Source organism: Nansenia antarctica, assembly GCF_963989245.1.
Source record: "Nansenia antarctica genome assembly, chromosome: 11".
NCBI classification, from domain to species: Eukaryota; Metazoa; Chordata; class Actinopteri; order Argentiniformes; family Microstomatidae; genus Nansenia; species Nansenia antarctica.
Window position 1 is genome coordinate 19449212 of NC_137681.1, and position 72089 is coordinate 19521300.

The following is a 72089-nucleotide window of genomic DNA, read 5'->3' on the forward strand; positions in this document are numbered from 1 at the left end:
AAATGTGTCCATAGAACATATTAAGGATAACTTGAAGGGAGCTAAAATCAGTGAGGTAAAGCGCCTGAGAACCACTCGCAATGGAGAGAAGTGTGATAGTTTGTCAGTTCTTCTGATATTTGACGAGGAAAGGTTACCTTCTAAAGTATTCATTGGATATATGTGCTACGAGGTTAGGCTATATATTCCCCCGCCACTGAGGTGCTTCAAGTGCCAAAAGTTTGGGCATGTGGCGGCTGTGTGCAAAGGCAAGCAGAGATGTGGAAGGTGTGCTGGTGACCATGAGTATGGGAGATGCGAAGAGGATGCCAAACTAAAGTGTTGTAACTGCGGGGGGGAACATAGCTCTGCTTACGGGGGTTGTGAGGTCAGTAAGAAAGCAGCGGAAGTACAGCGTGTAAAAGCTTCTCATGGGATCACATATGCTGAAGCAGCTAAAAGAGTGATGAAGTCAGGTGGATTCACTGCTAGTGCTAAGATCGTCAGGGCAGAACAAGGAGAGGAGAGCAGCATAACTAAATCATGTGAGGGATGTAGTAAAGTAAAGGAAGATACATTGGTGGTGGGGAAACATGATTTTGTACTCTTTATGGTTGATGTAATTAATTGTTCCTCACAAGCGAACAGTAAGACAGAGAAGATAAAAATAATAGTGAAAGCAGCGAAGAGATATCTGGGAATAAAGGGTCTGGAATGTGATGGAGTTGAGAAGATTCTAAAACTAAATGCACAACTACACTCATCACCTGGTGATGCTGGTCCTTCATAATGTGCTTAAGTATATTACAGTGGAATGCAAGAAGTCTCATTGCTAATGGACAGGAATTTAAAAGATTTGTTGTAGACTTACAAAAGAAACCTAATGTAATATGTATACAGGAAACATGGTTGAGACCGCAATGGGATTTTGTAATACAGGGTTATGTAGGTATTCGGAATGATAGGAAGAATGGGAATGGTGGTGGTGTGGCTACATTTGTTAAAAATGGGACAATATTTAAAGTAATTAACTTGGGGAAAGAACATGAGTCAATAGTGGTGAAAATGTGGACAGGGAAAGATGAGTTTGTAATAGTGAACTATTATAATCCATGTAAAAGATTATGTCACGACACATTAGATATGGTGGGTGCACAAGCACAGGGTAAAGTGATATGGTGTGGGACTTTAAAGTGATATGGTGTGGGACTTTAATGCACACAGTGTGCGTAGGGATACAATTCTTGCTCAGAATATAGATGTTAATGTAAAGAAGAGTGCAACAAGGGATAGTTTAGATTTACCTTTTACATTGCTTGAATTAAAAAGGGCTGTAAATGTGAGGAGGCAATCATCACCAGGGAAGGATGGTATTTGCTATAGTATGTTAGCTCATATGAAGGATCATGCATTAGATTTAGTATTAAAGTTGTTTATTAAAGTGTGGGAATCAGGTAAAATTCCAAACAAATGGAAACACTCAATCATTGTACCTATTTTAAAACCAGGTAAAGACCCATCAGATCCATCAAGCTATAGACCAATAGCACTTACATCACAGTTAGGGAAAACTCTGGAGCGAATGATTACAGAAAGGCTAACATACTATTTAGAAAGTAAAGAGTTGTTCTCTCATTTTCAAAGTGGGTTCCGTAGAGGAAGAAATACTATGGATTCCATTTTACGTCTTGAGTCAGAAATTAGGAAAGCTCAAACTAACAAAGAAATGGTGTTAGCTGTCTTTTTCGATGTTGAGAAAGCTTATGATATGTTGTGGAAGGAAGGATTGCTAATTAAATTAAGTAAACTGGGGGTAGATGGTAGGTTATATAACTGGGTGTTAGATTTTCTTTTTGGTAGGACAATACAGATAAGGGTAGGGACAGAACATTCAAAGGAATACAGGGTTGAGAATGGGACTCCACAGGGGAGTGTTTGTAGTCCAGTATTATTCAATGACATCTTTGAACAAATAGAAAAAGGAATAGGGAAGTCTTTGTATGCAGATGACGGGACCTTATGGATAAGGGGGCGGAATCTGAGATACATAGAGAAGAAAATGCAGATTGCAATTGAGAAGGTGGAACAATGGGCAAATGAGTGGGGGTTCAAATTATCTATACCTAAAACACAGGTAATAGTTTTTTCTAAACGATCGAGAGAAGTGTAATTGAAATTATATGGGCATACTTTAGAACAGGTTAATGTAATTAGATTCCTTGGTGTTTTATTTGATGAAAAGTTGACCTGGAAACAGCACACGGATAAAGTAAAAGATAAATGTAAAAAGGTCAATAACCTGTTAAGATGCCTGTCAGGGAGAGATTGGGGAGCAAGCAGAGCAGCATTGTTTAATGTGTATCAGGCATTGATGAGGGCTTCTCTAGATTATGGATGTTTAGGATACATGTCAGCAGCAGTAAGCCTTCTTAAAAAGTTGGATGTGCAACAAACACAAGGACTTAGAATATGTAGTGGAGCTTTTAAAACATCCCCAGTAGCAGCAATACAAGTTGAAGTTGGGGAACAGCCACTGTGGATACGCAGAATTAAACTATTGTTAGCTTACTGGGTTAATCTCCAAGGTCAGAATAGTTCACATCCAACTAGGTCTATTGTACAAGATTGTTGGGAGCATAATAAGACTCATTATATGAGTTTTGGATGGATAGGGAATACAATAGCAAAAAGATACGATTTAGATAAATTACGGTATAGTCCAGTAATCCCGCATTCAATTATTCCACCCTGGTTAAATGTGAATCCATTAGTAGATTTAGATATACAACAAGAACTACGAAAGAAATCCAAACATGCACATCCTGGGAATGTGGTACAAAACTATATTGGTCAGCACTATACAGGCAAGTTCTTAATTTTTACAGATGGCTCAAAAGACCCAGAGACAGGACGTACAGGAGCTGCAGTATTCTTCCCACAGTATAAAACAGGAATTAAAAAAAGAACCACTGATCATTTATCAGTGTACACAGTGGAGCTTCTAGCAATATTGATAGCATTAGAATGGTTGGTAGAGAATAGGGTTAGTAATGCACTCATTGCCTCTGACAGTTGGGCAGCACTGTCAAGTATCAGATCGTTGAAATCATGCAGACAGGATATTGTTTTCAAGATCCATCATTTAATTTATGTAATATATAGTATGGATATCACTGTTTGCTTTGTTTGGGTACCTGCTCATGTAGGGGTAGAAGGAAATGAAGATGCGGATATATTAGCTAAGCAATCAATTAAGTCACAAACAATAGAAATGGATATTCCACTTAGTAAAGCTGAGGTAAAATCAATCATTAAAATACACATGCAGGAACTATGGCAAGAAAACTGGAACAGAAATGAAACAGGAAGGCATTTGTTTAACATTCAAAAGAAAGTCGGAATAGGAAGTAGGATGGGCAGGAACCGGAAAGAAGAGACAGTGATATCCCGGCTCAGGATAGGTCATACTGGGTTGAATGACACACTTTACAGAATAGGAAAACACCCAAACGGCATTTGTGCACACTGCAATAACCCGGAATCTGTTCAGCATGTGCTGCTGGAATGTGGAAAATATGAAGAACAGAGAAAGCTCCTGAAAACAGCAATTCAGAAGGTTAAGTTAAGGTTTACTGTAGGGAACTTACTTGGAAACACAGTTAAAGTAAATAACCAGTTAATTAAATATTTGAAAGAAACAGGATTGATAGGTAGGATTTAACTCTACCCCTCCCCACCATTTTGTTTATTTGTTTCATTTACATTTTTCCCCCTGTCAAGCTAACGTTCCACACAGTCCGGTAGGGGGTGGTAATGCGCCACACAGTCCAGTAGGTGGCGGTAATGCACCTTAAGCTGGTTGCCAACCGCCAATCAAATAAAAAGAAGAAGAAGAAGAACACTTCTCTGCCAGATTGTAGCTTCAGCTTACCGTAAAGATACGCTTCCAGCTCCCCTACCTATTTACTACCCTGCCTGTACCTGCCTCCTACTTACCCCTGTTTTGCCTTTACCCCCCAGTACCCCTACCGGACTCCTGCTACCTGCCCTCCTGCCTGCCTGCCTGCCCTACCTGCCCTCTTGCCTGCCTGCCCTACCTGCCTGTCCTACCTGCCCTCTTGCCTGCCTGCCCTACCGGCCTGACCCCTGCCTGCCTGCCGACAACCCCTCCTGCCTAAAACCCTGCCTGCCTGCCTGCCGACAACCCCTCCTGCCTGCTGACTACGCCCCCTGCCTGACCCCCCGCTTGCCCTACGACCATTCTCTGCCTACTCCCTAAAATAAATCATACTTTATTTTACTTTAACCTGTCTCGGTCTGTGTGCACTTGGGTTCCCTATCTGACCGTAACAGGATAGTGTATATAACCTTTATTTATGTAAACCAGCTCTTTTCCCCTCTTGTTTTTAGTAATTCTTTTTTTTCCCAGCACCAGGGGAGCCCCCCCTCCTAAATTTCGTTGTATGGTACCTGTACTATGTTAATGACAATAAAGACCATTCATTCAAGAAGAAAACATTCAACCAAGTTGGCCTTTATTCAAGAAGATTCTAACTGCTGATGTGTTGTAGCGATTCTTAACAATTTTGTCATTCAACAACATTTTATTTGGCATTAATGTTGATGTTTCATAGCATAATTGCGCGAGCTCATTACCACTGCCCGGAGAGTGATACAGTACACACTGACGCAGCATTGAAACGGCATTATGCCTTGGCCGAGGCGCGCGCCAGAGATTCTGCTGTGTGCGCATACCATTAAAAAAGTGAGCAAAGCAATAAAATGTAAAACATTACAGCAAATCCCATGACATTTTCACATGGAATATACTGTAGCACTTATTTGCACAAATTTGCAGTGCTCAAGAAATGACATTCCATGAGAGCAGCACTGCTTAAAAAACTAAAATACAATGTAGGAGCCTATTCGTGTTTTGTTTATGAATGGGTAGCTTTACTAATGTCATGAAGGTACAGTGTACAAGTAGGCCTATCGATGAGTACACAATTATATTAATATAATATTATGTTCGTGTTTAAATATAGCAGGCTGTGGCTTGCAACACTTAGCCAGTATGCAGCTTTGAATACGTACATTGTCCTACAACTACATACATTGTATTTTATGTTCCTATCATTGTTATTATTATATTATATATCATCATATAATTATCTTAATGATGAGCCTTTGGTAATGATATCGTCTTTTTTATTTGTTGTATTATTATAATTAATTAATTCATGAGAATTTACAGTAGTCATAATAAATTACAATATGTTTTACCAGTGCGTGAGCTTAGAATTATAAGATTCTAGAATCTCCGTTTAGGGCAGTTCAGAGATATTGAGCGTCAAAGTTTTGACATTCCATTATGTTCTGTGAGATGGAACCTTTGTATTTTAGGAATTACTCACTCAAAAATGTCAACATTTAAAAAAATAACACCACACAGGCATTAATAAACATCTAATGGATCAGATTATGTAAAAAACTCAATTTTGACAAAAATGGAGATGGAGCCTTATAATTCTTTTTTTTTTTTTGTAAGATTTTATTTTCATTTTCCATTTTCTTTTTACACAAAACATTATACACACATTACTTGACAAACATCACAATACATCACAACTTGACAAACATCACAACACATCTCAAATTGACATACCTCACAACGCATCACAGCTTGACATACCTCACAACACATCACAACTTGACATACATCACTACACATCACAACTTGACATACATCACACACATCACAGCTTGACATACATCACAACACATCACGACTTGACATACATCACAACACATCACAACTTGACATACATCACAACACATCACAACTTGACATACATCACCACACCTCACAGCTTGATATACATCATAACACATCACAACTTGACAAACATCACAACACATCACACCTTGACAAACATCACAACACATCCTAACATCCCAAAGCCCCACTTCTTTTTTTTTTTTAAACCGTCTAAAGTCTATCCCAGTTTACCCCCTATACTTTATCTAACTAATAATTCTAATGCATACTCAAATTAATCTCTTAGTACTATGTTTCTTGCACTATCTTTACGTCTTAGCTAAGGCCTTCACTATCTCTCCCCATATCTTTTCAAACTGATCTTTCTTATTATTGTCTATGGCTAAATTCTTCTCTATATTGGTATAATAAAGAATTTCGTTTTTCCATTGTTGTAGTGTTGGAGGTTTAATTGATTTCCAACTTCCAAGTATTAGTTTTTTAAATATAATTGATGAGTACATAATTATCCACCCCCTAGGGTATCTTACTGTGGCTACATCCTGGAAAAGACAGATTGAAGGATCAAATTTGAATCTTTCCTTATGTACCCCTGAGAGCCAATGTTCTATGTCAACCCAGGTTTTCTGTACTCTGGGACACTCCCAGAATGCGTGTATTAGTGAGTCTTTTTTTCCACACTTTAAACAGTTATCTGATACATTACTATAATACTTATGGATTTTATCTCGCGTGTGGTAGACTCTATACATTATTTTATATTGGATTAAACGTAGATTTTCATTAACTGTCATGTCATTTGTAGTATTCCAACACTCTTTCCATTTTAAACCTATATCTGTTCTTCCTAGGTCTCGATTCCACATCTAGGTGAATCAATCTATGAAAAAAAAGCACTTAACCCAAAAAAAATTGATACAAAAGGTTTTTCGATGGATTCCGATAGTATTGGGCGTGCTAAATAACATACTAAAAGTCGACCAAAATCGACCCCCCAGAAAGCCGCCATTTCCAAGATGGCGTCCCAGATGGCGGTGGAGATATTAAAATGGCTATATCTCAAATTGAGAATATGGTGCAAAGGATTTCTCAACTGATTCTGGTACCTCTGGGCATGTTCACTAACATACTAAAAATCTAGGAAAATACACCTTCCAGAATACAGCCATAGACAGAATACAGCCATAGACAGAATACAGCCATAGACAGAATACAGCCATAGACAGAATACGGCCATAGACAGAATACGGCCATAGACAGAATACAATTCTGTTAAAATATATACACTGTATAGACCTTCACCTACAGCTGGGGCAGTGGGACTATAGATAGAGTACTAAGTACTAAGACAACGAAACGCAGTTCGGCATCTAACCAGATGTGCAACATAGGCGTCGTTTTGGTATGGCAAGGTATGGCACTCGCCATCAAATATTATATTATATATTATAAAATATGAACTATTAAATATAAAAATATTAATAATACGTATAGGCCTACAGCATAGAGAGAGGGAGAGAGCGAGAGAGAGAGAGAGGGAGAGAGCGAGAGAGAGAGAGAGAGAGGGAGAGAGGGAGAGAGAGAGGGAGAGAGAGAGAGAGGGAGAGAGAGAGAAAGAGAGAGAGAGAGAGAGTGTTGTATATATATAGAGATATTGTATGTATATCTAACAATGCCAACGGCGGTCTCCCAGCAGGGCCCTCTGATGACGTACGCAGGTTGGATGTTGGGCGGGGGGATGTCTGTGGTGTTGTAGAAGGAGCTGTAGTTGGCGTAGTACTCATTCAGCTCCAACATCATGCACAAAATGATCGGACAGCCGGCATTCACATTTTCATTTAGTAGAAAGGATAAAGCCATAACCCTTGGACATAAATCGTCTATCAAGGTTGCTCCTGATCGAATCATTGATTCTGCACTTCTTTTTCAACGTTTCCTTATTGTCTCCCAAACTGGAGAGCTGTCATTGGAGGAGGTTATGCGTTACGAACTCAGTCCTTTCCCTCCTGCCCTCTTTGAAGCCGGAAACGTCTTCCGCAAAGCTGATAAACCACAACTAGCGCACGCGATCTGTGATCATGCAAGTGATGCAATCCTAGATTCTGTACCAGAAACCGAGCATTATGTTCTTGATGGTGGTTCACTCCTTCACCGAATACAATGGAAGCACGGACAAAGCTATGGTAAAATTGCACAGTCATATGCAGACTTCACCATCCAACATTATGGCTCAGCTACAACCATTGTGTTTGATGGCTATCAGGATGGGCCATCCATTAAAGACAACACACATCAAAGAAGAGGAAACAATATTCATCCCATTGTCAACTTCACTGCTGAGACAGAGTTCTCAGGTAAGAAGGAGGAGTTCCTGTCAAGAGATCTGAATAAACAGAAACTGATCCACATGATAAGTGATGAACTGAAAGAACGGGATTGCACTGTGGTCAATTCACTTGGAGATGCTGATGTAGACATAGTAAGGGCCGCAGTGGGATCATCTCTTCTTCACACCACGACGCTGATTGGAGAAGATACTGATCTCCTCGTCTTACTTCTTTACTATGCACAGAGAGATAGCAAGGGCCTTTATTTCAGATCAGACAAGTCGAAAGCTGATGGCAGTTTTAAAGTGTACGCCATAAACCATTTGAAAGAAGTACTCGGACAGGATGTGTGTTCTCAGTTGCTGTTCATCCATGCTGTGACTGGCTGTGACACAACTTCCCGGATCTTCGGAGTTGGCAAAAAGACAGCATTCCAAAAACTTGTAAAAGGGGATCCTGTCCTTCAGGCTTGTGCCAATGCATTCACTGTACCAAACCAGACAACAGATGTGATCGATGACCTTGGGTGCCAAGCAATGGCTGTCTTTTTTGGTGGAAAGTGCACAGATTCGCTTGCAAAAATGAGATATAACATTTTCAGCAAGAAGGTTGTCTCAGCTTCATCAACGGTAACGCCTGAACGTCTACCACCAACTGAATCTGCTACCAATTTCCACTGTCGTAGAGCATACTACCAGGTCATGGTCTGGATGGGAACAGATGATGGTATAGATGCTCTAGACTGGGGCTGGAACCTGCAGGACAATAGATTTGTCCCATTCATGTCAACAATGAATGCTGCTCCAGACAGTCTCTTGAAGGTCATTCATTGTAACTGTACCACTGCCTGCAAGACACTTCGCTGCTCATGCAGAAAATATGGACTACCTTGTACTACTGTCTGTGGACCATGTCAACTTCATGAATGTGACAATCCACATAACAAGTTTCTCCCAGAGGATCCTGAAGATGATGATGAGTAGGCCTAAAGACCACAATAAGTGGGTCATTTATTTTGTGTTCAACACCAAAGCCAGCTTTCTAGGTTGAATATAATAACCAATTTTAATTTTAGCCAAAATAAGCTACAGGCAGCCATTTTGATGATGCAAATGATGCATTCCTAGCAGATATATTTAGCTAGATATTTTGCTCGTTATTAATGTATAGAGGTGCCAGAATCAGTTTATAAATCCTTTAGATTTTTTTCCCATTTGAGATACAGGCATTCTAAGCTCCCAGTCGTCATTTTGGACACCATTTTGAAAATTAAGCCTCTTCGGAAGGTGTATTTCCCTAAAACTTTAGTATGTTCCTAAGTATGTCTAGGGGTACTTGGGGTACCAGAATCAAATGACAAAATCATTTATATAATTTTTCTATTGACATATACTGTATATAGCCATTTTAAGCTTGGCCGGCCGCAATTTTGGACGCCATCTTGAAAATGAAGCCTTTCTGGAAGGTGTATTTTCCTAGATTTTTAGTATGTTAGTGAGCATGCCCAGAGGTACCAGAATCAGTTAAGAAATCCTTTGCACCATTTTCTTAATTTGAGATATAGCCATTTTAATCGCCCCGGCGCCATCTGGGACGCCATCTTGGAAATGACGGCTTTCGGAGGGGTCGATTTTGGTCGACTTTTAGTATGTTATTTAGCACGCCCAATACTACCAGAATCCATTGAAAAACCTTTTGTATCAATTTTTTTGGGGTTAAACCATATATTGACTCGCCTAATCTCAATCCTACTTTCTAACAGTTTTTCAGCTACATAGGACTTCTGTAGAGTTCTATAAATTTTACCTATCAAATTCTTATCAATTTCTCCATCAAATATGATATCCTCAATTGTACTCTGCTGCCCAAATGATTTTAAATTAAAATTTAGATTTATGTAGCTTCTTAGCTGCATGTATCTGAAATATTCAGCGTTGGCCAACTTATATTTACTTTGGAAGTCGTGCCATGGAATAATGGTATCCCCTCCTACTAAGTCGTTTATAGTTTCTATTCCCCTTGTTCTCCATGTAGACCAATTTATTGTAGCCTTCTGAAGAGCTATCCAAGGAGTATTCCACAAAATAGTACTTTTTGGGATTGATATTGATTCTCCCAGTATCCTCTTAATTTTTTTCCATGACGTTTCTATATTATTTACAATAAAGTTTCCTTTTTTCTTAGTCTTATGTTCTGAAAATAAAAGAGTTAAGAGGTTTTGGGGATGTACACCTGAATCTTCAATGTGGATCCATTGTTCTTCTGCTGTGTGTTGGACTATATGCCTCAGATAGAACCCCTGGGCGGCCAGTTGGTATAGCTCCAAGTCTGGAAGGTTAAAGCCCCCCTCTGACATAGGAAGGTGTAAAATATTCCTTCTAATTCTGTGTGTTTTCCCTGCCCATATAAAATCTGTTATGGCTGAGTATACCATATTAAAGTACTTTTTGGGTGGAGTAATTGGTATAATTGAAAACAAAAAAAGAAACTTAGGAAGCCATGCCATCCTAAACAAGTTTATTCTGCCTGTCAGATTTATAGGAAGATTTTTCCATTTACTTAAAGTCTCTTTCATGTTATTGAGTAGTGGAATAAAGTTCTCTCTATAGATCTGAGTTTTTTTGTCACTAATTAAGCAACCTAAATATTTAATATTTTTTGTCCACTTAAATGGTAATTGTAATTCTGGGTTTATTCTTTTTTGTTTACCAATTGCCATTATTTCAGTTTTATCCATGTTTATTTTATATCCTGAGATATCCGAGAATTCAGAGAATATTTTTAACAAAGGGACTATAGATTTATCTATGTTCGTTAAATATAACAGAATATCATCCGCAAATAAATTTATCTTAAAGTTATTTTTGCCCACGCTTATGCCTGATACATAGGGATCTTGTCTAATTTTTTCTGCCAGTGGTTCTATTGCCAGAGCGAAAAGAAGTGGAGATAGGGGGCAACCTTGTCTGGTGCCCCTCTCTAAAGTAAATTCTGCAGATAATGTATTGTTAGTATATATTTTTGCTTTAGGATGTTTATATAGTAATTTTATAAAATTAATAATTTCCTCTGGGAAATTATATGCTTCTAATACTTTAAATAAATAAGCCCATTCAACTCTATCAAAGGCTTTTTCCGCATCTACTGCCATTATTGATAGATCTATGTTATGCCTTTTTGCGTACTGTATAATATTAAAGCAGGTTCTTGTATTTGTTTGTAAATGTCTATTTTTAATAAACCCTGTTTGATTAATGTGGACTAACTCAGGTAGAACTGTTGCAATTCTATTACTTATGATTTTTGTTAGTATTTTATTGTCACAATTTATTAAGCTTATGGGTCGATAGTCTGAAGGTGACTCACCAGACTTTCCTGGTTTTAATATAACTGAAATAATTGTTTGATACATGGATTGTGGTAAAACCGATTTAAGAGACATATAGCTTATCATTTGCATGAACAATGGAGCAATTCTATGCCAGAAGGCTGAGTAGAACTCTATAGGGAATCCATCCATCCCTGGGGCCTTTTTACATGAAAATGTTTTTATAATTCCTAATATTTCCTCTTCTGTTATTTTCTTCTTTAATAATTCTTTTTTATCTGTTAAGATTTGTTTTAATTGTATGGAATCCAGAAAGGGGGATGTATTTGGTTCTTTTATTTCTGATTTATATAGATTTTCATAGAAGGTTCTGAATATATTACTAATTGAACTATTATTCCTAATTAGAGCGTTTGTATCCTTATCTTTTAAAATTATAGTAGATTTATTTTGTATTCGCTTTGTAAGGTTTGCAAGATGTTTACCTGGTTTGTTTGAAGTTGAATAATACAGCTTGTTAGAGTTTGACCTATAGTTATTAACTCTCTTCAACAACAATACATCATATTCCTGTTTGATTTTGGCTAAGTCGTCTTCTAGACTTTGATTCAAGTTTTTTTTTTGTGATTGTTCCAACCTGGCAATAGCTTGTTCTTTTTCTTTGATTTTAAGGTCCAATTCATTTTTCTTTCTTGCTGAATATGAGATTATCATTCCTCTAATATATGCCTTGAACGCTTCCCAAATTATATCAGGTGGTGGTTTGTTTACATCCTCTACTTCTTTTAACCTTATAATTCTAACGTCACGAGCTGTCAACTACGTTTATCTAGTGTCTGTCCACTTACTCTAGTCTAGGGCAAACTGTTTGTTAATCTGTGCCCCCTGTCAGAAGCGACATTGACTAAGATTTGGCTATTGTTTTAGTAGCAGCAGAATCTTTGAACGTCAAGGTACATGAATGTCATGAGTCGGAAGTGAAAGCAGAGGATAAAACATACGTTCCTACAGCTCAAATATAATCAAAAACATCATATGACGTTTTACATGTCGAGCTGTGTCACTCGATGTGTCAACATGGTATTGTGGCTTAAATATGCCTCGGCCTATATTCTGTTGACATTATGTAGGTGACAACATTGTCCCCCCTAACCATCTCCCTCCTTGTCTCTTCTTCAGGTCCCTTCACAGAAGCAGTGACCACAAGCCTCAGGCTGACAAACCCCTCAGACAGAAGGGTATGCTTCAAACTGAAGACGACGGCACCCACGCGGTACTGTGTGTTTCCCAACAGTGGTGTTATCGAACCCGGATGTACTGTCACTGTCAATGGTGTGAATTCCGCCTGGCCCGGTCCAGACAGCTCAAATATAATCAAAACATCATATGACGTTTTACATGTCGAGCTGTGTCACTCGATGTGTCAACATGGTATTGTGGCTTAAATATGCCTCGGCCTATATTCTGATGAGAAGTTCATTGGAACCATGGAGATAAACACAGTGTCTACAGAAAGCACCAACATCATATGGGTGACGCCAGAGATAGAAAACATCCCACTGAAAATGGAACTGGATACCGGGTCAGCAGTGTCCATTATCTCCACAACAACATACAAGCGACATTTCAGGTATGTGAAGATGAGAAAGACAAATGTGTTACTCAAGACATATTCCGGAGAGAAACTGAGCCCAAAGGGGATGTTAGATGTGCAGGTCCGATATGGGGAGAAAACCCAGAAATTGCAACTATATGTAGTACAAGGAACAGGCCCCCCTCTATTTGGCAGAGACTGGCTGACTCTGATTAAGATGAACTGGGCTGAGTTGAAGATGCTGGAAACAACAAAAAACACGGACACTCACAAAAGGCTAGAGCACTTATTGAAGAAATACGAGGCAGTGTTCCATAGTCAGGGGGGGGCCGTGAAGGATTTTGAGGCCAAACTGGTTCTTAAAGACACAACGCCCACGTTCTGTAAGGCCAGACAGGTACAACGTCTTTGTCGTGTGCATATTTCATTGCACGTGACAGCTGTCCGAATAGTTTATTGGAGAAATCCTCGGGTAAAGCACCTCTGGCTTTAATGAAGTCCAGTAAGTCCCCTTGTGCACCAAGCTCCATAATCATGAACACCTTTCCTTTCGACGTCTCGAAAATCTCGAAGAGCTTAATGATGTTGGGGTGGCTTAGGGATGCAAGGATCTTCAGTTCCCGGGGCAAGAATTTCTCCAAGAAATCCGCTGTTGATTTTTTTTTCTCCCTACGCCCAAAGGTTGGAGCGGAAATAGATCGCTTGCTGGATGCAGGTATCCTGTCAAAGGTTGACAGAAGTGATTGGGCCACCCCTGTGGTGCCTATCATAAAGAAAGATGGCTCTGTCAGGCTGTGTGGTGACTTTAAGGTCTCTGTGAATCCCAAGCGGCAGGTAGATCAGTATCCCCTGCCCCGTATAGATTTTGTTTTTTTTATGATTAATAGTTTTTTATTATTTTCAATTAACAGACAATGAACAAACATCCATTACACGTAACAGTTGACATTGAACAATAAATTAAAAAGACAAAAAATAGACACAACAAAACATAAAGGTGATGTATATTGTCTAACAATCATACTTATAGCAGTTTACTTTCACTTTTTACATTTGGGATATTATTTATAATTAAATAAAATAAATAAAAATATTGCTATTTACATGAGCTGGAGTTGCCATTATTTCTCAATAAGTGTTTTTCCTCTCTTCCACCCCTCCCACCTCTCTCTCCCACCCCTCCCCTGCCCTCCAGGCCCAGACCAAGGACTGCGAGAGGGAGCTCAAGAACATGGAGAAGATACTGAAGCTGAAGGACGCTGAGATCCTTCAGCTGCAGAAGGTACACTGTGTGAATCTATACACACACACACACCTACAGTACACACACACACACACACACACACACACCTACAGTATACACACACAGAGTACTGTGGTCATTCTTAGAGTAGAAATTCTACCAAAAACACTGGATCTTGCAATTTCTTCAGAGACCGTTATTACAAGTAACAAAGCCGAACCGGTCTGCTGAGCAACTGTGGAACATTATTTTTATTTATACAATTTCGTACACACACAGAGTAGTGAGCAGACATGCATGCACACAAACCCATAAATAAATCATTAAAAAAAGACATGCATGCTCACACACACACACACACACTCTTTGAATTGAACCCCTAAAAACAAGTACTAGAAATGGAATAACCTCACACAGGTCAGGGCAACAGCCTCCTTTGCTGGACAGAGCCACCAGCTAACATCTAGAGGGGCCAGACGGACTCTCATGGACCTTCATCAACATCAACAACAACAACACTGGACTGGTCTGAAACTCCAGGGAAAACTGGCATGTCTTCCCACAGCTGATCACTCTGTTTCCCACTCTTTTCTAAAAAAACACTGCACTCGATGAGGACATTGTCATATTCACAACCAAGGCCAGATTACAAGTCCTTCCTACCAGACTCAACCTCTCTATTTGGTTTCCTTCCACTCAGGTTCCTCATTGCTTGCACCACACCACAGAACAGGTTACAGAAACACTATCACATATCTTGAATGGCTGTTATGTTTACAAAGGAATGTATATAGCACGTCATGACAGAATTGTGAGCCTTATAGTAAAGGACATATCACTCCACTTCCCAGTCACAGTGAAAATGTATACACATGCTTGTGTCAATGCATCTATGTTCAATTTCTGTAATGACCAATGTCACTTTTCACAGTTGTCTGCTAACACACCAGATGTTATTGTTGTTAATGAAGAGTCCAGAGAGGTGTCTGTATTAGAGGTAGCGTGCACATTTGATATAAGCCTAGAGGAAGCCTTCATGACTAAGGTCATGAAATACCAGCAGCTTGTAGATACCATCTCAGAGCTAGGCTATAGGTGTACGCTATTAGTCTTTATATTTGGCAGCCTTGGACATGTGCACAGATTGGTTGTCAGAGGACTACGTCTACTGGGAATGTCCAAGGGAGAAGCAAAAAGGCTCAGCAAGTATTGCTCTGTCTCTGCGATTATTGGCAGCCGCCATATATGGCGGAGACGGTGTTACTTGTACCCATGAGTCTTGTCCTGTTGTATGTGAAAGACATTGTCCATGTCTGTTTGTGAATGCATCCCATCTGTGCCTTCAGTATTTGTGTCCCTGTATACTTGTCTCTATGTGGACATAAATAAATGATTAAAATGTGTGTGTGTGTGTGTGTGTGTGCAGGACCACGCGGCCTCAGAGAGGGCCCGCCTCCACGCTGAGCAGGAGAGAGACGAGCAAAATGACAAGGCCGTCATCGCCGCCCTGGACACCAAGATCCTGCAGAAGGAGAAGCAGCTGAAGCAGCAGAACAAGTAAGGACCCGGCCAGGCGTCTTGAGAGTGTTGACCTCGCGGTTCAGCCTCTCTCTGGCCTCCATGGCGTCGTCCAGTTGCTTGGCCCGGGTGGACTCCTCCTCCGCCTTGGCCCGGGTGGACTCCTCCTCCGCCTCCTCCAGCTCCCTCTTGAACTTCTTCATATTCTTGATGCACTGCACTGTGCTTCGGACTGAGCCGAATATTTTTATTTATTTTATTTAATTATAAATAATTAATTATTTAATTATAAATATGAAAATAATAAAAAACTATTAATCATAAAAAAATAAAACATGTTCAATATATAATGTGGCAAATTCATGAAGGCCACGTAGGGACAGTAAAAATGAAAATGCTGGCCCGTAGCCACTTCTGGTGGCCCGGAGTGGATGAACAACTAGAAACTATGACAAAGAACTGTACTGGGTGCTTAGAGAACCGCAACATGCCAGCACCAGTCCCTGTCCATCCATGGGAGTTGCCATTATTTCTCAATAAGTGTTTTTCCTCTCTTCCACCCCTCCCACCTCTCTCTCCCCTCTCTCCCACCCCTCCCCTGCCCTCCAGGCCCAGACCAAGGACTGCGAGAGGGAGCTCAAGAACATGGAGAAGATACTGAAGCTGAAGGACGCTGAGATCCTTCAGCTGCTGAAGGTACACTGTGTGAATCTATACACACACACACACACCTACAGTACACACACACACACACACACACACAAACCTACAGTATACACACACAGAGTACTGTGGTCATTCTTAGAGTAGAAATTCTACCAAAAACACTGGATCTTGCAATTTCTTCAGAGACCGTTATTACAAGTAACAAAGCCGAACCGGTCTGCTGAGCAACTGTGGATCATTATTTTTATTTATACAATTTCGTACACACACAGAGTAGTGAGCAGACATGCATGCACACAAACCCATAAATAAATCATTAAAAAAAGACATGCATGCTCACACACACACACACACACACACTCTTTGAATTGAACCCCTAAAAACAAGTACTAGAAATGGAATAACCTCACACAGGTCAGGGCAACAGCCTCCTTTGCTGGACAGAGCCACCAGCTAACATCTAGAGGGGCCAGACGGACTCTCATGGACCTTCATCAACATCAACAACAACAACACTGGACTGGTCTACAACAACACTGGACTGGTCTGAAACTCCAGCGAAAACTGGCATGTCTTCCCACAGCTGATCACTCTGTTTCCCACTCTTTTCTAAAAAAACACTGCACTCGATGAGGACATTGTCATATTCACAACCAAGGCCAGATTACAAGTCCTTCCTACCAGACTCAACCTCTCTATTTGGTTTCCTTCCACTCAGGTTCCTCATTGCTTGCACCACACCACAGAACAGGTTACAGAAACACTATCACATATCTTGAATGGCTGTTATGTTTACAAAGGAATGTATATAGCACGTCATGACAGAATTGTGAGCCTTATAGTAAAGGACATATCACTCCACTTCCCAGTCACAGTGAAAATGTATACACATGCTTGTGTCAATGCATCTATGTTCAATTTCTGTAATGACCAATGTCACTTTTCACAGTTGTCTGCTAACACACCAGATGTTATTGTTGTTAATGAAGAGTCCAGAGAGGTGTCTGTATTAGAGGTAGCGTGCACCTTTGATATAAGCCTAGAGGAAGCCTTCATGACTAAGGTCATGAAATACCAGCAGCTTGTAGATACCATCTCAGAGCTAGGCTATAGGTGTACGCTATTAGTCTTTATATTTGGCAGCCTTGGACATGTGCACAGATTGGTTGTCAGAGGACTACGTCTACTGGGAATGTCCAAGGGAGAAGCAAAAAGGCTCAGCAATTATTGCTCTGTCTCTGCGATTATTGGCAGCCGCCATATATGGCGGAGACGGTGTTACTTGTACCCGTGAGTCTTGTCCTGTTGTATGTGAAAGACATTAACATGTCTGTTTGTGAATGCATCCCATCTGTGCCTTCAGTATTTGTGTCCCTGTATACTTGTCTCTATGTGGACATAAATAAATGATTAAAATGTGTGTGTGTGTGTGTGTGTGTGTGCAGGACCACGCGGCCTCAGAGGGCCCGCCTCCACGCTGAGCAGGAGAGAGACGAGCAAAATGACATGGCCGTCATCGCCGCCCTGGACGCCAAGATCCTGCAGAAGGAGAAGCAGCTGAAGCAGCAGAACAAGTAAGGACCCGGCCAGGCGTCTTGAGAGTGTTGACCTCGCGGTTCAGCCTCTCTCTGGCCTCCGTGGCGTCGTCCAGTTGCTTGGCCCGGGTGGACTCCTCCTCCGCCTTGGCCCGGGTGGACTCCTCCTCCGCCTCCTCCAGCTCCCTCTTGAACTTCTTCATATTCTTGATGCACTGCACTGTGCTTCGGACTGAGCCGAATATTTTTATTTATTTTATTTAATTATAAATAATTAATTATTTAATTATAAATATGAAAATAATAAAAAACTATTAATCATAAAAAAATAAAACATGTTCAATATGTGGCAAATTCATGAAGGCCACGTAGGGACAGTAAAAATGAAAATGCTGGCCCGTAGCCACTTCTGGTGGCCCGGAGTGGATGAACAACTAGAAACTATGACAAAGAACTGTACTGGGTGCTTAGAGAACCGCAACATGCCAGCACCAGTCCCTGTCCATCCATGGGAGTGGCCTACAGAGCCCTGGCAGAGAATACATGTGGATTATGCGGGACCTTTTGAGAAACACATGTTCTTGGTCAGAGGTTTTTTGCACGGGAACTCAGACTTCAACCCAGACCATTGAGTGTTTGAGAACAACATTCGCTCATTTTGGGCTTCCCCTTCAGTTAGTCAGTGACAACGCACAAACGTTTGCCAGTGAAGAATTTGCACAATTCATGGCGGTAAACGGGATCAAACACACAACCTCAGCTCCATTCCACCCAGCCACAAATGGGTTAGCAGAGAGGTTTGTACAGACCCTCAAACAGGGACTCAGAGCATCCAGACAGGATGGAGGAACGTTGCAGACTAGACTGGCCCGGTTCTTGTCAGCATACCGGAACACGCCACATGCCACCACAAGTGAAAGCCCAGCGGTCTTGATGTTTGGGCGCACTCTGCGCACACACCTAGATCTCATGAAGCCAAACAGACGCGATGAAGTCTTGAACAAACAGGCAAGGATGCTGCATGGCGGACGGGAGCGTCAAATCGCTACAGGACAGGAAGTCATGGTGAGAGACTATCGGCGGGGTGGGAAGTGGGCATGTGGGATAGTGCAAGCACAGACAGGCCCCCGAAGCTATGAAGTACAGGTGGGACCAAGCATGGTGTGGCGACGGCACATTGATCAGATGCATTCGACTGGAGAACAAACAGCACCGACAAAAACACCTGTACAGCCAACAATGGAGCAGGGACACTGCAGAACTACAGAGAAGGCAGACACAGCACAGCCGATGGGCATCCAAGAAGATACGGATGTAGGCGATGGAGATTCAGGGCATGAAACAAGGATAAGAGACGGTTCAGAGACTGTGGTACAGCCACCACAGGAGCCACCAGCGGCCTACAAGCGATATCCAGAGAGAGTACGCAACCCACCAGAAAGACTGGACTTATAAAGCCCTAAATAAAGAGGCCCTCGACTAGTTATGTTCAAGTAAAGAGGCCCTGGACTAGTTAGGTCAACCTAGTTATGTTAAAGAGAATGTGCAGAATGTATTGTGTTATTTGTCTAGATACAACTTAAATTGTAGAAGGGAGGAGTGTTATGTTCTAGGCTCCCTTAAGAGCCTACGTCATTGTGTGCGCCCGGTCGCACTCTTGTTGTTATACCGAGTCCTAACCACTAAAGCTGTAAACCAAACGTAGCACCTCTCTGTCTTTATTCTACAGGATATTATAGAAGCTAAGACACTACAGATACAATAAGAGGAGAACAGGTGCGCATAAGGCAGATTCCTCTCGCACCTCTAGTCGGACTAACAGCACAGCCAGTTCTGCAAGCACTTCCAACATCAGAGATGAGCCAATCATCAACGCTGTGGATTATATTGGTACTGATGAGATGCCCCCCAGGGTGAGTCTTCCTCCCCCAAGCCTGCACACGTCCAGTGAGGGCCTCTCCAGTCAGTCACGCCACCGAGCCCAAAGCCAGAGTAGCACTGTGATGGTACCCAGAGGTGTCAGGACTACCACTGCCAGCTGTGGTAAGTACAGCTGTGGTAAGTACAGTGACAGCTGTGGTAAGTACAGTGACCTCAGTTAAATTAGTCTTGAACAAACAGGCAAGGATGCTGCATGGCGGACGGGAGCGTCAAATCGCTACAGGACAGGAAGTCATGGTGAGAGACTATCGGCGGGGTGGGAAGTGGGCATGTGGGATAGTGCAAGCACAGACAGGCCCCCGAAGCTATGAAGTACAGGTGGGACCAAGCATGGTGTGGCGACGGCACATTGATCAGATGCATTCGACTGAGATGTGATGAATGATGGAGTGTTGTATGCATTTAACAAACCGAACGGACAATATTATAGCATTTTCAGATGCAAGTTGGACCAAATTTGTACATTGTTCTCTACAGTGGGTGAATCTTCACACTGCAGAAAGCCAAATTGCAGAAAGGGCTGTAAAAAAATATAACCTAGTAGTAGACAGTTACATTCCAGATGTGCCAGGTAATATTGGCTATCATAGACAATGCTATATGCAGTATGCCAACATACGAAACATTGAAAGAGCCCGCAAGAGAAGGGAAAAATCAGTACAGGAGGCTGCAGGCTATCCACGCTATCCTCCCAGGGAGAGGAAGAGACCAGATTATTTTGGGGACCGTGTATATTATACATGGAACAGCCAGAGGGTTATGAGCAGACATCTGGCACAGAGACAGTGGTGTGTAAACTAGAGAAGTCACTGTGGTCTAAAACAGTCTGGCCGAAATTGGAACCATTTATTACATGACTATCTAATGGTGAATGAGTTTGTGCAAAACCCTGCAGATCATTGTGTATATACTAAAGAAACGGAACATGAGAAAGTGATCATGGTTGGTTACAGGTGCAGACTAGGGAGAAACAGGAGTCTCCACGCTATCCTCCCAGGGAGAAACGGAACATGAGAAAGTGATCATGGTTGGCGAACAGGTGCAGACTAGGGAGAAACAGGAGTCTCCACGCTATCCTCCCAGGGAGAGGAAGAGACCAGATTATTTTGGGGACCGTGTATATGAAGTAGGAAGTCAGGACCAGGCACAGGTAAACATTGTATGGGAAGAAGCCCCCCCCCCCCCCAAGTCAGGTCTTCTGTTCTGCATTTTTATTGTACTAAAATAGTTATTGCTCTAATATCATTCTTTCTTTTTCTCTGTGAAGAATGTGGTTTTAACTGCTGAACCTAGTGGCCCTTCTCCCCCCAAGTCTGACCGGGCCCCTACCTATACCAAGAAAGGTTAGAAGTCATAAGGAAACATGTTTATTGACTGGGCAACACAGTGTAAATACAGTACTAGCCTGACCTTGGTCATGTGAACCAGCTTCATAAAATAAACCAGAAACACTCATTCTGCTGTCTGCACATTTTATTCTGATATTAACCAGCTTGTTAACATTCAATTTAATAAATCAAAATAAAATAAATCGTAAGAAATGTCGTATTTTTCTCTTCAGCTTCAAATGTTTGATAAACTCTGTAAACCCAACAGCATACGCATATTCATTTAACGTTCATCTCATTTCTGAGCTGAAGAAGGAGAACTTCAGTATACTCATGAATGAATGGGAGAAAGTCTATTAAAGTTTGCAGTTTGCTTATGGTTGCAGATAATGTTGCTTTGCTTTTGCTTTTTTCCTCCACAAACAGCAAATTGAAGAAGTGCTAAGCAGCCTAAACGGACAGATAACAAGCTTCCTACAGAAAATAAAAAACAAAGTACCAGGCAAAGTGAAGACAAATCTGTCTGAGAGTGAATTGCAGAAGTGGGGTTTACAAGGTTCGTGGGAAACTAAGAAGCTGATTACAAACCTGCAGACTAGTTTGGCTGAGAAGATCCAGCAAAACAGATGCACCAAAAAGATGCTTAATATGAGGAGGTCCCAGGTTAATATGAGGAGGTCCCAGGTTAATATGAGGAGGTCCCAGGTTAATATGAGGAGGTCCCAGGTTAATATGAGGAGGTCCCAGGTTAATATGAGGAGGTCCCAGGTTAATATGAGGAGGTCCCAGGTTAATATGAGGGGGTCCGAGTCCTCTACTTCACAGGGATAAAGCGGCAGCTTTATCGGCAGTCCGAAGCGCAGTGCAGTGCATCAAGAATATGAAGAAGTTCAAGAGGGAGCTGGAGGAGGCGGAGGAGGAGTCCACCCGGGCCAACGCCTCCCGCAGGGAGCAACTGGACGAGGAGGCCAGAGAGAGGTCGGAGACCAGAGAGAGGCTGAACCGCGAGGTCAGCACCCTCCAGAACCACCTCAGGTACCCACCCCACCAGACGTTCATTTTTTCATTTTTTTTCACTTTTTGATGATTTTTTAAAATCATTTTTATCATGCTATGATCCCATGCTATCATGCTATGATCCCACGGCTTCGGGGGCACCAGGGTGACGGGGCGTCCGCGGACCTGTCAGACGACGACGTCTGACCTCACCCCGACCTCTGCTGCCGCTCCCTGGCCATCTCAAAACCTCTACCCTCCTCTCTCTCACCCATCCTTCCTGTCATCCCTCCTCTTTCTCTCTCTCTCACCCATCCTTCCTGTCTCTATCGCAATAAAAAGAGAACATCTGAATGTGACTGCCCCAACTCAGGAAAACAAAAAAAACGTTAGAAAAACAAACAGAGACAACAATGGCTTGTTGCCTTAGTTACCGTTTCCGTGGAGCTGCTGGCCGCCTCCCTCACCTCTCCAGCCAGGCAGTGGACTCAGGTGTTGCAACAAAAAAAAAGAAAATACGTTTTATTTAAGTTTTATTTTTTTATGCTTAATAGTTTTTTATTATTTTCATATTTATAATTAAATAATTAATTATTTATAATTAAATAACATAAATAAAAATATTGCTATTTACATGAGCTGGAGTTGCCATTATTTCTCAATATATGAGTGATACTGCCCCCATTTCAAGCGGGGCGAAACGGAACATGAGAAAGTGATCATGGTTGGCGAACAGGTGCAGACTAGGGAGAAACAGGAGTCTCCACGCTATCCTCCCAGGGAGAGGAAGAGACCAGATTATTTTGGGGACCGTGTATATGAAGTAGGAAGTCAGGACCAGGCACAGGTAAACATTGTATTGGAAGTCAGGACCAGGCACAGGTAAACAGGTTAATATGAGGAGGTCCGAGTCCTCTACTTCACAGGGATAAAGCGGCAGCTTTATCGGCAGTCCGAAGCACAGTGCAGTGCATCAAGAATATGAAGAAGTTCAAGAGGGAGCTGGAGGAGGCGGAGGAGGAGTCCACCCGGGCCAACGCCTCCCGCAGGGAGCAACTGGACGAGGAGGCCAGAGAGAGGTCGGAGACCAGAGAGAGGCTGAACCGCGAGGTCAGCACCCTCCAGAACCGCCTCAGGTACCCACCCCACCAGACGTTCATTTTTTCATTTTTTTTCACTTTTTGATGATTTTTTAAAATCATTTTTATCATGCTATGATCCCATGCTATCATGCTATGATCCCACGGCTTCGGGGGCACCAGGGTGACGGGGCGTCCGCGGACCTGTCAGACGACGACGTCTGACCTCACCCCGACCTCTGCTGCCGCTCCCTGGCCATCTCAAAACCTCTACCCTCCTCTCTCTCACCCATCCTTCCTGTCATCCCTCCTCTTTCTCTCTCTCTCACCCATCCTTCCTGTCTCTATCGCAATAAAAAGAGAACATCTGAATGTGACTGCCCCAACTCAGGAAAACAAAAAAAACGTTAGAAAAACAAACAGAGACAACAATGGCTTGTTGCCTTAGTTACCGTTTCCGTGGAGCTGCTGGCCGCCTCCCTCACCTCTCCAGCCAGGCAGTGGACTCAGGTGTTGCAACAAAAAAAAAGAAAATAAGTTTTATTTAAGTTTTATTTTTTTATGCTTAATAGTTTTTTATTATTTTCATATTTATAATTAAATAATTAATTATTTATAATTAAATAAAATAAATAAAAATATGGCTATTTACATGAGCTGGAGTTGCCATTATTTCTCAATATATGAGTGATACTGCCCCCATTTCAAGCGGGGCGAAACGGAACATGAGAAAGTGATCATGGTTGGCGAACAGGTGCAGACTAGGGAGAAACAGGAGTCTCCACGCTATCCTCCCAGGGAGAGGAAGAGACCAGATTATTTTGGGGACCGTGTATATGAAGTAGGAAGTCAGGACCAGGCACAGGTAAACATTGTATGGGAAGAAGCCCCCCCCCCCCCCCCAAGTCAGGTCTTCTGTTCTGCATTTTTATTGTACTAAAATAGTTATTGCTCTAATATCATTCTTTCTTTTTCTCTGTGAAGAATGTGGTTTTAACTGCTGAACCTAGTGGCCCTTCTCCCCCCAAGTCTGACCGGGCCCCTACCTATACCAAGAAAGGTTAGAAGTCATAAGGAAACATGTTTATTGACTGGGCAACACAGTGTAAATACAGTACTAGCCTGACCTTGGTCATGTGAACCAGCTTCATAAAATAAACCAGAAACACTCATTCTGCTGTCTGCACATTTTATTCTGATATTAACCAGCTTGTTAACATTCAATTTAATAAATCAAAATAAAATAAATCGTAAGAAATGTCGTATTTGTCTCTCCCAGCATAGACAGACTAACGCAATGTTCTGTCCCAGAGTTTGCTGGACGAGATGATTGCTGAGGAGGAGTCCCTAACGCTTCGTGCACACCAGGGACCGTGACCCACCGTTCTGGCGCAACCTGGTGGGATGGGCTTGACGTACGTCACGTGCGATGCAGACGCAACAACACAGCGGGGGAAGTTTGAACAAAAAGTTTTAACAATGGAGGAGCAACTGAGATTACACAGCCTGCTGAAGAAGCAACATCATCTCTGCTGTTTTATTCCGTCCTTCTGTATAAAACAGACCCCTACATGTTGCTGGCCCCGCCCTGCGACTGGACTTCAGATCTTTGGTGAAACTGACCCAGCAGTGGAGGAAGATTGATTGAGATTATTTATTAAGGCGGTGGTGATGGGACAGGCCAGACTGAATCTGAGGGTTATACCTCACTCCGAGAAGACGCCACCTCATGAAAATCATACCCTCCTCAATTTGTGATCTGTGTTCACTCGGTCATGTGGGCTCCTTTTTACACATGTACTGGGAATGTCCTGGGGTGGCGGCATTTTGGAAACTAATATCTTCCACTTTATCTAATCTATTGGGGATCCATATACCTTGTTGTCCGAGATTATTGATCTTGAATGATACTTCATCGTTAGATCTGTCAGCTTTCATGTTTCGTGTTTTATTTGCTGGTCTTACCGCAGCCAAAAAGATGTTAGCATTACGATGGAATCCTCCACATACTCTTACGCGTAAACAATGGCTGCTGTCTTTCCTGGACATACTATACATGGAACAATCTATAGCCAGAATACATGGAGCTAAAGAAAGGACAATTCAAACATGGACCTCTGCAATACATAGGATAAAAGAGTTGATGGAGTGACTGTGCTGTAGGCTGTGTTGTATGTGAAGTTAACCTGTAATTGTTGTATTATTATGATTGTATGATATACCAAATATAGTGTAATGAAGAACTATGGGGGGGGGGGGGGGGGGGGGTGGAAGGGATGTTATCGCCATGGGGGGGGGGGGGGGGGGGTTACTCATGTGTTTATAGTGTGGGAGGGGGGGGGGGGGGGTTAAGATAAGGGGGGGGAAAATCAGGGCAGACACTTATTTTGTTTGGTGTATTAATGTGAGTTTTTCATGTGTACTGTTTTGCAATAAATAATTGATTACAAAAAACAATGGAGGAGCAACTGATTCTTGCCGTCTCTGGCCAACCTGTGATATACGATACAACATCGGAAAACTACAGAGACACGAACAGGAAGAACGCTGCTTTGGGCGAAGGTGGCAGCCGAGCTTGGGCGAAGGTGGCAGCCGAGCTTCGTCTACCAGGTTTGTGAATAAACTATTAAAAAGCTTAAACTATTAAAAAGCTTAAATGTCGAGGCCAGCACACCTGATTTAACTAATCAAGTATAAAGCAATAATGATTTGTACTTTAGTTAGTTGAATCGGGTGAGCTGGTGGTGGAACAGATCAAATATGTGGAGCGGCTGGGGGTCCCTGAGGAGAGGGTTGAGAACCACTGTTCTAGGGTGAAAACAAACAAACATACTGTAGCCCATTTAAGCTCTGTGAGTGCCATACTGGGGTTAACTGACGTCACCGAGACACATGTACAACGCTTCACTGTTCAATCTGGTAAAAGCTGGTGACAAGCGCATTCAATAATGTGTGCACACGCACGCACACATATGCCACTACTTTGTTTTGACTGATTTACTGATACTGCAGTCGTAGCGGTATCTTGCTTAATAACCAAGACTCAAGGGGATGGGGGTTGTTCCTAAGTAAGAATACAACAGGAGCTGCCATAACCTTTCTGTTATCTCTACCTCAACAGCTTCATCAGCAGGAGTGATTTGAAGGCCATCTTTCCACAGACACACAGCAACCTTGACTGAATACAGTCCAACTACAGTGGAAGCATAGACTTAAAACAATAAAACACAGTTCAATTAAAAACATGAATTAAAAGTGTGACCCCCGCTAGCTGTGCCAATATCCACGATATACCACGGGCTTCTCGTGCCATAACGCTTCATTCTACTTGAGAACGTTGGGTTGCTGAAGACTCTAAAACTGTACATTCGATATATCACCATAGCAACTTCTTCAGAATGTTGACCGTGTGAAGTGAACGACCGTGTGAAGTGAACGACCGTTGATTTATTGATTTATTCATAATTAAAATGAGCAATCATCAGCTAGGCACCAAACAAGGCAGACTCCGTCGCCGTACGCGAATTCACTCGAATTCAACCGGTAAGAAACGGTAAGAATCAAAAGAGTTTCTATAAGTTATAGAGCTAGCTACTATGCTATCTATTTTAGCTAGCAAGAGAAACGTCACTCTCCAAAGGTCTAAAGAGGAAAGTTGACAGAAAACACCTCCAGACAAGCACCTCCAGACACCCCCAAGCTCCCTGCCCTAAAAGGAGGAGGCACCGTGCTCCGGGTACCTCAACAGGTACACCCATGACAGCATTTCAACAGCGTGTGGTCGCTGCGCTGGACGATGACCAGATGAGGGCAAACCAGACAGTGCAGACACCACCCACACCACCCGACGTAGACGACCTCCCTGGAGTAACTGAGGGCTAAGTGCCTTACCCAATGGCACACTAGTAGTGGTGTGGCTTCAGGAGGGATTTGAACTCACAACCTTCCGATCACAAGTCCAACTCACTATCCACTAGACCACCACTACCCCACGGTACTACTTTAAAAGCACTTCATATTGTTTAACTGTTTACTTTTGTTGTGTTGAAAATACTTGAAGTTACAGTATGTCTACCAGTTATCTGAAGTTGTGTGACAGTTTGATTTATTTAATTTACACTACAAAGATTTAAAAGCACTTCATATTGGCTAGGATGTTAGATGACTGGGTTGGCTGGATGAATGAATGCATGCATGGATGAGTGTTAGGAAGGAGTGTACGGATGGATAGATGAATGAATGAATGTTTAGGAGCTAAAGTTGGATTTGTCCAAGAAATTCATGTCTTACTTTTTCAGTACTACTTTAAAAGCACTTCATATTGTTTAACTGTTTACTTTTGTTGTGTTGAAAATACTTGAAGTTACAGTCTGTCTGTCTACCAGTTGTCTGAAGTTGTGTGACAGTTTGAACAACAAAGATTTAAAAGCACTTCATATTGTTAAATGTTTACTTTTGTAATGAAGAAAATACTTGAAGTACAGTATGTACTGTATACCAGTTGTGGTCTGTTGAAGTGCAATAAATATGAAAAGTTCCCTGCAAATCCAAATTATTTTCTTCCTGATAGGGACACTTTGGTCCCCTAGATGGCACATTTATCTTCTAATCTGGCAGTGGGTAAGCTTTTCCTTGTCACATTTGGCTGACTGGCACCACGGCTAGCCCACTGCACCGTGGTAAAAAGTAACGCAATAGTAACTTTCCCTAGTAACTAGTTACTTTTATAATGAAGTAATTCAGTTACTAACTCAGTTACTTTTGGGGATAAGTAACTAGTAACTAATTACTTTTTTGAAGTAACGTGCCCAACACTGCTGTTTGGCAGATAATGCAGTCACACTAAACTTGCAGTATTTTGGTGTAATTTAGCAGATGTTTATAGAATGTGCCAATATTGTGAGATAGTATTGTGTTTCTGTGCTCGTGGGCACAATGTTGTTAGCATTAGGCAATTACCATCAAGTGGCAAGGCCCTTTTGGTCTCTGCTCCAATGGTCTAACCGTTGGGCTACACACCGTCCAGTATTCAATTTTCATGAGCATGTGATTTGGTAAAACTTAAATTACTATAAATGTAACAAAATACCATAAGTTAACTGTTAATTCATTCTCATTACTGTATTAACTAATACCTTAGTTGACATGGACATTAGTAAAAACAAAAGGGCGACATTGGATAATCTCCTGTTTTGTGCTATATGTCTGGAGATCTACACTTTAGATTTTCCTATTCCACTCACTAACTCTACATGACGATAACATGCATCATGAGGGTGTAAGACATTATGTAACCGTTTCTAGGTTCAGTAGTTGAACCTAGTAGTTAAATCTGAAGTAGTTTGAATCTAGTATCATGTGCTACTCTCAGTGATAGTTTTGTTTTCAATTCTACAGATTGCCTGCTCTGTGTGCATGAGGTGGTTCCACTCAGAGTGTCTTGAGTATGACTCAGGAGGAATTCAATGAGGCCAAGCGAGCTCCAGTCTGGAAGTGCCGTCTTTGCTGTGACAGTAAAAAGGGTAAACTCAGGTACATAGGAATGTATCACCTTAAAGCCCATTGACACAAGGAAAAACACATTACTATCAATGACTGAATTGTAACACATTTCCATCCCAAATAAGACTATCACCACCCATTCTATGGACTGGTGGCATTGTTTTCTGAACACCACAGCCTAATGTGTCAGAATATATGGAGAAGTAAAGAGAGAATGTCTTTGAATTATATGTCAGTAAATATTATGTAGAAAGAAAGAGAGAATGGGTTTGAATTAAATGCAAGGAACTGTCCCAGTCCAAAAGCGTTACGCCAGGGTTCAGGCTATGTGGCCTGTCTACGCATTGACCCTTCTCTCCCTCTCTCTCGCTCTTCCTCCATTCCACAGGGCCCATTGAGCAGCTCAGTGACTACACCAGAATGCGCAGTGCCCTGTTCTAACTAACGACTTCGACGCCTCACCCCTCCCCACCAGTGTTGTTCTGTGCGTCATATCAGCTGTTTGTTCTCCTCCTCTCCATCACTCCTCCATCACTCCTCCCTCTCTGTTCCAGCTGGTTAGGAGAGATCGTTTTATAATAGTTTATTTTTTGTGCCAATATTTTTTTTAAAGAAACATTTTGTGTCCATTTTGCTTAGTCTGAGAAAATCTGCTCCTCGACTGAAATAAGTACACCTACTGATAGCCTAAGCCTTGTATTGTTGTGCTACAGTGATTACAGCAGATTCTGCTGTCACCTCCCCGATAGTAATCTGCAATTGGTTTGAGCTGCTTTGGCCCAATATTGGCAGTTATTGATCAGGACAGCCATATCTCCATTGGGGTTTTTCACTACTTTTACCACGGTCCCTAAAATGCCGAATGTGAATGTCTGTTGAATGTCGAATATAAAAACAACTTTAGCACGGTGGAAATGGTATCCATTTCAAAGCGTTTCTCCTCTTTCACCCTTCTGCCAGCGGAGTCGCAGTTGCTCATTTCTGTCTGATGATGCATCGGTAACGTTAGCTACCTTAGCTAGCTAGCACCTGGTGGTAACATTAGCTACCTTAGTTAGCTAGCACCTGGTGGTAACGTTAGCTACCGTAGCTAGCTAGCACCTGGTGGTAACATTAGCTACCTTAGTTAGCTAGCACCTGGTGGTAACGTTAGCTACCGTAGCTAGCTAGCACCTGGTGGTAACATTAGCTACCGTAGCTGGCTAGCACCTGGTGGTAACATTAGCTACCTTAGTTAGCTAGCACCTGGTGGTAACGTTAGCTACCGTAGCTAGCTAGCACCTGGTGGTAACATTAGCTACCGTAGCTGGCTAGCACATGGTGGTAACATTAGCTACCTTAGTTAGCTAGCACCTGGTGGTAACGTTAGCTACCGTAGCTAGCTAGCACCTGGTGGTAACGTTAGCTACCGTAGCTGGCTAGCACCTGGTGGTAACGTTAGCTACCGTAGCTAGCTAGCACCTGGTGGTAACGTTAGTGTAAGAGTCTCTAGGCACAGAGGGAGGTCGACACAAATGAACAGCTGTACAAACGTGTTTGTTAATGTACAGCACGGCTCTACACCGTCACTGACGGGCTAACACACAGCACCGTCACTGACGGGCTAACACACACACACTGCACCGTCACTGACGGGCTAACACACACACACACTGCACCGTCACTGACGGGCTAACACACACTGCACCGTCACTGACGGGCTGAGCGAGACGTTCAAAATAATCAAGAATAAATACTAAGTGCAGCGCGCGGCCGTCACTGCCGCTCAAACTTTCCATACAGTGTGTGTGTGTGTGTGTGTGTGTTGTGGTCGCTCGTATCTGGCGACTGTTTAGCTCTAGCCACCCGCACAGCTCCAGTGAGAAGGGAAAAAGGACGACAGATGCCGTGTGTACGTGTTATATAGGCGGAGGGTCCCGTCCCTCGTGACACAAGCGTCGCCTGGGCCAGCCAATGGGCTGGCGCAGTGTAATTCAGTTTCTGATGAGGTCACGCAGGGGGCGTTCCCCATAGTGAGATACGAGAACTGAAGGCACTACAACTAGAAATCAGACAGTAACTCATTTTTTTCTACAATGCTGAATGCTGCTGTTTAAATTGTTTTAACTTGAAACCAGTTGGTCACTGAGTAGTGAGTAACAGACTCAGTGAGTACTGTTTTTGTTGCTTGAATAAAGGCTGGCAGTCTTTAATAGCCAAATGTTGTGGACTATACTGGGGAAGTATTTGTTATTATTCAGGAGTAAAACAATAAATACAAATATCGGATTGATATCGGTATCGCAGATACCTGAAGCCCAGGTATCGGTAGTTAAAAAAATGGGATCGGGACATCCCTACCTAATTTCATCCAATACAGGCCTTTCAATATCTTATTGATAATCACAACCTAGAGAAACAAGATTTCTACAGGTATGTACAACTGAGGCATTAGTACTTCTATAAGAATATAAAGAATAATGAGGTTTCTGAAATGAGTCTCGTCAACATTTTTATTGATGCGTATAAGGGCAACACCCACAAGAAACTGGTGTCAAGAATTATACAGAAGAGTATACAGTCCACCAAGAATCACTCCACCTTATATGTTAGGGATAAGTGGGAGAAGGAAGCAAACATAGTCCTAACTGAGGAAGAATGGTTGAACATATGTAAAATACAATCCACCACCTCTAGCTCTGGACAATGGAGAGAATTTTCATGGAAGAACATTATTAGGTTTTTTATTACCCCACGTAGAAAATACTTACAGAATGGTACACCGGGAACTGGGAATTGCTGGAGAGAGTGCAACAATTCAATGGCTCATTTCTATCACATTTGTTGGGAATGCAGGGGTGCTGGCCCAAAAAGGTGACAAAATTATTTTCACTGAAAACGACGGAAATTATCATTGCGCGGCGCCCAGGCACCTTCCTATGATGCATGCTATACTTTTTCTATACAAGCTCTGTTCAAGGGACACATATAAAGCCTGTCAGTGTTATTCAGACCTATGAAGCAGCGGTAACAATAATGAAAACGCATCTATTAGAATTAGAAGAAAGATGTATTTATTTTGTAAATATATTTTTTTGTTTTTGTTTTTGTTTTTTTGGTTTGTCACTTAAAACATTTATTCCCACATACATGAAACCACACATCAATCCCAAAAAAGAAAAGTCGCTTTGGATAAAGGCATCTGTTAAATGCCCAAAAATGTAAATGTATCATGAGACTTGTTAACCAAGGGCAGTGTGGTGAGTGGGAATGTAACGATGGACATACAGTATGTGCTGAGAGAATATTCCACAACAAACAGTATCAAAACTAAACTTCAAAATGGGAATTTCTTAACAAGGTTCCCATACGTAGGGACGTCTACAGCTCCATGAGGGCTTTTATTTCATGAATGCGTGACGCCTTCTTGTCGGTGGGGTTCTTGGAGCCGAAAGCCTTGCCCACCAGATCCTGCTTCTGCCTCTGAATCTTCACCATGTTCTCCTCCACAGAGTCCTTCACGATGAACTTGGTGATGAAGACGTCTCTCTTCTGGCCCAGGCGGTGACAGCGATCCACACACTGGTCCTCTGCTGCAGGGTTCCACGCTGGATCCATGAGGAAAACACGGGAGGCGGCTGTCAGGTTGAGTTCCACCCCGCCAGCTTTGAGTGACAGCAGCATGATCGTGGGGCCGTCAGGAGCGGGGCTCTGGAACTCCTGAATGACCTGGGGCCGCCTCTTCTTTTTTTTCCTTCTTTTTTTTTTCTTCAAAGATTCAAACATTTTTACAATATAATTGAACACATTTTTTCTTGTTTCCCCGCCCCCTTGTATCCCCCCCCCCCACCCACCATTGTGCGGCAACGCCCAACGACAACACAACAAAAATATAATAATAATAAGACAAAACACACATGCCTACATCAGGGTTTCCGTTAACCGGTAATTACCGGTCTTTGTCCGGTAAAATTAATTGAAGTCCGACAAATTGAAAACTCGTCGGACATAAATGTCCGGTGAAAATAATTCCCTCTATAGCCTATAGGCTAACTAAAGGGGGCGGGTCCTTCTCTCTCGGGCAGTTGTGTGTGTGTTTGGTGCTCAGCTGAAAATGGTGTCCCGAAGCGGAGCGCTTTAACTTTATCGCACAATAACAAGGATAACAAACGAAACGGACAACATTTACACTAAGATGGAGACAAACTTCAGCGATATGATCTAACAGCCGGTCTTCAGGACGACATACAGACCCGTATGAGCTTACAGGGCTATCCCCTATCTATCTGAGAAAAGGCATAGCCTAGGCTGTAACATCGAACGGAAATTAGCCTATACGCATTGCAAGTTAATTTAAAGCCTATTTATTTTCAAAGAGTTTTATTCTATTTTATTTTATCTGATAAAAGGCATATGAACGGAAATTGGGCTAGCCATGTCACGCCAGAAGCCTACATGCTTGCACTGTTACTGTTCAATAAAATGTTGTACATCTAGACATTGTGGTATTTCTTTATATACGTATCCCAGACTGCCTATCAATTGTTTCTCAATAAACAGTTATGTTCTCCCCATTGTCATACTCCCGAGCTAAACGAAATGCCTTCCCAACCAGCGAGACCTGGTCATAGAAATGACGTTGTTTTATTGATTAAAAAAAAGGGTAAAACTGGAAAGAGAAAATAGAAAACTCACATTAATCCCAAACAATTTAACAAACTTCAGTTAACGTAATGTGGAGTCCGTTCATTGATCGATGCTGTCTGTTCAGTTCCCAGTGAGGCGCCCGTTCAGCGCTGGACCCGTTCAGCGCTGGATTTGACGCATGGCATAGCGTGCATGCGTCAAATCATGTTATATTATTATATATTATATAGCTCGCATCTAATCGTATCGGATGAGAAATAGACATTAAATGGCATATATAGGCCGCTACACAACAGTAATCACCGCGACAAACAGCTATATTAGATTTGAAGAAAAAAAAATATGATTTTGAAAAAAAAAAAAATATATATTTTAATATGATGACCGGAATATATCACGTTTGTCAATTTAGTAAATCGAATTCTTCCCGGACACGATGTCCGACGGCAAATTTTTCTAACGGAAACCCTGGCCTACATACACACACACACACACACACAATAATACATTCATTAGGGATGCGCTATGATATTAACAGCAATTCACATCACCGTGCATCCCTACAAGAAACACTGTCCATCAAACAATAGTACCTGAAGCTGCCCTTCTTGCCATAAAATCTATATGTGGTTGCCATATTTTTACAAAGTCCTGACTCTTATGTCTTATATTATAGTATATTTTATCTAATGGAATGTAGCTAGAGATTTCATTTAACCAATGTGATATTGTAGGAGTAATCGGATTTCCAATGGATTGCAATACACTTCTTTGCAGCAATCAAAGCAAGATCAATATATATTTTTTGAAATTCATTCCAAGGATCCATATTGAATGTGCCTAAAAGACACAAGCGAGATGATTTTGCAATGTGAATATTTAAACATAATGCTATCGTGTCAATTACAAAGTTCCAAAATGTTAACAACAAATTACATGACCAAAACATATGGTAAAAGTCCCCTTTCTGTTTTTTGCAGCGCCAGCACAAAAAGGACATTTCATTATTCATTTTATAAAGTTTTGCAGGTGTATACTGTAATAAGTTCTATGCAACATTTTAAAAAGAAGGAGTTTGTGCCTCATATTGTAAGAACATTTATGAACTTTAAGACAAAAGAAAGACCAGTCCTCTTTACTTATATCCATGTCTAAATCCTTTTCCCATTTACACCTCGTAGCATCTGTACTTGTAGACAAGCATTCAAGCAGAGATAAATAAACTTGAGAAATACATTTAGAACTTTGAACCTCCTTATTGATAAGGCCTTCTATTTTGGAGGGCTTGGGTTCTTCAAGAGTGCCTTGAGTTGTCTGTATCATGGCGGATTTGAAAAAAATCGAAATAAATGTGTGGAAGATAAATTATATTTTGACTTTAACTGAAGGAAAGAAACAAATGTACCACTGTCGTAAAGATGTGTTATTTCCCTTATCCCCTTGTCGTACCAAGACTTGAAGGTGTCATCATTAAAACAAGATTTAAAATTGGGGTTTCTCCAGATAGGAGTATAGGGCGAAAGGTGTTCCTTGTGACCCATACGTTTATGGGAGTTCTTCCATATTAGTAAACTGTTAATAATAATAGGATTATTTGTGATTTTTTAAACCTGTTGTAAACCAATATAAGGCAGGTATCTCAGTTCATATGGAAGAATGTCATAAGATTCCAGTCTTGACCATGCGCTAGTCGAGCTAGAGAACCACTGCCTAATCTGGGTAAGTTGGGCAGCCAGAAAGTAAATGTTAAGGTTCGGTAGGTTTAAGCCACCATCATTATATGGAAGTTGTAAAACTTGTTGGCTAATCCTTGGTGACTTACTCTCCCAAATGAAAGAGGAGAAGATGCTCTGTAAATATATTTTGAACATTTATTTTTGAACAAATAAAACCAATTCTGATGAAGTCCATCCCACCAAGCACATCACTTGTGCTTTTTTGCCTTCTTTGCCTGTACCAGCACTTCCAGTGCTTTTCTTGTGCCTCACTGTGGCTTGCCTGTCATCCTCCACTGCAGTCTTCCTGCTTTGTGCAGCACTGGTTGTTGGCTGGCAACCAAACTCTTCCTGCCTCCCTTTTGTCTTCAACAGGGCCTGTTGTCTGCGAGCCTTGTCTTTTGAGCCTGCAGTGTGGATGTTCCTGCATAGGACCTTGTCTACCTTTGAGAACTTGACATCCTCTCTCCTGAACATCTGTATTGCTGTCTGACCCCTGGACCTGAGGGCATACTTGGTTGTCTCGATTGGTTGTCCCTAAAGGTGTCCATGCTCATTCTGGTGCTTTTGCAGTCAATAATATCTCCCATGGCACTGAACGATGACTCCACCATTGGTCCATGGAAAATGGAGAGCGCTGCTCGAACCACATGGTTGAGGCCTGGGTACCTTCCAGTGTCAATGACATTTGCCCACCAGTTAACCATGTTGTCCCCATCAGTGTACAGGGGAAGAGTGGAATTTGTGCTGAATTTGACAACTTCCAGTGGCACGTCAAATTGGGGTGTGGCACCAAGTGGCTCATCATCCCTGCCAGCCACTTCAGGAGGATGCCCGTCTGAGTGTCCCCTCACCAATGGGTCCAAGGCAGACAGTGACTGCAGGGTCCTGCTGTCCAGTGGCAGCTTTTTCTGCATATAGGCTGCTGTCGACATGTATGCAGTCTTCGCTGTTTCGAGAAACTGCAGCACACTCTGTAAAACATTAAAACGATTGCAATTAAATCATTTTACCTGGAGAAATGTATAAATGTTTGATTTGCCGTTTTTAATACATTTACTAACCTGATTACGTGGATTTCCTGCCTTCAGTTTCTCTGCCACCTGTCCGACATACAGCTCACAGAGAGGCAGCATTTTGTCGTTGAAATCCAACTCCATGATATTCTTTGGGGTGGTATGCAGGTTCTCAGCCTTGATAAAGCACCCCATGAAGGTTTTCACAATTTCAAGCTGCTTGTGGACAAGGGTTTGGCTGCCCTGTGAATAATGGCATTATTATAAAATGCTACAACAATTCTATTACCATACATACACAGACATGCAGTTGAGGGTCTGTTTATATCACAATCTAACTGATGAGAGAATACAAGGATAGGCCTATTTAGTTTATCTATCAGAGATTGATAATTCACTAATTCATTAGTGTGAAAACACACACCTGGAACACCGTAACATACTCCTTCATGATGGGAAGGACGCCGAGGTAAATGCTCAGCTGGAGGTCTGTGTTGCGACTCTCAAACCAGAGCTTCTTCCACACCCTTTCTTTCCTGTCCTTCCCAACTTGCGTCATTCCTGGAAGAGAGAGATTAAATACAATATGTATTTTGGGCTACATACAGTATACAAGAGGATTAATCACATAATATTGTTGGCGGCTGAGGCTCCCCTTTACAATATTAGATTAATTTAAAGAATTTTTTGGGGGGTCCTGGTGGAAAAATTGTATCCTGGCCTTTGCCCGCTCACCAACACTGTGGTCCTTGTATATCTCCACTATATCACTGTGGATCTTGTATATCTCCAATTTTGCCGGCATTGTGGATGTGGTGGCAGGAATCTCCATCAACATCTAGGAGGTTCTGACAGTACTTGGACCTTATCCTGGTCTCCAGCCCGGACTTACTCCCTCGCATGACGTTGCAGGAGTCCATCATCATGCTAACCATGTTAGTAAATGGAATTGTGTGTTCCTTGAAAAAGGTCACTAGGGCCTTTTCCAGATGTTCAGCAGTGCCCTTTAGTACTTCAATGGAGCCAAGGTGCTCGACGACCACATGCTTCAGCTCCTGATTAAAGTAACCAACAAGGATTGACAGCACCTTCTTATTGGAGCTTGATGTGCTCTTATCCAGGTTGATGGAGAAAGGGCTTGACTGAATGCTCTCAAACGTCCTCTCTGAGAAGGTGTACATTGATTGCAGCTTGGCAAGAGCTTGTAGTAGATCTCAAACTTCTCCCGCGGGTCCTGGGGCGCATGCCCAAAGACGAACCAGTGCAGCTTGGCACTGATGCTCCACGCCTCTGAGTGTAGCTTGTCAAACACCACGGGCGTCTTGATGGTCAGTGACAGCTGATACATGGGCATCTTGATGGTCAGTGACAGCTGATACATGGGCATCTTGGTGCTGCGGCCACAGTCGGGATGAGCCGGTGCTTGGGGTGCAGCTTGCCAGGCCCCACCCGGGAGTCAAAGTCCAGCAGGGCCTTGTTGAGCTGTGCCACCTTTCGTCCTCCTGGGCGAGGGAGAACAGGTCCACCTGGTCGCCTTTGGACTCCAGCATGGCCTCCAGCTCTTCCTTGCCTTTACAGATCATAATAAATAAATTAAAAAGCGTCTGCTGAATGTCAGAAATGTAAATATAAATCTCAGATCAAATCTGAATTGGGTATCAGAGTATTCTAATGGGCATCAGGGGCCTCATTTATAAAGCTTGCAAAAAAACAAGCAAAAAACTACTTTGTAAAAACAAAACGTGTGATGCATGATAAATCTACAACCCAAATCTGATGTTTTACATGAAGACCAATTTAATAAGTAATATGTCCTGAGCATCATGTCCTCTCAGTATTTATTCTATCTATCTCTGATGGCTAAAATCAGAGATTTTCAGAGATTTTTTCCAAATCCAAAAGTGCTATTATCAAGAGGATGTACTGTTGAAGGAGACCTGGGAGGAAGGTAGGAGATGGCTGATCATGCAGACAGTCGGCAGCTGAGGGCAGTGGTCATGTTCAGCCACATACGCAGAGAGTGACCGTTTCTGCGCGATGAGGCTTTCAATCATGTAGTGGTATGTGTTCTAGGTGCTGTTCCACCTAGTTTGAACGTCCTGCTGCAGACGCTTAGGCAACATATTTAGTTCTACTTGGATATCCTGCAGCCGTGAATATGCCAAGGGCGAGTGTTTGAAATGGCCTACCATTTTTCTCCCGTTGGCCAGTGCATCACTCACGCTGCGCACACACAACAGTCCCTCATGCACGATAAGCTGCATAGTGTGCGCAAAGCATCCCAGACTCGCCACTCCAAGTTGATGCATGCCCTTCTTCATATTTTTTGCATTGTCTCTTAAAACTACATGGACTGCTTTTGTTCATCTTCCATTTGAGCAGTGGCGGGCGGTGCATTTCACACCTAGGCCTTCAGTGATGTCCGACACATTCCTACCTGAATTATTCTACCTCTTAATACCATCGTTATGACGCCATGGCTCTAGAAACTAGACAGAAACACAGTATAACCGGGCGTTGCATCACCTTAACATAGTCAGACAAGTACAACAGAGTTATATTAATATTTCCGAAGCATTTTTAATCAATAAATCCGCATTTACAATGAAGAGTGTTAAACTAACATCTTTAAGATCGCTACATTACCCACGTCTGTCGTCTCGTCCACCATAATAGCGACAAAGGGTGCCTTTTTAATCTCCATTTTGATCTCTTCTCCCATCACTTCAGCAATAGCAAAAATCAGGTCGTTTTGTATTTTGCCTGACGTCCCAGTAAACACTTTGTTTGTGGACAGGTGGTAATGTACATCTGGGTTGTTTTCAGCAAGAAAAGAAAGCGCACTTGTTCGTTGAGCTGTAAATACACTCGGGTGTCCCCAATAAAGTCCATTCATTCAAAGGTGTTCAAAAGTCCCACATCTACCGGCATAGTTACGCATCTCAATAGTGAATATCAATAGTGCGTATCAATAGTGCGTATCAATAGTGCGTATCCAATCAAAAGACGTGCTGGGTGCTGACATCATTGAGCCTTACAGCAGGCACCGTTGTTGCTATTGCTCGCCGACTCGAAATCTACGTAGGTTTCCACTAGGAACGCCAGAGGTTTACTCGTTCAACGTTAAGTTACAGGTCGTATCCGCGGCACGGTTTTTTGTGCAGGCGGGCAGATTTCGGAGCCCCCTGGCAACACATTTTGATTGGATAAAAGCTCTAACATAAAGGCCAGCCCTCCAAATCTCAATCGGAGACTGGAAGCAGCGCAACCAAGAGGAAAGCTATGAAATGAAGAGAATAGACTATGGGGAATCATTAATACATATTTGTGGAAAAAATATATTAAAATAAAATGTATATTCTGATGATGTTTAGGCCAGCAGAGAAGGCCTTGCTGGCCCTGACGGCACACCACTGCATTTGAGCAGCATCTCCTCCATAATGGAATCCCCAGTGTGTGAGCCACGGAACTCACGGGCATGCAGCACCGCTTTCTTCAAAGTAAAACCTGAGTCTATCCAGTGTGCTGTGAGACTCAACAACGACATTGGACACACGTCTGAGCTCCAGATGTCTGTTGTGAAGCTAATAGCGCCGACATTCTCCAAGAGTTTGGCGAGGAACTCACACACTTCGTTGTGCATTTGAGGGATGGCTTTTTCGGTTATATGATGGCGACTGGGCAAAGTATAGCGCGGGGTGCTCAATTAAGCTCCGAAACCCCAAATTCTCTACCACCGAAAGTGGTTGGTCGTCGAGCACAATCAACTGAACTAATTTCTCCGTTATCGCTTTCACAATTTTGCTGTCTGGGGGGAGTTTCTCTCGCCTCTGTATTGATTGTAGCAATGTCTGCTGTTGCAGGGGCTTTTTCTTTGCAGCAGACGCTTGCAGGTATGCCTGGTGCTGTTCCACATGGCGTTTTTTTTAATGTTTAATTAAATTAGTGGTGTTACACCGACTAACATCGCTGCCACCCCTCGAAACTGTTAATTTGCAAAGACTGAAGTATTCCCACACTGCTGACATGACTCACACACAGGTAGCTACTAGCCAACTCTCATGCACGTGACCACTGGCTACTACTGTTGTCATCACATGAGTGACACACCAGATCGAGAGCGCAGATCGCAGCCTTTTTCTTTCTGGTGCGATCCGCGATCCAGCATTCAGGTCCATTCAGGACATCCCTAATAGTCATGATCACTTTTTTTAAAAAGCAGGTCAAGCTTGCTTGTTCGCCGTTTCTCCGCCCTAAATCTATGTGTAATTGCAGTATACAGAGTAGATTGTCCTACAAAGACACTTAGATTTAGTAATCAAAAAATTAATTAGACCCATATACTTTCTTTTATCTATTTTTTTGGTTTCTTTTTATTTTACTACTCTATCTTTTCCGTTTGTAAAGCGTCTTTGAGTGTGACCTTTTTCGAGGAGGTGACCTTTTTAGAGGATTTGAATATAAACATGTACATAGTGGAAAATGAATGAGAGTTTGAGTACACAATTACCAACCGTTGCATTTCTTGCTGCACTGTGTTAGGTCTCCTAACAGGCTGGCCAACCCCAAGGGCACCACTTGCCCCAGCTAGGGCTGGTGCACTGTGGGGTAACTACTGCTGCTAGGTTGTGGGCAGTTTTGTCTAGGGCAGCTGAGAAGATTTCTAACAGCATTTTCAACTTCAGAATTCTCTCCATGGAAGAAATTAAATGTAGCTACTCGCATTCATAGTTTTTTTAATGAAATTGACATATCATTAGCTAACATAAGCATAAAAGTAAAATAGGTAAAATAAGTAAAAAAGCTTGTAGGGTTAAACAACAGTAGCTCAACGCTAGCTAAGTTAGCGCAATCACAATCAACCCATGTTAGCTAGCTAGCTTACGGCCAAGCTCCACCATGGCCATCGAGCGTTGCATCAAATGTGCGTTGTGTCCGGAATTGGGATCAAATGCATTGTAATCAATGAAAGGTGCTCCACTTGCTGCATTGCGTCAGCGTTGCGTTGCGTCCGATGGCTGCGTCAAAAGTACAAATTCGTCTAAGTTTGATTTTTGACGGCGGACACATGCGTCATAATGAGATAAATTGTATATTTACAATTATAGTTGTTGGTTATAATTGTATAGCCTATTGGTTGTTTCTGGTGTTGTTTTATTGTTTTGCTCTGTTTGTAGTCTACTTGATATTATTATATTATTTTGGTATTTTTTTATCAGCTGTTAAATCACCATAGCGGTTAATAGAGATAATACCAGATTGAACATTCTTGTAGCCAACTACTACTACTAATTGCTATTCACGCGAGTCAGCTGTCAATCACCACAGGTGCTTGAAAGCTTGTTGCAGGAATGGACGACAAACGGCTGATCCTTGAGGTCGAAAAATATTATTTTTTATATGCGACAAATGATCGATTGTACCATGATGCCCAGGTGAAGGACCGAGCATGGGGTGAGATCGGGTCCACACTTGGATTATCAGGTAAGATATAATGCTACACATCACAATGCTAACGCCAGCTAGCTACGTATGATTTGCAATGTTGGATGAGCAGCTAACGTTAGCTAGATAGTTAGCTAGCTAGCCTATGAGCTTATGATATAAGTGCATAACAACTGTAAAGCCGGTAGTTTAGTTTTTAAGTTAGCCAACTGCTTGTGGGCTCTATGAATAAGATAAGATAAACTAGATAGACTTGAATAAATACAGATACTTAAAAGTAGAGATCACACTGCTATGAACGTTTATTTTGTATGTATTTACAATAAACACTAACCAGCCATATGAACAACATTCATGCTATATCATATTAATATTATGAAGAGGGGAGTCCAGACAGCAATAATTTCAGACCAGTGGTGCTAAATGCTAAATGGATGCATTTGCTTGGAGGAAAAAGGAGAATTGTCTAGATAGGCTTGGAAAATTACGTAATCTTTTTTTTCCCTAAAGGAAATTATTCATACATGTTGCGAGGATTATTGTTATTCATTATTATTGTAGCACTACACCTGTTTCATACTGTTAACTGTTAGGCTGGCTGGCACTGGACCCAAGGAGGTGACTCTGACACAGCGTATGCAAGGAGCCCGTGGGCGCGTTTATTCAAAAACTGGGGAGGGGAATGCGCGAAGTGTGTGGTGCGTTTAGTGGGATGGTTGTGGGGTGTTTATCTAAACTATGTGTGCGGAATGCAGGCTATGTGTCTCTAACGTGGGTGCGGGGAATGGTGTAGGCAGCCCTCCCTGCTCGATTGGCCCCAACAGGTCGTAGTAGTCGCAGAGCCTGCTCTAGCCTTTGCCCACAATCGTCAGCCTCTAGCTGCAGGGCCCTGGCTTCCTGAGGGGTTAGTAGCGTTCTGGTCACTTAACCAGACAATGTCTCCCACAGCGACATTTCTTTCGGCAGTATGCCACTTGCGCCTGACAACAAGGTTGGGACCAGCGAGTTGACTCCAGGATCTCCAGACGCGATTCCAAAGGCTTGGTGAAGTTTTTATTGGTGTAAATCTCCTCCAAACTGAATTCCTTCTTCTTCAGCCTGATTGCCTTAGGCAGACCCATCGGTGTGAGGTTGTAGAGCGGTTTGGGTAACGCTTTGCGAATTCTAATGGATGACACTTTCCCTCGTTCCTCATGCTTGCTGCTGTACAGCTTGATTTCAGAATCTGACAATGCTTTTTCTCGTGCCCGAGTTCACAAACTCTCTTTAGTGCGTTACCCTTACTTAGCCATCTAATGTCATTATGTACAAGTAAATCACTGCTCGGCTGACATATCTGACAAAAGTTTGCGAAACAAACGGTGCTGTAGACTCGAGGTGGCTCTGATGAAATTGATCATCGACATTATATTGTCCATGGTGCCTTTTAACTCACCACTTAGCTTGGCGCAGAGAACGGCCTGGTGTATCAGGCAGTGCAGCGGTTTCATCTGTGGCGTGAGGGCAGCAAGACGAGCGGCGAGTCCCTGCGCGCGCCCAGTCATGGAAGGGGCTCCATCTGTGGCTAGCAACTTTGTCACGGCTAAGCTTCCTGGCTAAAGCCGTGTCTTTTAGAACACAGGGATAGGTTCTAACGCACATTTTTATTGATAGCACTCCACACGATTTACTTTGTAGCTTCGAATTTTATTTCATTTTCTCTATTCCTCCAATACAAAGCGTCTTCTGTAAAGCACAATGCTATCAAACTTTCCATACAGTGTGTGTGTGTGTTGAGCCATCAGTCACTGAGGTAGAGCAGCGAGGTTACCGTGGCGATGAGGGCGACTGCAGCTGCCATGGCGACACCAGCGTAGTACTGGACGTTAGTCTGGTGTTTCAACCCCTCAATGGGCGGAGCCTCTGTGAAAAATGTCGTCCAAACTGAATTCCTTCTTCTTCAGCCTGATTGCCTTAGGCAGACCCATCGGTGTGAGGTTGTAGAGCGGTTTGGGTAACGCTTTGCGAATTCTAATGGATGACACTTTCCCTCGTTCCTCATGCTTGCTGCTGTACAGCTTGATTTCAGAATCTGACAATGCTTTTTCTCGTGCCTGAGTTCACAAACTCTCTTTAGTGCGTTACCCTTACTTAGCCATCTAATGTCATTATGTACAAGTAAATCACTGCTCGGCTGACATATCTGACAAAAGTTTGCGAAACAAACGGTGCTGTAGACTCGAGGTGGCTCTGATGAAATTGATCATCGACATTATATTGTCCATGGTGCCTTTTAACTCACCACTTAGCTTGGCGCAGAGAACGGCCTGGTGTATCAGGCAGTGCAGTGGTTTCATCTGTGGCGTGAGGGCAGCAAGACGAGCGGCGAGTCCCTGCGCGCGCCCAGTCATGGAAGGGGCTCCATCTGTGGCTAGCAACTTTGTCACGGCTAAGCTTCCTGGCTAAAGCCGTGTCTTTTAGAACACAGGGATAGGTTCTAACGCACATTTTTATTGATAGCACTCCACACGATTTACTTTGTAGCTTCGAATTTTATTTCATTTTCTCTATTCCTCCAATACAAAGCGTCTTCTGTAAAGCACAATGCTATCAAACTTTCCATACAGTGTGTGTGTGTGTTGAGCCATCAGTCACTGAGGTAGAGCAGCGAGGTTACCGTGGCGATGAGGGCGACTACAGCTGCCATGGCGACACCAGCGTAGTACTGGACGTTAGTCTGGTGTTTCAACCCCTCAATGGGCGGAGCCTCTGTGGCGGTGGGAGGAGCCTCTGTGGAGGTGGGCGGAGCCTCCGTAGAGGTGGGAGGAGCTGGTAAATTCCATGGAATATACTGGGAAGGCTCATATGTGTGAAAGGTTGTCCCTGGGGCGTGGGGGCGGGGCTCGGGGGAGAGGAGGAGGGACTCTGGGATGTGCAGGTCCAGCATTTCTCTGAGCCGCTCGCTCACGTCAGCCAGGCTCTCATCAGGGAACATGTAGTCACACACAAACAGGGGGGCGAACTCACACTGGGGGAGGCGGTGCAGGGGGGCGAACACACGCTGGGGGAGGAGGTGCTGGCCACACACACGCCCTCTGTCGTCTGTCTCATTCATTAGCAGGTCTTCTAGAAGCATCTCGACCCTAGCCTATATATGCCGTTTAATGTCTATTTCTCATCCGATACGATTAGATGCGAGCTATATCATAAATATAATAATATAGGCTTTCATGATTCGCATGCACGCTATGCCATATGTCCAGCGCTGAACGCGCGCCACACTGGGAACTGAATAATGACACTAATGTCTTTTTTTTTTTTCTTTTTTTTTTTAAGTCGAACCGGATTTTTTTTGCCCACACACACACACACACACAATGTTCACATTGAGACCAATAGTCTCTTTTTCATGGGAGCCCTGCAATACAATGATACCCGCTGTATATCCAATGAGGCTGAGACACTGCTAAGGCAGCTTCACAGGTAAACCCTTGACATAAGGTCTATTACTGCATGTCAGGTCTCCTCAGCCTCATCCTCTGTGAGAGTGGACAGACAACAAACGCTCATATGTGTTAGGAAGAGAAAAAAAAAGCCAAGGGTGAGGATAGTGGATGCACATGTGAAAAAAAAGCTTAGGGTGAAGATAGTAGGGGTACAAACAAAAAAAAACAGCTTAGGGTGAGGATAGTAGGGGCACATGCAGGGACGCGGGAAGGGGGGTGCTGAGGGTGCTGCAGCACCCCCTAGCGGCAGGCAGAAGGAGCTCCTCCTGCCTGAATTAAAAAAATAAAAATATTATTCAAACAATAAGTTAAAACAATATAATAACTATTGTTGCTTTTGGGAATAAAAATAAATGTGTTTTTTGTAATAAATGTAAAAATGTGTTTGTTAGTTTTAATGTTAGTGATCACATGGTCATATCTTGCTAGGGAATCTCTGAGTTCTTTAGCAAAAATGCTAAATCAGCCAGAACAATTGAAGTGGAGTTGGAAGAAGATGCTGATGCAGTTGCTTGCTTCGCTTAACAACACTCCCATTAATGCTCTACTGTCGGACGTTGTTGAGAAAGAGCAACAGACGGCCAGAAACGTATTAGAACTGATATTCAGATCCATCCGATTCTTCGGCAGCGAAGGGCTTCCGTTAAGAGGCAATAACAATCGACATGGAGTGCTGTCTGTAATAATGGTCAACATCATGTTTGTGGACATTGTGGGACACTGTGAGCTGAGTGGAAATTACTGTAAATTCCAACACATTGTTGGTAAAATATTTAATCCACTAATACCATTATTATTATATAGTGGAATGCCTATAGAAACTATTGTTGTGGTTAAACCGTGACCTACATTGACGTGCCAGAGAATGACTACCCTCCCTCGAAACCATCGCGGGTATCGCTTCTCGGCCTTTTGGCTAAGATCAAGTGTATCTGTTCTTATCCGTTTAATATCTGATACGTCCCCTACCCGGGGACGTTATATTAAATTGATTTTTGGAGCAGGGAGATGGAATAGGGGCTTGCTCCGTCCACACCACGCATCGACCTGGTATTGCAGTACCTCCAGGAACATAATATTTCAACGGCATTTCAAGGTCTAAATATACGCCAAATTGGAAATTGAAACAACGTCTATGTTTAGACGTTGAAATGCTGTTGAAACATAGACAGGGAAACAACGTCTATGTTTCAACGGCATTTCAACGTCTAAACATAGACGTTGTTTCAATTTCCAATTTGGCGTATATTTAGCCTCGATTTCACCTAGACGTCTACAGGCCATTTAGACGTTGTTTAGACGTCTAATCAACGTAAAATTGCTCACTGGGGTCGTTGTAGTGTGTGGGTGCGTGCGTGCTTAACTATTATTGCCCGTGCATTGGGGCCCGTCGTTATGCCACTGTGTGCGTGTGAGCGAACGAGCAATCGGCGAGAGGGAGGGAGGGAGGGAGAGAAATCGTTATAATTTTTTCCCTGGCAATTTTTTTCCCTGTAGCGTATATAGACAGCACCTCAGCACCCCCAGTCAAAATACCTTCCCGCGTGCCTGGGCACATGTGAGTCGATGTATGTTCTATTAGTCTGTGGAGACGAGATAGAATGGATTTAACATCTCTCTATGACCTGGGGTCACAAGGGTGCGGAATAACCAGTGACATCTGAGCTCCTGGGCCTCAGGTTCTGCATCGATCAATGAACGGACTCCACATTACGTTAACTGAAGTCTGTTCAATTGTTTCGGATTAATGTGAGTTTTCTATTTTCTCTTTTCAGTTTTACCCTTTTTTATCAATAAAACAACGTCATTTCTATAACCAGGTCTCGCTGGTTGGGAAGGCATTTAGTTTAGCTGCCTGTCAAATCATACTTAATCGGACTCGGGAGTATGACAATGAGGAGAACATAACTGTTTATTGAGAAACGATTGATAGGCAGGCTGGGATACGTATATAAAGAAATACCACAATGTCTAGATTTATAACATTTTATTGAAAAGTGCAAGAGGTTACATGTAGGCTTCTGGCGTGACACAGGCTAGCCTAATTTCAGTTCATATGCCTTTTATCAGATAAAATAAAATAGAATAAAACTCTTTGAAAATAAATAGGCTTTAAATGAACTTGCAATGCGCATAGGCTAATTTCCGTTCAATGTTAATAGGCCTATAGTAGCCTATGCCTTTTCACAGATAGGGGATAGCCTTAAATAAAATAGCCTGCTATTCAGGCTTTCAGTAGCTCAGTCAGTCCCACATACTGATGACATGCGATGCCATTTTTTGCCATGTGAAATGCAACTTGTAGCTGAGAGTGCAGCTTATTGTTAGCCGTTTCATTAGCCTGCTCACAGTGGCCTTTCATAGCGGTTTGCTGTTGCCTCAAACTGACCGCCGATATGTGGTCACTGCACCGACTGTGATCAGTGAGAGCCGACATTCTCATATTCGTTGCTCCTCTCATGAATCCGTTATTCCTCCCCGATTTTTTGCACGGTGAGCAGAACATTTTTCCTTCCCCATCTAAACGCAGCCAGGGGACATTTTCTTTCCATTCATCTCGGAACCCTCGAGACTTTTTGGCTGGAGGAGCCACTACGGCACTACTTAAACTTTGTCTTGCCATGTTTACCTCTCGCTCGCTATGGTGCACTTTGAGCTGCAACGTTTGCAGGTTAAAAGTGCTAGCCTATACAAATAAAATTATTATTATTATTATGGTGGCCCGCTACGCAGGGTTGCCAGATGGGCCGGGTTATCGCCGAATGGGCTACTGGGTTTAGCGGTAATAGACTGGTTAGGCTGTAAATTGTCAATCCCATCTGGCAACCCTGCCGCTAGGCAGGCTATTGCCGCTGTTTCGCGGAGTCATCATCATGCCGGTGTCAAATCATATAATAATAAAAGAAATATATAGCCTTTATATTCGTCTTTTTTAATATAGAAGGAATCAGAATGTGACAAATAAACTTTAGCGAATTGTATTCAAATTGTGCTTAGAGGGAATTATTTTCACCGGACATTATGACCGAAGAGGTTTAAATTTGTCGGACTTCAATCTCAAACACATTTTACCGGACAAAGACCGGTAATTACCGGTTAACGGAAACCCAGGAGCATGATACACCAAGATCCCTTTCAGTGAGGTTTTTATCAGAAGTTAGCTACAGAGGTAACTTGTTAGCATCAAGCTAAACTCTTAGCTAGCTAGCTACATGTTGTCATGGACTTACCAAATGGTGGAAAAGCTGCGACGTCGAACAACGTCTGGCAAAATAGAAATTTCTCTGGCCATTGTGGGGTTGAAACAGGGTTGCTATCTCGCTATCTCGGAATGAATGAATTGTTCAGGTTTCAAACTATGAGATGATTCTCCTAAATCCCCTCAGGAAAGACCGCGAGTGAGGAGATTCCCGCTGTTGACAAAGACTGAATTACTACTGGTTATTACTGGTCCAATCAGCGATGAGATTACCTTCTGGTCCAATCAGATGTGAGATGACCTGTTTTGACCAATCGCCTTTCTCTTTTCAGTTTTACCCTTTTTTATCAATAAAACAACGTCATTTCTATAACCAGGTCTCGCTGGTTGGGCACTCACACCAATCATCATGAAGTGCTTCGAGAAACTAGTCCGGGCCCACATACTCACACGCCTCCCACCCAACCTGGATCCATACCAGTTCGCCTACAGAGCCCACAGGTCCACAGAGGACGCCATCGCGACGACTCTCCACGCCACTCTATCCCACCTGGAGAGGGGAAACAGCTACGCGAGACTGCTCTCTGTGGACTTCAGCTCTGCCTTCAACACCATCCTTCCAGACAGGCTAGTGACCAAACTACTAGACCTGGGACTATCACACTCTATATGTGCATGGATCAAGGACTTCCTGTCCGACCGCCCCCAGAGGGTGCGGGTGGGATCCCACACCTCCACAGCCCTCAGACTCAGCACTGGGTCCCCCCAGGGCTGCGTGCTAAGCCCCATCCTCTACAACCTCTACACCTACGACTTCACCCCCGTCCACCCCAGCAACTCCATCGTAAAGTTTGCAGACGACACCACCGTGGTGGGCTGCATCTCGGGGGGGACGAGGCGGCGTACAGGGATGAGGTAGAGCAGCTGAGCAAGCTGTGCAAGGTTAACAACCTGCTGCTGAACAAGTCAAAGACCCAGGAAATCATTGTGGACTTCAGGAGGAAAAAATCTGAGGTCCAGCCCCTGCTCATCGACGGAGAGAGCGTGGAGAGAGTCTCAACCCTCCGATTCCTGGGGGTGCACATACAGGATGACCTGTCCTGGAAGAACAACACAGCAGCCACCATCAAGAAGGCACAACAGCGGCTCTACTTCCTGAGAGTCCTCAGGAAGGAACACAACAAGCAGGAGATACTGGTGGCCTTCTACCGCGGCGCAGTGGAGAGCATCCTCACCTACGGCATCTGCAACTGGTTCTCCAGCTGCACAACCGCGGAGAGAAATGCGCTACAGAGAGTCGTGAGAACAGCCCAGAAGATCACCGGCGCCCCCCTCCCCTCTCTGGAAGAGCTGTACAACACACGCTGTCTCAGGAAGGCCTCCAAGATCTCCAGAGACCCAACCCACCCTGGGTACGAACACTTTGCCCGGCTGCCCTCGAAAAGGCGGTACAGGACCATGGCCGCAAGGACAAACAGACTGAAGCTCAGCTTCTACCCCAGGGCCATCCAGGCCCTGAACACAGCAAAGACCTAGGTTCTGGGCCCTGGACAGTCTGGACGGATTGATGGCAGCTGCTGGATTGAAAAAATCAGGTGTAGTGCTGAGGCACAAATGTGTACATTTCAAGCCTGCAAACTGCGACACTTTAAATGAATGTGCAATAACACTATGTGCAATATGACAACCCTAGTCGTCTTATCTGTACAGTACAGTATAGTATAGTGGATAGTGTACATAGCCTTTATTTATGTAAACCAGCTCCTTTCCCTTCTTGTTTTTTTAGTTTTTTTTTTTTTTCTTTCCTAGCACCAGGGGAGCCACCCCTCCCAAATGTCGTTGTTTGGTACCTGTACTATAGCAATGACAATAAAGACCATTCATTCATTCTTTCATCCCTCCATCCTCCCACCCTCTACCCCTCCACTCCTCCATCCCTCCACCCCCTCATCCCTCCTACTACTGACTCTACCCCCCACCTCCCCAGGCCAGCCCCACCCGCCCCCCCCCTCCCAGAGGCCCTTCATCGTGTCAAGATGGCGTCAGTTCTGGTTCGCTCCCGTCACCTCCTTCCTGGGTAACGTGCTCATGTACTTCCTCTTCCTGTTCCTGTTTGCCTATGTGCTATTGGTGGACTTCAAGCCGCCGCCCCCTCGCGGCCCGGCCATCGCTGAGCTGGTGCTGTACTTCTGGGTCTTCACCATCGTGTGTGAGGAGATACGAGAGGTGTGTGTGTGTGTGTGTGTGTGTGTGTGTGTGTGTGTGTGTGTGTGAAGAGATGTGTGTTTTTTGTTTTTCTTATAAACTTTATTTTGATTTTTCCAATCAGTATATCAAAGCAGTAACGTTTGGATGGTCTGTATGTTTAGAACTGACAGATGTACGAACAAGATAAAATAAAATAAAATATTACAACAAAATTATTGTAGTACAAAAAAAAGAAAAAGGGCAAAAAGACATATTCTAAAAGTTTGGTTTACTATTATAAGATACTAAGATATTATACTACCTTGGCTTCCATCAGGTGACCCGTAAAAGGTGTGTGTGTTTGTCTATGTAGAGATACGAGAGCTGTGTGTGTGTGTGTGTGTGTGTGTGCGTGCGTGCGTGCGTGCGTGCGTGTGTGTAACCCGTCTCTCCTCTCCCAGACGGTGTTCGTGGGTGTGCTGACGTGGCGTCAGAGAGGCAGGAAGTACTTCCAGGACGTGTGGAACAGGTGTGACCTCATCGCCATCATCCTCTTCATCATCGGCCTCACCTGCAGGTAGGCATCCTCCTCTTCACCCTCCTCTTCCTCCTCTTCATCCTCCTCTTCACCCTCTTCATCCTCCTATTCACCCTGCCATTCATCCTCCTCTTCATCATCGTCTTCTTCAAAGGTAGTCAGTGGTTACTGTAGCTGCCATTGCCCACCACTAGGAGGTGCTAACACACTTGTTGCGGACTGAACACTCTGGGATGGCTTTGGTTTTAAATCAAACGTTTTTTGTTACGTTACTGTGTGTGTGTGTGTGTGTGTGTGTGTGTGTGTGTGTGTGTGTGTGTCAGGATGTTCAAGCGCTCCTATAACGTGGGTCGTTCAGCGTTGTGTGTGGACTACATGGTCTTCACACTGCGGCTCATCCACATCTTCGCCATCCACAAACAGCTGGGACCCAAGATCATCATCGTAGGCAAGATGGTGAGACACACACACACACGGGCTGAGGGAGCCAATAGAGACACACAAACACACACACACAAACCATCTCTCCATCCCTCCTTTGTTCCGTTCAGATGAAGGACGTCTTCTTCTTCCTGTTCTTCCTGGGGGTGTGGCTGATGGCGTACGGAGTAGCCAATCAGGCGCTGTTGTATGCTTACGACCCCCGCCCCGCCTGGATCTTCAGGAGGGTGTTCTACCGGCCCTACCTGCACATCTTTGGACAGATCCCTGTAGAGGAGGTAGACGGTGTGTGTGTGTGTGTGTGTGTGTGTGTGTGTGTGTGTGTGTGTGTGTGTGTGCACTGCCACATCTGATGCAACTTTTGCCTTATTTTTGTGTGTGCGTCCGTGTGCATGTAGTGGGTAAGCAGTGGGACATGCCCTGCACTGACAACGTGACTCTGATCGATGGGGGGGCGGAGCCTTGCCGGAGCGTGTATTCTAATTGGCTGGTTGTGATCCTGCTGGTCATCTACCTGCTGGTCACCAACATTCTACTGATCAACCTCCTGATCGCCATGTTCAGGTAGGGGGCGCTCTCTCTCTCTCTCTCCCCCCCCACCCTTCTCTCTCTCTCCCCCCCCACCCTTCTCTCTCTCTCTCTGACCTCTCTCCCTCTCTCTCTCTCTCAGTTACACCTTCAACAAGGTGCAGGAGCACAGTGACACCTACTGGAAGTTCCAGAGGAACCAGTTGATCGTGGAGTACCACTCCAAACCCTCTCTCGCCCCCCCCTTCATCATCCTCTCTCACTTGCACCTCTTCATCAAGAGGTACATACGCAAGGTGCCCTCCATCAAGATCCTGCACTTCGGTGAGTGTGTGTGTGTGTGTGTGTGTGTGTGTGTGTGTGTGTGTGTGTGGGGGGGGGGGGGTCCCGTATTAGCTGGGATGTCCCGTATTTTGGGCTGGATGAATATAGGAGACCTCCCTTGTCCTGTAAATTCATCCTATCACAGGTCCTCTCATGCGTACGCATAGTGTCAATGCACCAATTCCTGCAAACCCCCCGCCCGCCCTTGTAGTGGCACGTCATCTTTTGTCCCGCATTTGGTAGTGAGAAAGGTGGCAACTAGTGTCTGTGGGTGTGTGTCAAAGCGGCTAACTGTTCCCTATGTGTTAGTGTTGGAGCTGAAGCTAACAGGCTAACATGCTAACCTGTTCCCCATGGGTTAGCGTTGGAGCTGAAGCTAACAGGCTAACATGCTAACCTGTTCCCCATGGGTTAGTGTTGGAGCTGAAGCTAACATGCTAACCTGTTCCCCATGGGTTAGTGTTGGAGCTGAAGCTAACAGGCTAATATGCTAACCTGTTCCCCATGGGTTAGTGTTGGAGCTGAAGCTAACAGGCTAACATGTTAACCTGTTCCCCATGGGTTAGTGTTGGAGCTGAAGGGGAAGGCGGCTAACAGGCTGATGACGTGGGAGACCATCCAGAAGGAGAACTTCCTGACGGCGCAGAGCAAGGAGCAGCGTGCCAGTGACACTGAGAGGCTGAAACGCATGTCTGTCAAGTGAGTGGGACACGCCCCCTCTGATTGCTTGGCTTATCTAGCTACACACACCTCTGTATAATGTTAATGTGTGTGTGTGTGTGTGTGTGTGTGTGTGTGTATGTCAGGGTGGACAGTGTGTTGAAGCAGCTGTCAGAGAACAGGGACCACGACCGCAGACTGAGAGTGTTGGAGTCAGAGGTAAGACACACTGTATCACCATGTCCTCTCCTCCCCCTCTCCTCCTCTCATCCCCCTCTCCTCTCCTCCTCAGTTGGAGTATTGTTCCACCGCTCTCAGCTGGATCGTAGAGACCCTCTCCCAGAGCAGCCTGGTCAAACCCTCCCGGCCCCCCCCACCTGTTAGAGGTACACACACACATACACACCACACACACACCACACACACACATACAATTACACATACATACATACCACATACACACATGCACACACACACACACCGTCTTAATGCCAGGAGCAGCAGTCAACACTCAGACCTGTCTGCTGCGTGTTCATTGGCTGAGAGTTGTCTGTCCACTGAAGCACCACAATCAACCAGTCACGGAAATGCTTGGTTCCACATGAGTGATCTGTGTGTTTAACTGGCTGACACAGCAGTGTGTGTGTGTGTGTGTGTGTGTGTGTGTAACTGGCTGACTGAGCAGCCCCCCCCCACAGCAGTCGCTTGCTGCTGCCAACTGACGTCAAAGGGCACATTCATTGTAACTCTCTCTCTCTCTCTCTTTTTCTTTTTCACTCTCTTTCTCCAGAGGCCTTCCCGTCTTCCTCCACTTCCTCTTGACCCCCCCCCCCTCCCCCCCCCCCCGCAGTGGACCAGACAAGACCATGACGTGAACGTGTTCTACAGTTTACTACAGGAAGTGATGATGAGGGGATAACATGTTTTAAGTGCAATGGTGTTTATATTCATATGCAACGGGTCAATTGTATTTTGTAATTATTGTGTGTTGATCAAGAAACTTTTTTTTTTTTTTAATTAACAGAAAACTACCTATTTCTTGCGCTAACATTTTGTACTTGAAATTGTATTTTCTTCTTTGTGTTGTTGACATACTCTACTAACCTCACTGTATCTGCTATTCCACACACTGCTGTTACTATGACGACTTTGTATCTGGGTGTTATTGATTGATTGATTTATTAGTTGTGTTCTGAGTTGCAGGTCTATATTGAGTAGGTTGTGTAAGGGGCCATGCCATTAGCCATGTGGTCAGAGGAGGGCGTTGTGCCTGCTCAGCGCCTCCGGGGCATGTGGGATAGCATAGGCCACATACGTTACATGTAGTCTGACATATAGCTCCTGTTTCACTAGCATCACATTACCTCTCTCTTTCTGTCTAGCTTGCACATACATACACACATACAAACGCGCACATACCTACACACATACAGACGCACACACACACACCATGTTATTTACTGTAACTGCGAGTGTCTTGAAAGAAAAGTGGTCTAGTCAGCATTTGTATTGATTAATGTGACGATCAGGAACACTGAAACACTGTCAGGAACACTGTGGGAAATAAACCTGCTTTTTTATTTCTATTTGTTTGTTTGACTCTTTTATCCAAAGGCACTTACAATCAGTACATTTGTCTCAGTAAGTGAACCAAGACCTGATGAGAGAGAGAAGGGTAAAGGCCAGTTCAGACCAAAGATTCATTCATTCATTCATTCATTCTTAAAGAGAAGGAGGATGGAGGGATGACCTTTATGGGAGGAGCAGGAGAAGACAGGGTGGGCGCCACAGCCGCCCCTGTAACTATATATATATATATAACTATAGTTATACAAAAATGATTAATAAATGCAACTATATTTATACAAAATGATTAATAAATGCAACTATGGTTATACAAACTGATTCATTGCATGGGAGAGAGACAGAGAGAGGTGAAGGTCACATACAGGCCTGCTGTAGGGAGGATCTCTTTTAATAGCCAACCAGCCCAGCTGTCAATCACACAGTAACACACTGGGACCTGTCACCACACACACACACACACACACACACACACACACACACACACACACCCCTCTCTCTGTACAGTCAGTGAGAGCCTTGCCCTCCTCCAGTTCCAACAGTGTCCCTCTAACAGCCCACCCTCTCTCTCTCTCTCTTCTCCCTCACTTCTCTCTTCTCCCCAATACAGTGGGTTAAGGGTCTCCAAAGCATTCTCAGAGACATGTGCCTCTGTCAGTCAGACACACACAGGCACAAACACAGGCACACACACACACACACATACACACAGACAGACAGATACCCCTCCTCCCTCCCTCCCTCTCTCACCCCCCCCCCCCCCCCATCCCTCCCTCCCTTTCACACACACCCCCTCCCTCCCTCCCTCTCTCACACACACACCCCCTATTCCACAGTGTTCCAACACAACGCTGGCTCGCTGCTCCGTCCCTGCATTGCCTGTTCTCTTCTCCGCTCCGCTCCTCCCCTCTCTTTCTCTCTCTCTCTCTCTCTCTCCCTGGGGTGTCCTACACCGAGCAGCAGGACTTGGCTGGCTAACTTGAGACTTTTTCCAGACTTTAGCTCTACTTTTGTGCTACTTTGGAGACCGACCTGTGGAACAAGTCGTTCTGCACGCAGGCCTGCTTCTCTAAGCTAACGCTAACAGTCCTGTTGAGTGGACTCCTGCTGCTGACCCCTCCAGGATGGCGCTGGTGAGAGGCTGGGTGTTGGGGCTGCTGCTGGTGCTGCTGTGCCCGCTGCAGAGCCCCCTGCCTGGGGGAGCCTGGGCCCAGGAGGCGGGGGTGGGGGAGGCTGCACTGGAAGGGGGGGAGGAGGTCCTTAGGGACGATGCTGGGGAGGGGGGCCTTCTGGACCTCGCTGTGGGAGAAGACGCTGGAGATGAAGATGATGATGATGATGATGATGATGATGATGATGTAGGCGGTGATGGAGATGAAGGAGCGGCTGAGGAGGAAGAAGCAGTGGAGGAAGAGGAGGAAGAGGAAGAGGCAGTGGAGGAGGCAGTGGAGGAAGAGGAGGAGGGTGAGGAAGAGGAGATGGCTACTGAGGAAGAGGAGGCTGCCACTGAGGAAGAGGAGGAGGAAGAGGAGGCTGCCACTGAGGAAGAGGAAGAGGAGGCTGCCACTGAGGAGGAGGAAGAGGAGGAGGAAGAGGAGGCTGCCACTGAGGAGGAGGAAGAGGAGGCTGCCACTGAGGAGGAGGAAGAGGAGGCTGCCACTGAGGAGGAGGAAGAGGAGGCTGCCACTGAGGAGGAGGAAGAGGAGGAGGAAGAGGAGGCTGCCACTGAGGAGGAGGAAGAGGAGGAGGAAGAGGAGGCTGCCACTGAGGAAGAGGAAGAGGAAGCTGCCACTGAGGAGGAGGAAGAGGAGGCTGCCACTGAGGAGGAGGAAGAGGAGGCTGCCACTGAGGAAGAGGAGGAGGAAGAGGAGGCTGCCACTGAGGAGGAGGAAGAGGAAGAGGAGGCTGCTACTGAGGAAGAGGAGGAAGCTGCTGCTGCTGCTGCTGATGATGATGATGATGAAGAGGTAGCTGCAGCTGATGAGGAAGAGGCAGGAGAGGAGGAGGAGGAGGCAGAGGCTGCTGCTGAGGAGGCTAGTGAGGAAGAGGAGGAGGAGGCTGGTGATGAAGGTGCTGAGGAAGAGGAGGAGGAGGCTGAGGAGGAGGCTAGTGAGGAAGAGGAGGAGGCGGAGGAGGAGGCTAGCGATGAAGATGCGGAGGAAGAGGAGGATGAGGAAGAGGAAGAGGCTGAAGGTAGCATCTGATCATCTACACACTACTAATGTCCACATATACATTATATACTTTATAGTATAGTTATATAGTTATTGAAGTGCATCACTAGAACTGCAACATTCCTAAATTACATCGTGAAATACTTTTTAGGGGTGTTACGTGTTATTCAGATACAGTATATAAGGCCTAGTCTTGTCGGCTGCGTCCTGTATTAAGTCCTGTATTATGTTTCAGACATGTTAACACCTTTTAGATCAGGCTGGACATGCAGGCTGCAGGAATGTGGTCACTGTTGAACACTCTTTAAATAGACGTCTAAATGTGTCCAGCAGCCAACAACGACTCCACCATTCTAACCTCCTCTGGCTCATTGTCCCAGTGGCCTGAGACCAGCACTGTGTAACGCTGTTGGATGAGTTTAGTAGCCAAACAAAAACCTTTCATCTCGTATTTTTCTGCATCGTTAAAGGGTAAACAGTGCCCTCTCTCTGTGGTCTCAACCAACACCTGACCCACACACGACCCCAAAACGAACCAACAAACCAAAGCCCTAGCATACAAGTCCCGCCCCCTTGACAGAGACATCAGATACCCCATTCTGATTGGCAGACCAAGGTCGACTGACAGGTGCATTGCAGCGAAACCGTTATTGTGGAGATCACCAGGTTGATTTTGAACAAGAATAACAATCAGTATCACGTCGCCATGGTGATTATACCACCACGACCAAAAGATTAGTACAGCGGATCAAATGATTAATAAAATAGATTAGATCAGATTAGATTAGATAAAATTTAGCTGTCATTGCACAAGAGGACAAGTACTGAGAAATGCTTCATAAAGAGGGTTGATGTTGCGAAGGTCACTCTGTACTGGAACCTGCTTGGTTTTGTTGGATTTAGCTCTCTGAACGGATGTGTTTCTAGTCTGTCTGCCAGTTGAACAGCTTCATTCAGAGGCGACACTTTCAGCAGCGCCAGTGAGACGGGACAGACGTCAAGTTGTTGCAACCAGTCGTCCTGCAATTCAAGTCGCTCTAACCGAGTCTTGAACTTGTGACCTCTGACCTGCCAACACACGTGACCATTTCCTCAAATACCCGATATCAACCAACTACGCTATTGAAAAGCAGGTCGGCTAGCTGACCACAGTGGAGGAGGAGGGGGCTGAGGCCTAGCTCTTAACTAGCAGGGTGCCTAGCAGGGTGGCTAGTGGACCACAGTGGAGGAGGAGGGGGCTGAGGCCTAGCTCTTAACTAGCAGTGCGCCTAGCAGGGGGCCTAGCAGTGCGCCTAGCAGGGGGCCTAGCAGGGCGGCTAGCAGGGCGCCTAGTGGACCACAGTGGAGGAGGAGGAGGAGGGCGCTGAGGCCTAGCTCTTAGCTAGCAGGGTGCCTAGCGGACCACAGTGGAGGTGGAGGTGGAGGTGGCTGAGGCCTAGCCTTTCACTCATTATGTTTATGGTCGTAATTAAACAACGTCTCAACTCAACAAGTTGGGCACATTTAGTAAGCATTTACCAAGGAGATAATGCATTTACTAGACTCGTCATATCCCTCATGCTGATAGCTAGACATGCTACACGAGACATGCTACACGTACAGTTCCATGACCCTGTCACCATCATATGGTGTTGTAGTCTGACACCAGGAGACTAGCAGCTGTTATCTCCTCCCCCTCCCTCTCTCTCTCTCCCACTCTCTCTACCCCCCCCCCCCTCTCCATGTTGTCGACAGATGTACATGGAGGATGTATGTTTACAGTAACTGTGCTGTTTATCTGTTACTCTCAGTATTGAACACGACTGTATGACAGGCAGCTACTTGTAGACAACACAACACACACCCTACACAACACATACAACACACACCCTAGAGAACACACCCTACACAACACACACAACACACACCCTACACAACACACACCCTGCTGGGCTCCTATCTCAGGACAGACAGAGAAACCTTCCACACTCGACTGTATAGTGAACTGTTCCAGAGTAACACGTTGATCTGTGTTCTACGCAGACTGAGCAACTTTCACAGCTGTTCTTTATTCACTCTGTCTCTCTCTCTCTGTCTGTCTGTCTCTTTCTCTCTGTTTCTCTCTCTCTCTCTATGTCTTTGTCTCTCTCTCTCTCTCTTTGTCTCTCTCTCTGTGTCTTTGTTTCTCTCTCTCTTTCTCTCTCTCTCTCTCTCTCTAGAAGAGGCAGATGTAGAGAGCGTGGCTGATGCCAACGTAGACATTCCCTCAGAGTTCCACACAGGCTCTCTGTGTTCCATCTGCACCGCCTGTGAGGTAAGACACCTTTACCTGCCTACACCTTTACCTGCCTACACCTTTACCTGCCCTACACCTTTACCTGCCCTACACCTTTACCTGCCCTACACCTTTACCTGCCTACACCTTTACCTGCCTACACCTTTACCTGCCTACACCTTTACCAGCCCTACACCTTTACCTGCCTACACCTTTACCTACCTACACCTTTACCTGCCTACACCTTTACCTGCCTACACCTTTACCTGCCTACACCTTTACCTGCCTCCACCTACACCTTTACCTACCTCCACCTCCACCTACCTACACCTTTACCTACCTCCACCTTTACCTGCCCTACACCTTTACCTGCCCTACACCTTTACCTGCCCTACACCTTTACCTACCTCCACCTCCACCTTTACCTACCTCCACCTCCACCTTTACCTGCCCTACATCTGTACTACCTCATCCTCAGCTGTCTGTCTCTTCAGGCTACACCTTAACTGTCCCTCCTGAAACGTCTCCGTCCCCTCTACCCCCCCTGTACAGTTTCTCTACTGTAAAAAACAAACAAAAAACTATTCCTTCCTTCTTCTAGCATGACGACTGCCAATGGCCCCTGGCCTGAGCATAGATTACTTTTTCCTGCTATGACTGGTGGATAGATGACTCACTTACTTCGTCAAATGTATTTATTGTAAGCCGCTTTGGATAAAGGCGTCTGCTAAATGCCAAAAATTGTAATTTGTAAAATGACTGTCCCCTACCCCAGTCTGAGTTCCCCAGATTACTATTATGCAGTTCCTGAATGTGTATACAACTTGGTTGTCTTCCACTGCCTGGACAATATAATATCTGTCTGGAGCTCCTTAGCACGTAGCTCATAGGCATCTCCTCTCCTCCTCAGCACTGCAACAGCTGTGACCAGTGTCCCTGTGAAGAGGGAGACGCAGCCGACCACTGTACACACTGCCATGTAAGTAGCCATAGGCAATTACTACGCTAGGCTAGGCTATGCTACACCCTGCTATGTAAGTCATTACTATGCTAGGCTATGCTAGCTACGCTACACACTGCCATGTAAGTACAAAAAAAAAGTCTCTCTTTGAGTATGAAGATGTGTTAATACACATGGACATATTATTGTCATGTGAGTAGCCATGGTAACACTAAAACTGTGTTACTGACTGGCCATTGGCCTGCTGCACCAGAGTCAGCGGGAGGCTGGGGGAGGTAGAACCTGATGTTGCTCCTTGTGTCTCCTCAGGAGTGCTCCTACTGCCCTCTCTGCCCCGTGCTGTGTGACACCGTCTGCCAGCCAGGTACACAACCCTGAGTCAACTCTCTCTCTCTCCCCCTCCCCCCCTCCCTCCATCTCTCTATCTCTGACCTCTCTCTCTCAACAACATTGAGTCACCCCTGGTCTGTAGGTCATGGTGGGTTGGTTGTATTCCTGACCGTCACGTTGCTTGTGTGTTTTAGGTGGTTTCCTGGATGAACTGACTGGATCCCTCTTTCAGTAAGAATCATAATGGACATTCATCCTCATCAGCTATCACAAGTCACTGCTTAGTTAGTCATATCATTCACTACTAGTTATACTCCACTGAAATAAACTATAATATCTCTCTATTCTCTCTCTCTCTCTCTCTCTTTATCTCTCTCACTCTCTCTCCCTCCACCCACCTCTCCCTTCCTCCCTCTCTCTCCATTTTTCTCTCTCTCTGCAGGACAATCTCTTCTTTCCTTTGAGAGTCCTAAGGCCCTCTGTCGCCACCGTGTGGTAGAATCAGGAACTTCACCAGGATGCTGCTGATGTTTACGTTACAATGTCACCAGCGTGCCACACTAACGCTCTAATGAACAGGACAGAGCATTCACAAACAAACAAACATGTATTTATTTATTGTTTAGACATTGTTTATCTGAAATTAGATCGATCTCTAATAGTAGTAAATAAAGAAACAAACAGATGACAAGTTACCGATCAGAAGTCAAAGCACAGCTCTATCTGTCTTTTTTTTCTCTCTCTCTCTCTCTCTCTCTCTCTCTCTCTCTCTCTCTCTCTCTCTCTCTCTCTCTCTCTCTCTCTCTCTCTCTCTCACTCCTGTCTGCCAGGTGTTATCTGTGTCTGACACCTGGAGACCTCACAGAGTGGTTCCACAGAACTAGATGGAAAACAACTTGATTTTAAGTGCCTTAATTATATTATATCCTCTTTTGTTCTTCACTAATCTTTTCTTTTTTTAGGCTGCTGTTTGCCCAGACCCATTCATTCATCAGAGTTAGCATAGCGCTAGCCTTCCCATTCATTCACCAGTTAGCAGAGTTAGCCTACCCATTCATTTAGCAGAGCTATAGAGTCAGCCTACTCACTGTGCTGTCTGCAAAGTTGAGTGCCAGGATGCTATTGGTTAGCAATAGCACCATGTGATGCAGCGTGATCCTCGTCTCGGGGACAGACTAAACACTGAAGGACCCTAACATAGCAGAAATATGATTTGTATCATAATATGTCTGTTACCATTTGGCCACCATGTTGTGATGTTGATGGGATGACCATCTGAAAATAAACATCTGTGAACGTCTTTGTTTGTTTTTTGTGGTGAAGCTTTATGCAGGTAATCTGTACTGCTGAGTCCTCCTCTAGTCAGGCCTGTGTGTGATTGGTCATGATACAGGCCCTCTGTGATTGGTCAGGAGACAGGCCCTCTGCGATTGCTCAGGAGACAGGCCCTCTGTGATTGGTCAGGAGACAGGCCCTCTGTGATTGGTCAGGAGACAGGCCCTGTGTGATTGGTCAGGAGACTCTGTGGGTCCCCTATGAAGCGGAACCTTCCGTCTCTGTTGTACGTATCCACACAGTTCAGAGGTCAACGCCTCTCCTCTACTTCTACATCCTCTACCTCTCTCTATCTATCCTCTGTCTCTTTATGCTCTGTCTCCACCACCCTGTCACCCCACAGAGAAAGGCAGAGGGACCGATACAGAGGTACAGATACAGAGGGACAGACACAGAGCTGTGACCAGAGGAAGATAGAGGGACAGATACAGGGTTATTTACCACAATGACAGGCAGAACAAGGTCAACTATTACTGTACTAAGCGAGGCTGGTGGAGGTAGAAGTCAGAGGATAGGATCATTTTAAAGCATGGAATAGAATGAGGAACGGTATCAAACACAGGTAGATAGTACCATTCCTTTAATCCATTCCATTCCGCGCATTACAATGACCCCGGCCTTCGATTTCTACCTCCCCGAGCCTCCGCCTGGCCTCCAGGGCCTCCGGTCTCCAGGGGTTGTTTGAGGGAACGAGCGTCTGAAGACACGTTGTGCTTGTTGGTGTTTCTGAGGGCCGGAAAACCCTCAGACACGCACGCACACACACTCTCACCAGAGCACACTAGACTGGACTAATGAGGTGAGGAGAAGGAGAGAGGGATGAGGGAGAGATAAGAGGGATAGAGGAGGTGTGTTTGTTGTTAGTGTATCTGAGTGTGGTTGTAGTAGAAACACTGGAGCGATGACCGTAAACACCCCCCCAATCACACACTCATCTGATACATTACCTCTCCTTCTTCATCCCTCTGTTCCTAAGCCCTTCAGCTCTGCAGCTCTGCTAAGGTCCTCTGTCTGTCCTTAGGGTGGCTGGGTGTGTGTGTGTGCGTGTGTTTGTATGTGTGTGTTTGTTGTGTGTGTGTGAAAGTGGAAAGTGGAGTCATGTGGAACTATCTAGCCAATAGAAAGTGGAGCCTCATTCACTCTTCCTTCTAGAACCCCCTGGAACACTCAGCTCTGTGATGTCATAGTACCAGCAGCTGACATCAATCAGCTGATCAGGGTCATTAGAAGAGTGTGTTATGCTGGAGGATACACACAGGACAGATATAGACAAAGGTGAGGAGCAGGGTCTGGGGTTTAGTTCCGACTAGGGTCTTTAGTTCAGTTTTCTGTATTGTCCCAGGTGGGAATCTTGGTTTGCAGTCACAATTAAACAAATACAATATACAAATAGGCAGAACAGAACAACCATGGAGGATGTCACTGATGTAAAGTGCAAGTTTCCATGTGCACATGAAATGAAAGATGAAAAGAGCTTTTTCTCCTGGTAGGGTTTAGGGAGACAAACACAGTTATGTCGGCTAGTCACGCTACCTGTCTGTCTCGGTCTCACCTCGACTCGCCTGCCTGTCTGTCTGTCTGTCTGTCTGTCTGTCTCACCTCCAGACTCATCTGTCTGTCTTACCTCCAGTCTTACCTGTCTGTCTGACCTCCAGACTCACCTGTCTGTCTGTCTGTCTGTCTCACCTCCAGACTCACCTGTCTGTCTGTCTGTCTGTCTCACCTCCAGACTCACCTGAGTCATGCTACCTCCGCCCTTCCCTCTCTCTCCTCTATTGATTAACTGTTGTGTGTATACACTTCTCCTCCTCCCCCATCCCTCACTCCTAAACACCGTGATCCGTTCTCTACCCCTCCATTGCCACACTCTCCTCCCAGAGGAGCTCTCCATCATTTTAGAGAATTATTACTTATTATTGTTATTTATTATTCTCCTTCCAGGACTATGCTGATATGCTGAACCCATCTGTTGTCAGTAAGGATCTGGTGGTTGTCCAGGGTCAGAAGGTAAGGTTCATGAATGTCTTCACCGTTTGATTTGTTTAAAACAAAATGAGAGTCAATGAAGTGATACGCAGCCACTGTCTCATTATGTTGTTGAATGTTGTAGATTTTAATTCAGATGAACAAATCCAATTGTCTTTTAGATTAGATTTAGATTAGATTTGTTATTGTCATTGCAGTTTAGCATCTAACCAGAAGTGCAAATAGTGATCTAGTGCAAAACATGATATTATAGATAAAATAGGATATGTACAGTTATGAAGTGCTAAGTACAATATGGTAAGTACAGTAGGTAGTAGGTATCCTGTGTTATTTATCACTTATGTCCTGTACTATTGACAATGCTTTTTAATCTTGCCTATTGCCTCATTGTCTTGTACTGCGATGTCATCAACCGAAGCCTAAGAATTTTACTCTCTTACACTTGTGTAATGTGACAATAAACTTGAAACTTCTGCAAAGGGTTTGGCCTGTGTTACAGCTTGAATTTCAATTTCTTAATTAAATTGTCTTAATTTCTTGTCTGTGTGGGTTTCACGTCCAGATTAACCTCTATGTATACAGGAGTGTCCCACTGAGCCCTGCTCACATCAACATCACATCACACAACGTCATCAGCTAAGACAGTACACTCCTCAGATGACTGATGGTTCTGATGCTTGTTGGTGTGTTTCCTGTTTCCTGTGCAGATGTCTCTGGTGGTTCTCCTGCTGTGTGTGTGCAGCCTGACCCTCTCTGTGCAGGCCAATGGTGAGTCACATCTTTCTAAAACAGATGACCTGAGATAACCAGGTTAGGACGTGTTTAAGACCTGAGATAACCAGGAGGTGTTTAACACCTGAGATAACCAGGTTAGGACGTGTTTAACACCTGAGATAACCAGGGTAGGACGTGTTTAACACCTGAGATGACCAGGTTAGGACGTGTTTAACACCTGAGATAACCAGGTTAGGATGTGTTTAACACCTGAGATAACCAGGTTAGGACGTGTTTAACACCTGAGATAACCAGGTTAGGACGTGTTTAACACCTGAGATAAACACGTCCTAATCTGGTTAACACCTGAGATAATCAGGTTAGGACGTGTTTAACACCTGAGATAATCAGGTTAGGACGTGTTTAAGACCTGAGATAACCAGGGTAGCTTCTGTGGCCTTAGGTTGGCTTCAGTAGAGAGTAGGGTGTTTCAGTGTGTAGAGAGTAGAGTGTTTCAGTGTGTAGAGAGTAGAGTGTTTCAGTGTGTAGAGAGTAGAGTGTTTCAGTGTGTAGAGAGTAGGGTGTTTCAGTGTGTAGAGAGTAGGGTGTTTCAGTGTGTAGAGAGTAGGGTGTTTCAGTGTGTAGAGAGTAGGGTGTTTCAGTGTGTAGAGAGTAGTGTTTCAGTGTGTAGAGAGTAGAGTGTTTCAGTGTGTAGAGAGTAGAGTGTTTCAGTGTGTAGAGAGTAGAGTGTTTCAGTGTGTAGAGAGTAGAGTGTTTCAGTGTGTAGAGAGTAGAGTGTTTCAGTGTGTAGAGAGTAGAGTGTTTCAGTGTGTAGAGAGTAGAGTGTTTCAGTGTGTAGAGAGTAGAGTGTTTCAGTGTGTAGAGAGTAGAGTGTTTCAGCGTGTAGAGAGTAGAGTGTTTCAGCGTGTAGAGAGTAGAGTGTTTCAGTGTGTAGAGAGTAGAGTGTTTCAGTGTGTAGAGAGTAGAGTGTTTCAGTGTGTAGAGAGTAGAGTGTTTCAGTGTGTAGAGAGTAGAGTGTTTCAGTGTGTAGAGAGTAGAGTGTTTCAGTGTGTAGAGAGTAGAGTGTTTCAGTGTGTAGAGTGTTTCAGTGTGTAGAGAGTAGAGTGTTTCAGTGTGTAGAGAGTAGGGTGTTTCAGTGTGTAGAGAGTAGTGTTTCAGTGTGTAGAGAGTAGAGTGTTTCAGTGTGTAGAGAGTAGAGTGTTTCAGTGTGTAGAGAGTAGAGTGTTTCAGTGTGTAGAGAGTAGAGTGTTTCAGCGTGTAGAGAGTAGAGTGTTTCAGTGTGTAGAGAGTAGAGTGTTTCAGTGTGTAGAGAGTAGAGTGTTTCAGCGTGTAGAGAGTAGAGTGTTTCAGTGTGTAGAGAGTAGAGTGTTTCAGTGTGTAGAGAGTAGAGTGTTTCAGTGTGTAGAGAGTAGAGTGTTTCAGTGTGTAGAGAGTAGAGTGTTTCAGTGTGTAGAGAGTAGAGTGTTTCAGTGTGTAGAGAGTAGGGTGTTTCAGTGTGTAGAGAGTAGAGTGTTTCAGTGTGTAGAGAGTAGAGTGTTTCAGTGTGTAGAGAGTAGCGTGTTTCAGTGTGTAGAGAGTAGAGTGTTTCAGTGTGTAGAGAGTAGAGTGTTTCAGTGTGTAGAGAGTAGAGTGTTTCAGTGTGTAGAGAGTAGAGTGTTTCAGTGTGTAGAGAGTAGAGTGTTTCAGTGTGTAGAGAGTAGAGTGTTTCAGTGTGTAGAGAGTAGAGTGTTTCAGTGTGTAGAGAGTAGAGTGTTTCAGTGTGTAGAGAGTAGAGTGTTTCAGTGTGTAGAGAGTAGAGTGTTTCAGTGTGTAGAGAGTAGAGTGTTTCAGTGTGTAGAGAGTAGGGTGTTTCAGTATTTAGAGTAGAGTGTTTCAGTGTGTAGAGAGTAGAGTGTTTCAGTGTGTAGAGAGTAGAGTGTTTCAGTTTGTAGAGAGTAGAGTGTTTCAGTGTAGAGAGTAGAGTGTTTCAGTGTGTAGAGAGTAGAGTGTTTCAGTATTTAGAGAGTAGAGTGTTTCAGTGTGTAGAGAGTAGAGTGTTTCAGTGTGTAGAGAGTAGAGTGTTTCAGTGTGTAGAGAGTAGCGTGTTTCAGTGTGTAGAGAGTAGGGTGTTTCAGTGTGTAGAGAGTAGAGTGTTTCAGTGTGTAGAGAGTAGAGTGTTTCAGTGTGTAGAGAGTAGCGTGTTTCAGTGTGTAGAGAGTAGCGTGTTTCAGTGTGTAGAGAGTAGAGTGTTTCAGTGTGTAGAGAGTAGAGTGTTTCAGTGTGTAGAGAGTAGGGTGTTTCAGTGTGTAGAGAGTAGCGTGTTTCAGTGTGTAGAGAGTAGAGTGTTTCAGTGTGTAGAGAGTAGCGTGTTTCAGTGTGTAGAGAGTAGCGTGTTTCAGTGTGTAGAGAGTAGCGTGTTTCAGTGTGTAGAGAGTAGAGTGTTTCAGTGTGTAGAGAGTAGAGTGTTTCAGTGTGTAGAGAGTAGCGTGTTTCAGTGTGTAGAGAGTAGAGTGTTTCAGTGTGTAGAGAGTAGAGTGTTTCAGTGTGTAGAGAGTAGAGTGTTTCAGTGTGTAGAGAGTAGAGTGTTTCAGTGTGTAGAGAGTAGGGTGTTTCAGTGTGTAGAGAGTAGGGTGTTTCAGTGTGTAGAGAGTAGCGTGTTTCAGTGTGTAGAGAGTAGGGTGTTTCAGTGTGTAGAGAGTAGTGTTTCAGTGAGTAGAGTGTTTCAGTGTGTAGAGAGTAGAGTGTTTCAGTGTGTAGAGAGTAGAGTGTTTCAGTGTGTAGAGAGTAGAGTGTTTCAGTGTGTAGAGAGTAGAGTGTTTCAGTGTGTAGAGAGTAGGGTGTTTCAGTATTTAGAGAGTAGAGTGTTTCAGTGTTTAGAGAGTAGGGTGTTTCAGTGGCAGGTCCCTCTGACATGCAGCCCTCAGTCTTGTTGGGCTTCTCCGTTATATAAGGACCTGCTGTGTCTCTGCCGGCCAGCAGAGGGTGTGGTGTCCTAACTCAACCTGTCAGTCACACAAGAACAGTTTTAAAACATTGATTAAACGTTGATGCCGTTGTTAATCCAGCTGAAGTCAATAGAAGCATAGAAGTGATTGATAATGACCTGAGGCCACTGCCACTCAGGATGACAGGCTGGACCTGTGGGTTCTGACCCGATGTTGTCTGTCTTTCTCTAGGAGGGAAGGACTGGTGCTACCATGGCTGTGGTAAGAGGAACTAACACACACATACACACACACATTTTTTACATTTTAGACATTTAGCAGACGCCTTTATCCAAAGCGACTTGCAAATAAGCAAGGCAAGTTAATTTTATAGCACATTTCATACAACAGGGGCAATTCAAAGTGCTTTACATACATTATTAAAAATACAGGAAGAGGAGCATACTAAGAAATCGCTCTCTCTCTCTCTCTCCTTCCCCCTCTTTCCCTCTTTCTCTCTCCCTCTCTCTCCTTCCCCATCTCTGTCTCTCTCCTTCTCCCTCTCATCTTCCCCTTCTCTCTTTCTCTCCCTCCCGCTCACTCTCCTTCCCCTTCTCTCTCCCTCTCTCTCTCTCCTTCCCCTTCTCCCTCTCTCTCCTCTCGTCTCTCTCCGCTCCTCTTTGTCCCTCTCTCCCTCCCAGACAACAGCCCTACCCATTGGTCCAGCATGTATGATCAGTGTGGAGGTGAGAGACAGTCTCCTATAGCCATCTCCAGCAGCCTCGCCCAGACGGACCCCCGCCTCGACAATTTCACGCTGCACAACTTCACACACACTCACGCCCTCAAGACCCTCACCAACAACGGACACACAGGTTCGCAACACACACACACACACACACACACTCACTCACCTGACACACACACATTAAGGCACTAAACCCCTAATTAGGCACTTAACCCCTAATAGCTCCAGGGGCGCCAACTATGGCTGACCCTGCGCCTAGAGCAAAAAATACCAAATTCCAACAATTGACTGCCAAGTTTTTTTTACACACATGAATGTAGGTGTGTTCAGATCATTATGCACAAACACGCATAAACCTGTGTGCGTGCACACACACACACACAAACACACAAACACTCACCTTGGTTCTCTCTTTCTCTCTGTGTGGTAGTGAAGGGGGAGCTGGAGGAGGGTGTGGTGTGGGTGGAGGGGGGGGGTCTCAGCACGGCATACTCCACCCTGCAGTTCCACCTCCACTGGGGGGACACCATGTTCCACCCCGGCTCAGAACACACCCTGGACGGACACAGATACCCCATGGAGGTGTGTGTGTGTGTGTGTGTGTGTGTGTGTGTGTGTGTGTGTGTGTGTGTACGTGTGTACGCGCGCAGGTTTATGCATGTTTGTGCATGTGCGTGTTTGTGTGTGTGCGTGATACTGTGAATATAAAGTAAAATATTATTTATTGATGCATCATAATTTCCCCCCAGAATTCCAACTTTCTTTTATTATGTTTTGTGGTTTAACATCATCTCTGTTGTTGTTGTTGTTGTTGTTGTTGTTGACTCCAGATGCACATTGTGAGTCTGAAGGCGAATCTGACAGAAGAAGAGGCCAATGCCGACCCAGAGGGCATCGCTGTCCTCGCCTTCCTCATCAATGTACGTCTGCAAGGCTGAACGCCCCTACATTCATAATAATGATCTGAACACATCTACATTTATAATAATGATCTGAACACATCTACATTCATAATAATGATCTGAACACATCTACATTCATAATAATTATCTGAACACATCTACATTTATAATAATTATCTGAACACATCTACATTCATAATAATGATCTGAACACACCTACATTCATAATATTGAACACTCCTACATTCATAATAATGAGCTGAAATACTCATGATCACTTCTCATAATAACTATAATATCTCTCTCCTCCTCCTCTTCTTCAGGTAGCCAATGGGACTTCTCCACAGCCATGGAAGGACCTCACGTCCTACCTGATGAACCTTACAACCAAAGGCAACCATAACCCTAACCCAACCCTCACCCTAATCTCTAACCTCTAACCCAACCCTCACCCTGACACGCACTACAGTTCCCATCAACCACAGCATCTCCCTGAGCATCTGATAATTAGTTCCTTCCTCTCCCCTCTCCTGTCTCCCCCTCTCTCTCTCTCTTGTCTACCCCCTCGCTCCTCTCTCCCCCCTCTCCTCTCTCCCCTCTTCCCTCCCCTGTCTGCCCCTTTCTCTCTCCTCTCTACCCCTGTCTCCCCCCTCTCCTCTCTCTCACCTCTCCTGTCTCCCCCCTCTCCTCTCTCTCACCTCTCCTGTCTCCCCCTTCTCCCCACTCTGTCTCAGACAGCACAATCAACGTAACTAAGGAGATCTCCCTTGACGACCTGCTAGGCGATGTGGACCTCACTAGGTTCTACCGCTACAACGGTTCCCTGACCACACCCACCTGTGACCAGGCAGTGGTTTGGACCGTCTTCCAGCAACCAATCACACTCAGCCGAGAGCTGGTGAGTGCCAGGACTTTTTACCCCCCTACCAAAAGAATAATAATAAGCCCACAATGTTTCTTCTGGAACTTAAGTGTTCTAGTTGACTTCAGCCTTTTCTCCCATCTCCTCGCATCCTTAGTTCCCCCACTCGCTTCCTCCTCAAACCCCATTGGAGGAGGATATCTAAGGGGTGGATATTGTCCTCCAATGTGTCTTTGGTCGGACGCAAGTGGAGGACGGAGGAGAGGGCATGAGGAGTCGTGTTTCTAACAGTTGAGAAACAGACTTTCTCTAGAGACGCGGAGACATGGTTCAGTACGCCATGCTCCTCTCTGACATACAGCCTTCCTCGGATCTCAGTTACACAATCAATGAAAGGGCAGGGTGTCCCGAACCCAGGAAACATGATCTGTACTGTACTGTTTTTTGAGAAGGAAATGACTGCCTAGGGAATTTCTCTAGAAACTCGAGGCATACGATACAACCAGATCCTCCTGCAGAAAGCACTACACAGTCTCTGGCTGTCAAACCGGTCTAAGATCGAGGTCCGTAAACGTCAACGTTAATTGTTTGAAAGGTATATACATCCCAACATTCCACCAGCACTGTTCAACTCTGACAGATATGCAATAAATCACAGCAGAGAGCACCTGTTCTCTGACAGCTGGTCTATGAGGGCTGATTTGAAGTGTCTATCAGTCTCCTACCATCTCCACTACACGACACGACACCACATTCCTTTCTGACATCCAGTCACCTGGCATCCAGTCAGTCATACAACCAGTATAGAACAATCTGCTGTTCCATCTCCCTGCTTATCTGTCCATCTTGGCCACGAGGTCCCAGTATCTCAGGCATCCATCATCATCATCATCATCATCGTCATAGACGTCATAGACATTCCCCCACCCACGCTATCTTGGCATGAGGAATGACACAGCGTTCCATATCTCTCTCTTTCTCTCTCTCTTGTCACCTGGTAGTGGAGGTGTCTTCGTCACAGACACACACAACTTGTGTCTTTGACGCTGTTCCTCATTCCATTCCATGCATTACAACGAGCCCGTCCTCCGATGTCTACCTCCACCAGCCTCCCCTGCTTGGGTTAGCTATGCTCTTGTAATCTCTGGCGTCAGAGTTCCCCCATGCTAATGCTTCTGCTTCATCTCGGCAGGCTAGCACTGTCTCGTAGCTCACAGACGACCTGTGTTTGAAACCCAGTCCGTCTGAAGATGAAGATTTCCTTTATCTGAATGTTTTATGTGAGTATAACCCTGACGTCTCCTCTTCAGATAGACAGATTCCCAAAGAAGACGGGAATGCACAGCATCTACCGGCCAACGCAGGAGATGAACGGACGCCACGTCTACGCCTCCCCAGCTGTACTGCCCCCTGCTGGTAGACTATTTTGCGGTTATGTTAATGATGAATGAAACATGTTGTATTTATTTATTAGAGAAACAGATTCAGCAGTTATGAGAAACAGGAAGTGGTTAAACTCATAAACGTAAATGTTTTGATTCTTCTCTTCCTCTCCGCCAGGTCATACTTGGAGCTATGATGACCACAGTGGTTAGTACAACTCCATTTCCCATAATTCCCCAGCCCCGTCTCTTTAGTCCATGTCCCAACCACTCTCTGTAGGATGTGCTGTGAGACTGTGTGTGTGTGTGTGTGTGTGTGTGTGTGTGTGTGTGTGTGTGTGTGCGCCCGCAGCCTTCCCTCAGGCCAAGTGGGACCAACTCCCCAACTCCTACTGTGGCGGGCAGCGCCAGTCCCCCGTCGACATCCACACATCCGGCGCCATGGTTGACCACAAGCTGGTTCAGTTCAGCTACGCCAAGTTCAACGACAAACACACCATGGAATACCTGGTCAACACTGGGCACTCAGGTAAGAGACAGGTACCATGACACACCTGTTAACAGACACTCAGGAATTAGACAGGTACCACGACACACCTGTTAATACACACACCCAGGGATTAGACAGGTACCATGACACACCTGTTAACAGACACTCAGGAATTAGACAGGTACCATGAAACACCTGTTAACAGACACTCAGGAATTAGACAGGTACCATGAAACACCTGTTAACAGACACAGGTAAGAGACAGTGTGCTCCTTAGGTAAATGGCCAACAGAGATTAAGTGTTGCTACTGTGTTACTCCCCCCCACAGTGAAGTGTTGTAACTGTACATCTGCCCCCCCCCCCTTTCCCCCCCCCCCCCCCCGCACACACACACACACACACGCAGTGAAGTGTGTGCTGAAGGAGGGCAGCGGGGTGGAGGTCTCAGGGGGGGGTCTGGGGT

The 72089-nt window shown here is 44.4% G+C and overlaps 1 protein-coding gene across 1 annotated transcript; it reads left to right on the forward strand.

Moving 5' to 3' along the window:
* Positions 1–45109: 45109 nt before the first annotated feature.
* LOC308167967 (transient receptor potential cation channel subfamily M member 5-like) lies at positions 45110–53801 on the forward strand (the record flags this gene model as incomplete). Its single annotated transcript, XM_080542447.1, has 11 exons — positions 45110–45137; positions 50289–50527; positions 50950–51065; positions 51350–51482; positions 51578–51752; positions 51866–52031; positions 52138–52319; positions 52886–53018; positions 53126–53198; positions 53272–53365; positions 53770–53801. 11 exons carry the CDS (start codon positions 45110–45112, stop codon positions 53799–53801), a joined length of 1371 nt encoding a protein of 456 aa, XP_080398573.1.
* Positions 53802–72089: the final 18288 nt, after the last annotated feature.